The sequence below is a fragment of the Zea mays genome, chromosome 1 (assembly GCF_902167145.1).
Source record: "Zea mays cultivar B73 chromosome 1, Zm-B73-REFERENCE-NAM-5.0, whole genome shotgun sequence".
Taxonomy (NCBI): Eukaryota; Viridiplantae; Streptophyta; class Magnoliopsida; order Poales; family Poaceae; genus Zea; species Zea mays.
In genome coordinates, this window is record NC_050096.1 from 211,810,200 (window position 1) to 211,882,288 (window position 72,089).

Here is a 72,089-nt window from a genome sequence, read left to right on the forward strand (position 1 = left end):
CAAAGGCAAAGTCCAGTCAAAACAATGTGTAGTTTTGAGAAAGAAATAAATCCTGCAATACTAGGATCAGTTAATCAAGTTTACATAGAGTTTGTAAAAGATTTTCATGGTTATTGAGCTTATTGCAGCTTACATATTCTAACCCTAACCCTATAATTGGTATCATTTTTTTACCTTTGTTTTTTGTGCTTGTCCCTAGTTTAGCACTTAGCAGTGACCTCTTTGTAGTTTCATGCTTTCAGTGCTCTTACAAATGCTGAGTTATCTCAAAAATAACAAATATAATGGCTATCTTTTTCTTAGTTGTTGCACTTTGAATTGATAGTTAATGATACACCGATGTGGATTTCATACCTGCATGTGAATTGAAGAGCACACTAGAATTGAAGGGCAATAGTAACAGCACCGCTCAGGTGATTCTCAACCTCTTCACTTGTAGCGCAAACTCCAGTTCTAAACCATGAAGCACGCAATTGCGAAAACAATGGAAAACTGTAAAATTTATGCATTTGCTTCAAGTTCAGCTGGCTGAAACATGGGTGGAAAGGATTAGCTGCCCCCTTTCTGCTCATGTGCTTCGTTCTCTAGAAACAAAATATCACAACAACCAGCTAAAAAAAATATCACAACCACTTTGTGTGCTCCTAATGACTTGAACCTGTGCAGATGGTCCCAGATCGCTGCCAAGTTACCTGGAAGAACAGACAATGAGATCAAGAACCACTGGAACACGCACATCAAGAAGAAGCTTATCAAGATGGGCATCAACCCGGCCACGCACCAGCCTCTAGCCAACTCCAAGGCAGCTCCCTCACACTCCACAGGTACAGACGAATCCGCTAAATCCAGCGACACCAGAGAGGAGCTGAGCCTGAAGGATGACAACCATCATAGGGAGGTTCCGCTGTCCACCGATTCATCGGAGCAGTCCAGCTGGCCAGAGCCAGGCAGCAACGTCGGCGACCAAGACCCTGAACTGCTGGTGAATTGGCCGTCGGAGACCGACTTGTCAGTGGACGAGTCTTGGCTGGGTTTTATGAGCAACGGCAATGAGCTTGGCGATGTCGAGGGGACGTCGCCGTGGGACGGAACAACAGACTGGCTGCTGGACTACCAAGATTTTGGCATGTGCAGCTCCAACTTGGTGGACGATTCAATGTTCCGCGCCTCAAATGGATTGAACTTCTAAATGTCGGAGAAAGGCTGTCCAATTTCAAGAAATAGGGAGGAAGACAGACTGCAAGTTTGAGCGCACTGCACAGCTCCCAGTATAGAAAATAGATACAACACTTTCAAGAATAAGATTGTGAAAAGAGAGAGAGAGAGGCATGGGGCATATCTTGACCATAGAATAGTGATACCTTGCCCTTAAAAGTAAGGGGTTTGTATTGTTAGAAACCTAATGTTTCTCGGTACGAGAAGCTGAAGAACTAGACCCAAATGTTCGAACCATGCAAGGCATCCTATCCTATGAACAAAGTTAGGGTGTTGCAGCTTTTCTGTGCAAGCTAAGGCTGTGCTCTGAGCAGTACAACAGCGAGGTTTTATCTTGATATCTCCCTGTTGCTGTCCCTGGCAACTGTGGAGCAATTACAGAGTTCAGGACATGTTGTGTTAGAGACTCACACTCACCATCCTTGTTCCAACATCAGACTCATCACACAGGCTTGTGGACTTTGATGTGCGTAATGTTAAGCAGTTGCACGGCAGAGACGAAAGGAACACGACTGTACGTGGATCAGCAAGAGCCTTCCTGGATTCTGCACGTTGGTCAGTCCAGTTGCGGCGGTTGGTCAGTCCAGTTTTCATGAGGGCAAAGGTGTGTTCCCTTCTCTGTTCCGTTGCCGTCCATGTCTGTCCCTGACAAAGATGCAGGACCTTAAAAGGAGCCAGTGAACCAACCATCTTCCAAATCCTGACGTGTTTCTTCCAACTCCGATGACTGAAATAAAATGAAGTGCCAGCAGAAACCAAAGCCTTGTTCGAGAGCTAACTTCCTTCCAAGCTCACCAGGTGGCTTTGTTGCGTCGTAAGCACTGTTGAACTTCTCCACTGCACTGATGGTGATGGCAATAACTTGGCTGACAGGGAGGGATTCATGGGGACTAATCTCCATGCTATTCAAAATTGAATAGCAAACTGATTTCTCTCTATAGATACTCTCTATTTTCCTGTCCACCAAACCAGCCCTGAAAGATTCGGAAACCCCTGTCGTGGAAAGCTTGAGCGCGAGCCTGTTTGTGTGGCGCAGTTTAGGGAAATTTGGTTTATAGGACTAAATTTTAGTACCTAAATTGCCGAACACAGATATTAAAATAGAGATAAAAAATAGAGAGAATTTCTCTTTTAGTCTAGTCACTATGTTTCTGTGTTTAGCGATTTAGATATCAAAAGAGATAAATAGAGAGACTAAAAATTAATCGGTCGAAATCAAACCCCTATTTAGCTAGGACACCTGTTACGTGAATATATTCTTGTTCGTGAAAATACGTGACGTTCATGAGTACATTCTTCAACATATATATGTAGAAATTCTGACGTGGCGCGGCGCTTCAAATATACTAGGTCAGTGCCCGTGCGTTGCAACGGGGACATATAATATCTCGATAAATTATATATACACATATGTGTTTTGCTGAGGTCAAAGCATTCTATAGGAAGATACCTGAAAAAGAATAGAAAAATAAGTGTAATGAGACATGCATGTCGTTCCAAAGGAACAATGGCCATAAAAAAGAAATTTTTTCTCTGATTGAATTCACAATCATTAAGTTTTTTGTTCATTCTTGTTCCTGCAATCTCTAAAGGATGGACTAAAAAGCTGATGCAGGAACTGCTTGAATATGTAAAGCTGTGAAATGAAGTGTGGCACACACGGCCTTAGAGTCTGGCAACAGGCAGACAAAAGGCTACAAGAAAACACCACGAAAGTGAAACGGGCGAACTACCCACAAAAGATGTGAATCGTCAAGTTGGGTCTAAAAATTGCACAGTTAAATTCAATGTTCGTTTCCTGAATAACTAAGACCGGGACAAAAGCACGAATTGCTAATTCTATAGTACAAGAAAACAAAAGCTTCCTTTTCCCCCCACTATGTTTCCTTCTATCTAAGATCGGTAATCTGCGTTTTTTTGCAGAGCAGACTCCCATGAGACTCCTGCAACAGATAGCAAGTCTTTATTTTAGTGTGGCAACGATAAATCTATTCAATGTATTTTTAAAATACTTGTCCCTTACACAAATTAAGAGTTTCAGGTTGTTCTTTTTGCGGCGTCTTAAAGCAAATCCAACACGACTATCTTTAGTCTCTTACCAATCCTCGTCCTCATATTTAAACTCCGCTCTGCAAATTAGTGTTTTGTATGGCAATATAGCTAACATATAGGTCTTACAATACAGCAAGCAGACATGCCTAAAAATATGACAGCATTATTTTCCTATGGGCAAATCTTCCAGCTCAACCGCATGTGCAACGGCAATGGCGCAACAAAGCTCAGCTTCTCCAGATCAAAGAAATCGTGGTCAGCACCTGAAGACTGCAGCTTCTGCGTGGCCGCTAGATGTCAGGAAAGGATCGTCTGCTTGCAGTGTAGATGCAACTGAGGCTGCTGCTCATCTGTGCTTCCACCGCCCAATGGGACGCTTCCTTTTCTTGAGCATTTCCTCGTCGACTGTTTACGGCATGGGAGCCTGGGAGGAGGCGTCCAGTTCTTGTGCGCTTGCCGTCCGTACTTGTAAAGAAAAAAAAGAGAAAGTATTTCGTACTAACCAGATCAACCCAAAAAATGTTGAGATACGTTTCAACATTTTCTATCGTTGCTACAGTAACACGGTGAAGAAAATGGCAGCCACAGCTGCTGCGGCTGATAATGCCTCTGAATTTTCCTTGAAAAAATTTGTTCTAGCAGACATAGTAGGTGAACAAACCACATTGAAAACGAAGAAGAGCTCTGAGAAGTGAGATGGATCAGAGTTCCAGCAGATGTAGGAAAAGAAAGAAAAGTGTGGGACAAACAGACACAATGGAGTTCTATTCCAAAAGGTAAACAAAAACTCACGGGTAAACTTCGGACAAACCAAAATATTCCACCTAACACGAATCAATATCCATGGGTGTCTCATCATCATCATCTGCCCCTCATTTAGCCAAAACAAATAGATAATTACAGTTTTCTGAAAATAGATAAACAAGTTTTGGGTTTGAAAAAATGTACAGACGAATCTCAAATACAAAAAATTGTTATATGTACATAATTGTTATATGCACACAATCATATTCTGTTAAGAACTTCATTCCATTAAAAACAAGTGTGGTTTTCCTGTTATGGACTTGATTCTATTAAATAAATAACAATACAACAAATACAAGAGTTGCGAGAATCCGAGCATATATACAAATCTAAAAGAGAGCCGATTCAAAGATCCATGCATGTATAAAAAGAGAGTAGTTAATAAAAAGAGAATGAGTAGTGCTACAAAAAGTAGAGTTTTCTACATCTTGGATCTGTCGATTCCTAACTGAAAGAGATTGATCCTCTGACATGAAATATCAGTATGTCATATAATCAATTTGTTGCGTACGATGGAAAAGGGTCTAGCTCAAGTGGGTACAACAACAGCAACATCAAATGGTCTTATAAGGTCGTTACCAGCTGCACGAACAGATATGGTACCTGAATGACCATCTCCAACAACTATCAGTTCATTATCTGTTCATGGGATAGACAATACATCAATCACTAATCAAATGATGAAGTTAATGTCCAATGATAAGTATAAAAATATTAACCCAATGGTAACCTGATTTAAACTTGCTTACATGCACTAATGGTTTCCAAATTCACATGCATTTGATTTATAAATAACAAAAAAATTGTTGTTCCGACATGTGATCAAATGATGAAGTTAATGGCAGAGGATAAGTATAAAATATTCGACAAAATAAAAGTGCAGAATGACTACATAAAAACAAACACATATATTATCGACCTCTATCTCACAAATTCTTTGGCAATAACCAATACAAAACTAAATTAACATTTCATTACTTAATATCTGATGGTGGTATGGAGTCTATGTGTGTGCTTCAACAATTTTTAGTGCCCAAACATTTTGAATAAAGCCTCTCCAACTGCTTCAGAAACATAGGGGTAGAACATTACAATTTGTCCCAATTGATACTACATTTCATAATGCCCAACAAATTCAGATCATAAATTACATGGATGAAGATGAAAAAACACCTAGTTTAGAAGAATATAACTTCTTCCTCAATTCCATTCTACAGGCTACAATGGGAGGTGGGACAGACACTAATGGGGCACCTATTGTTGCAGGGATTGCAAGTTAACTACTCGACTTGTCACAACCCCATTTACATACAAAGGAAGAAAACGAACACTCCGGTCACGAGGAAATTGTATCCTTGATTGTAATTCCAAATAGACAAGTTACTGACTGTTGTATGCCCTAAATACACTCATGACAAACATGTTAATATTTTTTTAACTGGTTGTGATAGCATACTTTTGTCTAATGTAGGTGCCCTATGCTGCTCTACACTTTAGTAGGTCTTTACAATCTAATATTTTGGAAGGAATTCTCCCCTCGTTTAATTAAACTGGTCCTAGCTATACAACCACTACATTTCCTCCTCTAATCTTGTAGAGGTAGAGCCAGTATGACAATGGAGAAGAGAAGAGCAGTGCTTCCAAAGAAAACGGCATATGCAAACCTCATGGTTAGTGGAAGTGTAAAACCCAATAGAAAAAATGCATTAGCTTGTGGCATCTTTTGTTATTGCTAGAGACAGATTTGCTGTAAGGTAGAAGGATCCTAACAGTCAAATAAATAAGCTAGAGAAGGTACACAAGACAGATTAATGTCCAGAAGTTAGTAGCACAATATCCTATATGACCTAGTTCTGCTACTTGAGCTAATTGCACCATTGCAGACAAACCGGTTGCCTCACTAAGCTATAATGTTGTACAGATCAAGTGGATAAAGCAAAGAGTATGCTAGCAAGTTAATTTGAATTTTGAGTCAAAATACAGAAACCAAAACACTGAAGAGTATGAAAAAGAAAGTGATAGAAAGCAGATACCCTTTCCTTTATGATATAAATTAAGGTGGATGGAGAAACAAACGCATCCATCTTACAAAATATATGAGGCAAGAGGCTAACACAGGACAAAGTCCACCAAAATTTTAGACATATAACACATATGCCTTATTTCTCTGATAGACAAAAAATACTCATTAACTAATGAAAATGAAACATCTAGATCTCTTTCAGGGAATCAAGAAGTGTGTATTTAAGCAGGGACAAATATATATTATATCCATCAAAATATGCAAAGTTTCTAGATACAATAGTTTTCCTAAACTTGTTTCCCTTGTTAAAATGTTAGAGAGCCAATTTGAGGCAAAGAACATAGATATTCTGATAAAAGAAGAAAGGTGTAAGAAGAAAGGAGCCAATGTCATACCTGTTGGTGTAACCACCTGCTTTTCTGTAAACAGCAAATGCGTGAACATATCCATCACTACAAATATTAACTATATAATAATTGAAAAACAAAGCAGAACTCATTAAAACCTTAAGATCCTATCAGTACCTGTAATTCGGGATATTAGCTAACTCTAACTTAAGAGGCCTGGTTGGAGTTCACACTTCACGGGGTAAAATAGCAGCCCAACTGGAAAAGAGAAGGTGAGGATTAGAAATCATAAAACACGCTGCGAATTATTATCACAACTGTGTGTTATATGTATCAAGATGTACCAACATTAACAAAAATATTACATGTGTCATGAGCTGTGGAGCAATTGCATCCCAAAAAGTAGGAACATAGTTCTCTCTCATCCATCCACAATAAAGAGAAATTGTCCTCATAAACCAAAGGGAACAGATGAATATAGATAACTATATTATAAAACTACAAAAAGAGTATACATAACAAAATAAATGCAGTGAACTCATTAGATATTCATGATATCTAAACTCCATTTGGTTTCCAAAAAATGATAAATGTACATGGACTCGATCTAACAGCGGGCCCAAAAAATGAATTCGAACTTGTGGTTGAATCAACTGATAAATGTATACTGCTAAGGGGCGCGTAATGACATGGACAAAAAAGTGAAACAAACTCTAAAAAGTGATCAGGCAACTTGTTGCGTTTGCAAACATATGTCCCGGTAAATAAGTTTCCACCCAACTGAAACTGTTCTCCAGGCAAAATATACCTTATCGAGTAAAATGCAATAGATTATCTATAAACAATTGATGATGATTTATTAGCAATAAAAAATAAAAGTAAACATGTGATGCAATTCTTCATAATTAACAGTTTCTTCAATTATTTCTGATGTTAAGTTATCATCGACCATATCCCTTCTATGTTGTGTATGGCGATTTTGCATTATCGAATGGAAATGTTGATCCATTGAACCTTCAAGGATATCCGCTGACATATTTAAGGCATCAACACATACGTTCAAGTTTTCCTGGTGCCAAATAGAATTATATATAATGCATACTATAAATAGCAGAAACAGAATGGGGCATTAGGACATAACAGCAGACCATATCAGTGGTTTGTGGTGTTCGCTAACTTGACAGAACCTATGCAACCAAGTGTAGCAGTAAGATCCAATTGAAACACTAATATTCACAGCAGCATGTTGAATAAAATCACCATATGCAAATACAATTATTGGTCCTTTATTTCAGAAGACAACAAGGATATATGCATTCAAAATATTGTTTTACTTTTTAAAAAAAAACTGCACATGATCGTTGTTTTCTGTCAAAGACAATGAGAAGGATATTGTGGAGTCCTACGGGTTCACATTCATAAGCTCTCTGATATTGTCCTTCACATCTCATGCATTATAGAGGCCATACCTACAAGAAAAAGAAGATTAGGTGCTTGTGTAGACTCCAAAGGGTCGATAATATATAGGTGCTTTTGAAGAGTATCAGGGTCATTCTAGTACCTAGATGCAGACATGCAATAATGTCATAAACGAACTATATAAACAAAACATATGTACAGTAGATATGTGCAGAAGATGGTGCTATAGTACGATAATCCAATCCCTAATAAAAATTCTCTTTGGGGTCTAAAGCACGTAGCACTTTTAGTTTAATGAGATGGGGCATGAGCTCACCTGTAGAGCTCTTTGTAAATGGAGCACACTTCTATTTCAACAATAATAAGATCGAGTAACTGCACATAGAGCTGAAAATTCGCCAGGATAGGTTTGGCTGAAACCATATATAACCTGGCTCAACTCCAACAATTTCATAGGGAAGGCCATCCGGAACCAGTGCATTGTCATATCTATGTGCACCAATGTGCATTTCTATGCACTGGAACAAAGATCTGTGTCATAAATTCTGATGGTAAGTTGGATATAGGTCATCAGCATGAAACGGGGAAAAGTCCAATAATTTGAAAAGGACAAAATAGAATTTTACTTTCTCACACTCGACAAGGCCATAACCCAGCCTCTTGAATGTTGTCCATCTCCTAACAGACTGGTAATCATAACCAGCTATTCCGCAAGTAAGCTGAGCAATAATTCAGAAGTGATGAGGTCTGCTAGTGCTGGGTGCTAGCCATATGCTAGAAAATATGAGAAAAAATAACTTATTATGACTTTAAGGAAGACAATTTATTTGAGGTATGTGTAATCTTTGTGGTTCACAGATCTGCATAATAATGTTTACTGCCAAACCATTGTCATCACAATCAAGGTTGAGCACAGATATATTGCAGCAGCTAAACCCAGGCTGTAACAATGGTATATCAGAGGATCGACTTCATCCACAGTTTGCAATCACAGCGAAATTAGCATGGCGGTAGCCTGAATTCCCAAATGCAAGAGGCATTGAGAGATGGCACAGGGGTGGTTCGCACCTCATCGCTGCCAACACCGACGAGGAAGAATTGGAACATGTAGAGCATGTAAATGACCTTGTAGTTCCGGTGCTCCACAAATGAACATTGCATCAACACAAAATCAGCGGGAGTCTTAGAAAATCAGAAGGGCAGGAAAACCCTTTATCCCTATCCAGATCCAAGACGATCAACACAAACCCAGTAGGTTCGTGGATCCGGAAAGGAGGGCAATGATATGGTCGGATCAGTGGGAAAGAAGCAACAGACGGGACTTGGGGAAGAAGGATGATCAGGGGTGATGAGGCAGCGATGCGGACGGACCGACGGATGACAAACCTGCCAGTTGGTGCGGGTGAGGCACTTGTGGACGATCTGACCCTCGAGGGCTCGTCGCTCGTCGATGGAGGTGCTCGTAGTACCGCCCTAGCCGTGTCTAGCCCTGTTTGTTGATGAACAACACAAACTGGATCATCATCTCGCCCTTGGATTCCCCGCTCTTCGATGCTCGAGGCAGTCAACCATCGTCTATCTCTCGCCTCACACCCGCTCACGTGGTCGAGAGGGAGGGGGCGCCACCGCCACGCACGACAGAGGGAGGGACGCTGCCTCTGCGCACGCTGGACGCGCGCGAGGGTGGGCGAGGGGCAGAGAATGCGGTAGCGAGGAGGTCGTGTTGTGGCGACGGGAGAGACGGCGCGCGGGGGTGGGGGAGCTGAGGCGCTGACCACGGCGGTTGCTTCGACAGTGGGCTTTGGTCTGGGCCACAACAAGTAAATGGGCCTCTCAGAAATTGTGTAATTCGTATTTGCAAGCCAAACTTAGTACCACATCTGGCACTAAACTGTGCACACACCTGTTTATAAGTTCCAGTGCGGACACAGCCTGTGTAGTCTTGGTTGCACACGAGCTTTGATCCCACACAGACACAGCTAGCTTTTTTGTTAAAAATTTGGTCACGTGCGCGGAGTTTGGGAATGGGAAACGAACGAGAAACCAAGAAGAGGTCACAGTTGTGGGACCCACATGTCAGAGCGGCGCACATGTGTGGGAATGGGAGGGTGTGGATGGGAATGAGAATGGGAAACGGCCACGGGTGTGGGAAATGCTGTACAGAGGCATAGGAATGGGAATGAGAATGGTGGCAGAACCAGGAATGGGGCAGCCTACCCCTTACGTACTTAATAAGTAGTACAGATTTCTGGATGACTCAAGTGATGAGTGGAAACTAAACTCCTTCCTTTCATCCCTCTTATCCACCGATTAATCAATTAATTATACTAAATCCGATTAAAACGATTGAGTTTTAAGAACATCTCCAACAGCTCCTTAAAAGGATTTGCTCTTAAAAACATCCTTACTTTAACAGCTTCTTTTATTTTTATTATTTTAAAAAACTGTCTACGGAGGTGGTGGAGCTGCCTCCTACGGACGGGAGCAGTGGCGGAGCTAACCAATAATGGAAGCCTGGGCACCTCCTCCGCCGGCAGCGTCGGCGGGCACGTGGAGTTGGAGACTACTGCCGATGCAGCCAATGTGGAACGAGCAGCCGCAGCCCGTCCTTGCCGGCGAACTCGCACAGGCAGACCCGGTCCCTCCCCTGCAACGCGGACACCTCCCCGCCGCGCCTGAGCAAGAGATACAGCAGGCAGGAGACGAACAGCACCACGCGACATTAGAGATGAAGTCATTCATTCCGGCGAAACCCATAGGACCATCAATTTATTTTTCAGATAAAAGGATCCCTCCTTCCTTTATTCCGGCTTCTACACGAGTTCTGCCCTTGGTGATTCAAATCGAAGCATCACAACATCCTCTAAATTCATCCTCTATATTCAACTCTAAAAGATTACATTCTCTATATCTCCTTCCCCTCCAACGACGTCCTCTAAATTACGTCCCCTATACGCAAATACCTATATTAGATATATTTTTTATTTTTTATTTTTTTTATATACGTATTTATCATACTCAAATGCATTGTACATATTTTAGTTTTGCTAAACCGGTTATTTAAAGTATTCAAATGGATAGATGACTACTTAGAGAAACTCTATATAGAGAGAATATAGCAGCGTCCTCTAAATTTAGAGGACCGTTTAGAGGACGTTGCTGGAGGACATAGAAGACCATTTGAAACTCTATATTTAGGGTACAGGATGCTTTAGCAAACTGAAAGGGAATTAGGCTTACACCTAGTTCCTAAATAATTTTGGTGGTTGAATTGCCCAACACAAATCTTTGGACTAACTAGTTTGCCCAAGTGTATAGATTATACAGGTGTAAAAGGTTCACACTCAGCCAATAAAAAGACCAAGTTTTGGATTCAACAAAAGAGCAAAGGGGCAACCGAAGGCACCCCTGGTCTGGCGCACCGGACTGTCCGGTGTGCCACCGGACAGTGAACAGTACCTGTCCGGTGCACCAGGGGACTCAGACTCCAACTCTTCACTCTCGGGAATTCTCGGAAGCCGGCGCGCTATAATTCACCGGACTGTCCGGTGTGCACCGGACATGTCCGGTGCTCCAAGGAAGCGCGGTCTCCAGAACTCGCCAGCCTCGGGTTCGCGCGGCAGCCGCCCCGCTAAAATTCACCGGACTGTCCGGTGTACACCGGACTGTCCGGTGTGACAGCGGAGCAACGGCTCCCTGCGACGCCAACGGCTCCCTGCGGTGCATTTAATGCGCGCGCAGCGCGCGCAGACGTCAGACATGCCCATACCGGTGCACCGGACATCAAACAGTACATGTCCGGTGTGCACCGGACACCCAGGCGGGCCCACAAGTCAGAAGCTCCAACGGTCAGAATCCAACGGCAGTGATGACGTGGCAGGGGCACCGGACTGTCCGGTGTGCACCGGACTGTCCGGTGCGCCATCGAGCAGACGCCTCCAGCCAACGGTCATGTTTGGTGGTTGGGGCTATAAATACCCCAACCACCCCACCATTCATTGCATCCAAGTTTTCCCACTTCTCAACCACTTACAAGAGCTAGGCATTCAATTCTAGACACATTCAAAGAAATCAAATCCTCTCCAATTCCTCACAAGGGTTTAGTGATTAGCGAGAGAGATTTGCCGTGTTCTTTTGAGCTCTTGCGCTTGGATTGCTTCTTTTCTTTCTCACTTGTTCTTGAGATCACAACTTCATTGTAATCAAGGCAAGAGGCACCAATTGTGTGGTGGCCCTTGCGGGGAAGTTTTGTTCCCGGCTTTGATTTGAGAAGAGAAGCTCACTCGGTCCGTGGGACCGTTTGAGAGAGGGAAGGGTTGAAAGAGACCCGGCCTTTGTGGCCTCCTCAACGGGGAGTAGGTTTGAGAGAACCGAACCTCGGTAAAACAAATCCGCGTGTCTCACTTCATTGTTTGCTTGCGATTTGTTTTGTGCCCTCTCTTGCGGACTCGGTTCTTATTACTAACGCTAACCTCGGCTTGTAGTTGTGTTTATATTTATAAATTTCAGTTTCGCCCTATTCACCCCCCCTCTAGGCGACTATCAATTGGTATCAAAGCCCGGTGCTTCATTAGAGCCTAACCGCTCGAAGTGATGTCGGGAGATCACGCCAAGAAGGAGATGGAGACCGGCGAAAAGCCCACTACAAGCCACGGGAGCACTTCATCGGAAGAGTCCCGCACCAAGAGGAAGGAGAAGAAGAAGGACTCCTCCAAACGGAAGGAGAAAAAGTCTTCCTCTTCTCACCACAAAGAGAAGAAGGAAAAATCTTCTTCTCACAAGCCGCATCGGAGAGGAGACAAGCACAAAAGGATGAGGAAGGTGGTCTACTACGAGACCGACACTTCATCAACATCTACCTCCGACTCCGATGCGCCCTCCGTCACTTCTAAGCGCCAAGAGCGCAAGAAGTATAGTAAGATCCCCCTACGCTACCCTCGCATTTCCAAACATACACCTTTACTTTCCGTCCCATTAGGCAAACCACCAACTTTTGATGGTGAAGATTACGCTAGGTGGAGCGATCTAATGCGATTTCATCTAACCTCGCTCCACAAAAGCATATGGGATGTTGTTGAGTTTGGTGCGCAGGTACCATCCGTAGGGGATGAGGACTATGATGAGGATGAGGTGGCCCAAATCGAGCACTTCAATTCTCAAGCAACAACAATACTCCTCGCTTCTCTAAGTAGAGAGGAGTATAACAAAGTACAAGGATTGAAGAGCGCCAAGGAGATTTGGGATCTACTCAAGACCGCGCATGAAGGTGATGAGCTCACCAAGATCACCAAGCGAGAAACGATTGAGGGGGAGCTCGGTCGGTTCCGGCTTCGCAAAGGGGAGGAGCCACAACACATGTACAATCGGCTCAAGACCTTGGTGAACCAAGCGCGCAACCTCGGGAGCGTAAAGTGGGATGACCACGAGGTGGTTAAGGTTATTCTAAGATCACTTATTTTCCTTAACCCTACTCAAGTTCAATTAATCCGTGGCAATCCTAGATATACCAAAATGACCCCCGAGGAAGTTATCGGGAATTTTGTAAGTTTTGAGTGCATGATCGAAGGCTCGAGGAAGATCAACGAGCTTGACGATGCCACCACATCCGAAGCCCAACCCGTTGCATTCAAAGCAACGGAGGAGAAGAAGGAGGAGTCTACACCAAGTAGACAACCAATCGACGCCTCCAAGCTTGACAATGAGGAAATGGCGCTCGTCATCAAGAGCTTCCGCCAAATCCTCAAACAAAGGAGGGGGAAAGATTACAAATCCCGCTCCAAGAAGGTTTGCTACAAGTGTGGTAAGCCCGGTCATTTTATTGCTAAATGTCCTATATCTAGTGACAGTGACCGAGGCGACGACAAGAAGGGGAGAAGAAAGGAGAAGAAGAGGTACCACAAGAAGAAGGGCGGCGATGCCCATGTTTGTCGGGAGTGGGACTCCGACGAGAGCTCAAGCGACTCCTCCGGCGACGAGGACGCCGCCAACATCGCCGTCACCAAGGGACTCCTCTTCCCCAACGTCGGCCACAAGTGCCTCATGGCAAAGGACGGCAAACGAAAGAAGGTTAAATCCAACTCCTCCACTAAATATGAATCTTCTAGTGATGATAATGTTAGTGATGAGGAGGATAGCTTGCGTTCCCTTTTTGCCAACCTTAACATAGCTCAAAAGGAAAAATTAAATGAATTAGTGAGTGCTATTCATGAAAAGGATGACCTTTTGGATTCCCAAGAGGATTGTCTAATTAAAGAAAACAAGAAACATGTTAAGGTGAAAAAGGCTTATGCTCTAGAAGTTGAGAAATGTGAAAAATTATCTAGTGAGCTAAGCACTTGCCGTGAGATGATTGACAACCTTAGAAATGAAAATGCTAGTTTAAATGCTAAGGTTGATTCTCATGTTTGTAATGTTTCAATTCCCAATCCTAGAGATAATAATGATGAGTTGCTTGCTAGGATTGAAGAATTAAACATTTCTCTTGCTAGCCTTAGATTAGAGAATGAAAATTTGATTGCTAAGGCTAAAGATTTTGATGTTTGCAAAGTTACAATTGCCGATCTTAGAGATAAGAATGACATACTTCATGCTAAGATCGTTGAACTTAATTCTTGCAAACCCTCTACATCTACCATTGAGCATGTTACTATTTGTACTAGATGTAGAGATATTAATGTTGATGCTATTCATGATCACATGATTTTAATTAAGCAACAAAATGATCATATAGCTAAACTAGATGCTAAAATTGCCGAGCACAACTTAGAAAATGAGAAATTTAAATTTGCTCGTAGCATGCTTTATAATGGGAGACGCCCTGGGATTAAGGATGGCATTGGCTACCAAAGGGGAGACAATGTCAAACTTAGTGCCCCTCCTAAAAGATTGTCAAATTTTGTAAAGGGCAAGGCTCCCATGCCTCAGGATAACGAGGGTTACATTTTATACCCTGTCGGCTATCCCGAGGACAAAATTAGGAAAATTCATTCTAGGAAGTCTCACTCTGGCCCTAATCATGCTTTTATGTATAAGGGTGAGACATCTAGCTCTAGGCAACCAACCCGTGCCAAGTTGCCTAGAAAGAAAACTCCTATTGCATCAAATGATCATGTTATTTCATTTAAAACTTTTGATGCTTCTTATGTGCTTACAAGCAAATCCGGCAAGGTAGTTGCCAAATTTGTTGGGGGCAAACACAAGGGTTCCAAGACTTGTGTTTGGGTACCCAAAGTTCTTGTGTCTAATGCCAAAGGACCCAAAACCGTTTGGGTACCTAAAGTCAAGAACTAAAATTGTTTTGTAGGTTTATGCATCCGGGGGCTCAAGTTGGATACTCGACAGCGGGTGCACAAACCACATGACCGGGGAGAAAAGGATGTTCTCCTCATATGAGAAAAACAAAGATCCCCAACGAGCTATCACATTCGGGGATGGAAATCAAGGTTTGGTCAAAGGACTTGGTAAAATTGCTATATCTCCTGACCATTCTATTTCCAATGTTTTTCTTGTTGATTCTTTAGATTACAACTTGCTTTCTGTTTCCCAATTATGTCAAATGGGCTACAACTGTCTTTTTACTGATATAGGTGTCACTGTCTTTAGAAGAAGTGATGATTCAATAGCATTTAAGGGTGTGTTAGAGGGTCAGCTATACTTAGTAGATTTTGATTTAGCTGAACTCGACACATGCTTAATCGCTAAGACTAACATGGGTTGGCTTTAGCACCGCCGACTAGCCCATGTTGGGATGAAGAATCTTCACAAGCTTCTAAAGGGAGAACACATTTTAGGATTAACAAATGTTCATTTTGAGAAAGACAGGATTTGTAGCGCATGCCAGGCAGGGAAGCAAGTTGGAGTCCATCATCCACACAAGAACATCATGACGACCGACAGGCCGCTTGAGCTACTCCACATGGATCTATTCGGCCCGATTGCTTACATAAGCATCGGCGGGAGTAAGTATTGTCTTGTAATTGTGGATGATTATTCTCGCTTCACTTGGGTATTCTTTTTACAGGAAAAATCTCAAACCCAAGAGACCTTAAAGGGATTCTTGAGACGGGCTCAAAATGAGTTCGGCTTAAGGATCAAGAAAATAAGAAGCGACAACGAGACGGAGTTCAAGAACTCACAAATTGAAGGCTTCCTTGAGGAGGAGGGCATCAAGCATGAGTTCTCCTCTCCCTACACGCCACAACAAAATGGTGTAGTGGAGAGGAAGAATCGAACTCTATTGGACATGGCAAGGACCATGCTTGATGAGTACAAGACTTCGGATCGGTTTTGGGCGGAGGCAGTCAACACCGCCTGCTACGCCATCAACCGGTTGTATCTTCACCGAATCCTCAAGAAGACATCATATGAACTCCTAACCGGTAAAAAGCCCAACATTTCATATTTTAGAGTCTTTGGTAGCAAATGCTTTATTCTTGTTAAAAGAGGTAGAAAATCTAAATTTGCTCCTAAGACTGTAGAAGGCTTTTTACTTGGTTATGACTCAAACACAAGGGCATATAGGGTCTTTAACAAGTCCACTGGACTAGTTGAAGTCTCATGTGACGTTGTGTTTGATGAAACTAACGGCTCTCAAGTAGAGCAAGTTGATCTTGATGAGATAGGTAATGAAGAGGCTCCATGCATAGCACTAAGGAACATGTCCATTGGGGATGTGTGTCCTAAGGAATCTGAAGAGCCTCCAAATGCACAAGATCAACCATCCTCCTCCATGCAAGCATCTCCACCAACTCAAATTGAGGATGAGGCTCAAGATGTTGAACAAGAGGATCAAGAAGACAAGCCACCTCAAAATGACGGCAATGATCAAGGGGGAGATGCAAATAATGAAGACAAGGAGGATGAAGAACCAAGGCCGCCACACCCAAGAGTCCACCAAGCAATCCAACGAGATCACCCCGTCGACACCATCCTCGGCGACATTCATAAGGGGGTAACCACTCGATCTCGTGTTGCACACTTTTGTGAACATTACTCTTTTGTTTCCTCTACTGAGCCACACAGGATAGAGGAAGCACTTCAAGATTCGGATTGGGTGGTGGCGATGCAAGAGGAGCTCAACAACTTCACTAGGAATAAGGTATGGCATTTAGTTCCACGTCCTAACCAAAATGTTGTAGGAACCAAATGGGTCTTCCGCAACAAGCAAGATGAGCATGGTGTGGTGACAAGGAACAAAGCTCGACTTGTGGCCAAGGGATATTCCCAAGTCGAAGGTTTGGATTTCGGTGAAACCTATGCACCCGTAGCTAGGCTTGAGTCAATTCGCATATTATTAGCCTATGCTACTTACCATGGCTTTAAGCTTTATCAAATGGACGTGAAAAGTGCTTTCCTCAATGGACCAATCAAGGAAGAGGTCTATGTTGAGCAACCTCCCGGCTTTGAAGACAGTGAGTATCCTAACCATGTTTATAGGCTCTCTAAGGCGCTTTATGGGCTCAAGCAAGCCCCAAGAGCATGGTATGAATGCCTAAGAGATTTCCTTATTGCTAATGGCTTCAAAGTCGGCAAGGCCGATCCTACACTCTTTACTAAAACTCTTGAAAATGACTTGTTTGTATGCCAAATTTATGTTGATGATATTATATTTGGGTCTACTAACGAGTCTACATGTGAAGAGTTTAGTAGGATCATGACACAGAAATTCGAGATGTCAATGATGGGGGAGTTGAAGTATTTTCTAGGATTCCAAGTCAAGCAACTCCAAGAGGGCACCTTCATTAGCCAAACGAAGTACACTCAAGACATTCTAACCAAGTTTGGAATGAAGGATGCCAAGCCCATCAAGACACCCATGGGAACCAATGGGCATCTCGACCTCGACACGGGAGGTAAATCCGTGGATCAAAAGGTATACCGGTCGATGATTGGTTCATTGCTTTATTTATGTGCATCTCGACCGGACATTATGCTTTCCGTTTGCATGTGTGCAAGATTCCAATCCGACCCTAAGGAATCCCACCTTACGGCCGTAAAACGAATCTTGAGATATTTGGCTTATACACCTAAGTTTGGGCTTTGGTACCCTCGGGGATCCACATTTGATTTGATTGGTTATTCGGATGCCGATTGGGCGGGGTGTAAAATCAATAGGAAGAGCACATCGGGGACTTGCCAGTTCTTGGGAAGATCCTTGGTGTCTTGGGCTTCAAAGAAGCAAAATTCGGTCGCTCTTTCCACCGCCGAAGCCGAGTACATTGCCGCAGGCCATTGTTGCGCGCAATTACTTTGGATGAGGCAAACCCTGCGGGACTACGGTTACAAATTAACCAAAGTCCCTTTGCTATGTGATAATGAGAGTGCAATTAAAATGGCCGACAATCCCGTCGAGCATAGCCGCACTAAGCATATAGCCATTCGGTATCATTTTCTTAGGGATCACCAACAAAAGGGAGATATCGAGATTTCTTACATTAATACTAAAGATCAATTAGCCGATATCTTTACCAAGCCTCTTGATGAACAAACTTTTACCAAACTTAGGCATGAGCTCAATATTCTTGATTCTAGAAATTTCTTTTGCTAGCTTGCACACATAGCTCATTTGAATACCTTTGATCATATCTCTTTCATATGCTATGACTAATGTGTTTTTCAAGTCTATTTCAAACCAAGTCATAGGTGTATTGAAAGGGAATTGGAGTCTTCGGCGAAAACAAAGGCTTCCACTCCGTAACTCATACTTCGCCATCACTCCAAGCATCTCTCTATTCTTTGGGGGAGAAATGAGCATTAAAGAAAAGGACTTCGTCTTTGGTATAATCTTAACTCATTTACTTATGACCAAAGGGGAAGAAATTACTTCGAAGGCTCTAATGATTCCGTTTTTGGCGATTCATGCCAAAAAGGGGGAGAAAAGAGCCAAAGCAAAAGGACCGCACCACCACCAAATTCAAAAACTTAGTGCTTTCCAAAAGTATTTATCATTTGGTATCCTATTGTGTTCAAAAAGGGGGAGAAAGTAGTATTTCAAAAATGGTATATCAAAACCCTCTTGAACACTAAGAGGTGGATCTCTTTTAGGGGGAGTTTTGTTAAGTCAAAAGAAAAGCATCTGATTCAGGGGGAGAAAATTTCAAATCTTGAAAATGCTTTACAAACTCTTATTCATTTACCTTTGACTATTTGCAAAAGATCTTTGAAATGGATTCACAAAAACAAAACTCGTGGTGCGAACGTGGTCCAAAATGTTATATAAGAAAGAAACATTCCATGCATATGTTGTAAGTAGTTATATTGGCTCAATTCCAAGCAACCTTTACACTTACATTATGCAAACTAGATCAATTATGCACATCTCTGTTTGCTTTGGTTTGTGTTGGCATCAATCACCAAAAAGGGGGAGATTGAAAGGGAATTAGGCTTACACCTAGTTCCTAAATAATTTTGGTGGTTGAATTGCCCAACACAAATCTTTGGACTAACTAGTTTGCCCAAGTGTATAGATTATACAGGTGTAAAAGGTTCACACTCAGCCAATAAAAAGACCAAGTTTTGGATTCAACAAAAGAGCAAAGGGGCAACCGAAGGCACCCCTGGTCTGGCGCACCGGACTGTCCGGTGTGCCACCGGACAGTGAACAGTACCTGTCCGGTGCACCAGGGGACTCAGACTCCAACTCTTCACTCTCGGGAATTCTCGGAAGCCAGCGCGCTATAATTCACCGGACTGTCCGGTGTGCACCGGACATGTCCGGTGCTCCAAGGAAGCGCGGTCTCCAGAACTCGCCAGCCTCGGGTTCGCGCGGCAGCCGCCCCGCTAAAATTCACCGGACTGTCCGGTGTACACCGGACTGTCCGGTGTGACAGCGGAGCAACGGCTCCCTGCGACGCCAACGGCTCCCTGCGGTGCATTTAATGCACGCGCAGCGCGCGCAGACGTCAGACATGCCCATACCGGTGCACCGGACATCAAACAGTACATGTCCGGTGTGCACCGGACACCCAGGCGGGCCCACAAGTCAGAAGCTCCAACGGTCAGAATCCAACGGCAGTGATGACGTGGCAGGGGCACCGGACTGTCCGGTGCGCCATCGAGCAGACGCCTCCAGCCAACGGTCATGTTTGGTGGTTGGGGCTATAAATACCCCAACCACCCCACCATTCATTGCATCCAAGTTTTCCCACTTCTCAACCACTTACAAGAGCTAGGCATTCAATTCTAGACACATTCAAAGAAATCAAATCCTCTCCAATTCCTCACAAGGGTTTAGTGATTAGCGAGAGAGATTTGCCGTGTTCTTTTGAGCTCTTGCGCTTGGATTGCTTCTTTTCTTTCTCACTTGTTCTTGAGATCACAACTTCATTGTAATCAAGGCAAGAGGCACCAATTGTGTGGTGGCCCTTGCGGGGAAGTTTTGTTCCCGGCTTTGATTTGAGAAGAGAAGCTCACTCGGTCCGTGGGACCGTTTGAGAGAGGGAAGGGTTGAAAGAGACCCGGCCTTTGTGGCCTCCTCAACGGGGAGTAGGTTTGAGAGAACCGAACCTCGGTAAAACAAATCCGCGTGTCTCACTTCATTGTTTGCTTGCGATTTGTTTTGTGCCCTCTCTTGCGGACTCGGTTCTTATTACTAACGCTAACCTCGGCTTGTAGTTGTGTTTATATTTATAAATTTCAGTTTCGCCCTATTCACCCCCCCTCTAGGCGACTATCACAAACCTTGCTGGAGCCAGCCTAAGGCTTCTGAGCTAATGGCTCATCAAACAAAAGCTGCCCAAAGTGCGTGCCAACAAGTATGAGCAAGAAAGACACGGCTAGCGGCGGGTCGCTAACTCGCTATCCTGGGGCTGGACGCTCAGTGATCGATCGTCAGGGTTCTTGCTTTGAGACGGGGAGAGCGTGACTCTAGACTAAGACGACTAGAGGGTGAATGGAAGTCAATCGGATTGTGCTTCCAAACACTAAAGAAAATGAACACTTCGCTTCAATTGAGATAAATCAAGTGCTCAAATAATGAACACATCAGTGAACGAGTGATCTCATGATTACAAAATGTTGCTAATACTCACATGAGACCAACAAAACAAATGGATCGCAAATCGAACACCAGCACCTATGAACATAGCTCCTAGCTGCTTCAGGCTTGCAAGGAGGAAGAATCACTCATTTAAAAATGCTCTTGCAAGAAACAGGTGGATGGTGGGTCTTCAACATCTTACTACTAATGACCAGGCTCGTCAGTTCCTTCACCTTTGGCTTGCTGTAAGGTCTGTTCAGTTAACTGACCAACAGGACACTGTCACATGGAGTTTTGGGAACACCAATTGCTACACGACTAGATCAGCGTATCAAGTCCAATTCTTCGGTACCATAAACAAACACAAGTGGATGAAGATTTGGAAGGCAAAGGTGCCAAGTAAATGCAAGATTTTTCTCTGGCTTCTCCTACATAGTCGACTACCTACTGTGGATAGAATTGTCAGGCATGGGGGACACGCTGTTCTTACCTACACTCTTTGCCAGATTGATCCTGAATCTCATATACACTTGATGGCATCTTGCAGTTATGCCCTTAGTTGCTGGCAACTAATTGCAAACTGTTTCCATCTTAAACTGCCGTCACAAGTCCCACATGGAATATCGCATTGGTGGCAGACATTGGTCCGGTCGGCGCGGAACGCACATCAACTGCAGGTGATGATCTACACTATATGGAATATTTGGAAAGAGCGATGTCGCAGGGTTTTCCATTGCAAGGAACAAGCCTTCCAAGTGCTGGCCTCACAAATCCAAGAGGAGATCTGCTCATTTCGGTTGGCTTTCGCTACAACTCTGTATTCCATATCCTTGTATCCAATCAACTATAATACCCCTCCCCTATCTCTTTTTTCTCTTGTTTTGTAACTGCACAATCTTCTATTCTACTATAATGAAACGGTAGAGCCACTACCGAATGTTTACTCAAAAAAATGTCTAAAACGGTTCAATACAGTATCGTCAACAACTATTGTTTTCACCAGTACGACATTCTGTTCTTGAATTTAAAACTGAATCAAACGAACTCCGATTGAAATGAAATTTTACACACACCTGACCAAATATGTTTCCAAGATCTCTCCAAATTTTGAGCCCAATCGAACTTGTGAACCACCTGCAGATTTAAAAATACAGCTAGAAATTGGGAAGTTTTCTAGAACGAGTTCAAACTGAGCTTTTCTCAAATCGCGACCAAAATCTGCAACAACTAGGTGTATGCAGTGGTCCAAAGAGTGCAACTCACTACCAATCAATCCCCAAACCAAATCTTCTCAAAGGAATCAAAGGTTTTTCATCAACAACATAAGATCGGGGAAAAGGAGAAATCAAAACTATAAAACTTCAGAAATTCCAGCAAGGGTACAAACTGAGATTTGAAGCCAAAGAGCCCTGTGGGCCAGACCGACGACCCTTCCTCTGATTAAACTTGCAAATCAAGAACACAGTCGAAGAACAACATCGATGTGGAACCCTTGGCTCAACTGGTGTCTACCTAGAGAGAAAACTAGGAGTTTTAGAATAAGTGCTCAAAACAAATGGCAGCCAAGATATACTGAACTAACCAGCCCTCTCCTTTATTTATAGAGGGTTATTCTCACTTCTTAAATTACCCCTATTTACATAGAGTCTATCCACTCCACCGGGGGCGAAATGGACCAACTCCTAGGTTTTCGATCCACAGCCACGTCCTTCACACGAAGTTGCTTCGCCTTGACGCACCCTCCGTGATCACGCCATGTGCCACCACTGGTTCCCTCCAGAACCGCCACCGCTGAGTTTTGAGGCCCAAACTCAGCAAAACCCGTCATCCGTAGCGCTGGGTGGTTTCGAGGCACAAATCACCAAACCTGCCATGAGCACCGTACCTCGTGCACGTCCTCCACAATCAGACATGTGTCCCACCGGTCCTCAAACACGCCGGCAACACAGTCCACTCCACCACGTCCTCGCGCAAGTGCGTGTCCCAGGTGTCAGCCACCGCGATTGGTCACCTGGCTGCTCTGATCCGTCATTCAAGACCCAGCACTCGCCCTTCACTGCTACCGGTCCATCAGCACGAGCCCGCATGACCTTCACCTCTGCCGTCGACCACCGTTCCTGTGCTCCACACCTGCACACCACAAGTCATCCGACATGGTTGCACAAGCATAATCTCACACTTTGGTCAGTCCACTGACTACCCCAGAGTGCTACCCATTGACAATCACTCATCATCAACCGAACCATAAGGGACAAGTCAACCTTGTGTTCGCAATCTCCCCCTTGATGAGTGCATTATCAACACCACCATTTGAGCATATGTAAACTAAAAGAGAAGGAAGAAGAGAAACTCACTCAAATGACCATAAGCTAGATAAAAGCCAGACAAGTCATTTAGAGTAAGCAAAACTTGGTCTCCAAAGAAATGGGCAACGACTCAACACGACCAAGCAAGAAAAGGCTAGCCCTAAATAAGAGGCAAAAGCAGGGTTCAACACCACTAGACAGAAGCCAAAATTTCATCGAAGCACAAAAGGCTTTATCAGAGCATAAAAAACCAATTCAGAGCATAAGGTCAGCACAAAAGCTAAAATCAAAGCTAGTTCCTCCAGAAGGAGGCAAACGACTCAACACAACTAGCAATAGCTCCAAATAACACATCTCACACTTTTGAATGAGAGGAAGCCCAAAAGACAAATTCTCCCCCTAGATAGAGGAAATGGGAAATCTCAAAATCTCTCCCCCTTGTTGACAAGTGAACTTATCAAGCATAGACAGAGGTAGAAAGAAAAAACTCCCCTTGACAAGAGAACCTCCCCTGAGAAAAAACAGAAATGCAACAGAGAGTATGAAATAGAGAAAATGCATGAGCTTCAAGAGTATACCAGTCAGAGTGTAAAAATGCTATAAGTGGTATTGTGCTAAGTGTGCAGCAATAAATGCACGTGCTAGCAGATGCTCAAACTGGGCATATGCACAAGATATGTGAAGTGTAAGTATTTTGATTCAGTTTTAAGCATTTCAAAGAGGTGTTCACCACAAAGACAACAGTAAGCATATAGTAAGCAGGAAATCAACTAAGTGTCAGTCACAAGTGAACAAGGTGAACTACCCCAAACAATGATCACTCATCATGCTAGAAACATATCTGAAATAGATACCATTTGAAATTTTCAAGATTTATCAGATTTTGCAGCGGATTCTAAATTTCATTGAAAAACATGTGAGTGCGAGAGGTTGTAAGCATTGTCTTTGCCTGACTTTTTAACCGGGTGTAGCCTATGCAGACAAGCAATTAGAAGCTAAAACACCAGTTTTGATCGTCCACTACACTTCTCAAGTTCATCCAAAAGTGCAAATGGAAGCAGTCTCGATACAGTGATGTGGTGACAAATACAAACCCATCTCGGTCTTTCTGATTATCACTTATCTTGATTTTTGAATTTGTAGCACGATTTGAATAAATCAAGACAAGTGAATGCCTCAAAGCATGAGACATACCCACCTAGCATACTAGTAATAGCAAAAAAGATTTCAACACATCCTACACATGCTAGGTGCCAATCTTAATGGTGAACAATTTTAGATTGAGCAAGTAATAGTCAAGTTCACAATTATGAAAACAACTTAGCTCAACAATATTGTATCAATATGAGCAAAAAGAGCCTAAGCATGCCATAGCATTATCATGTACACAAAGAACATACAACTAGGAGCAGAATCACACTCTAGCAGTTATACAAGTGAAACTCAATATGACATGCAGATATAATACAAAAGAAAGTGAAAGCAGAAAATAAGAAGAAAAGACCAAAAGGGAGCTCTCTAATAAAAAAGGGAAACAAACACCTAATTCCCATCGCAAATGAACAAAAGTTTTTTGATCAAGGGGTTTGGTCAAAATACAGCGCAATTCGATGTCGCCTTTCTCATAATGATCACGAAGAAAGTGAAAGCGAACATCAATGTGCTTGGCCCTCAAATACAGCACATGATTCTTGGCAACACTTATGGCACTCGTGCTATCAAAAAGCAGAGGCACATGATGAAAATCCAAGCCAAAATCCCGTAAGGTAGCCATCATCTAAAGTAACTGTGAACAACATCTAGCGACAGCAACATACTCGGCCTCTGTGGTAGACACTGCAACACTAGACTGTTTTCGAGAAGACCATGAAACCAATGAAGTACCCAAAAACTGACAAGTCCTAGAAGTAGACTTGCGCTCCAAAAGGCAACCCACAAAATTAGCATTAGAATAACCGCACAAGGACAGAACGGAGGATGAGGAGTACCACAAACCAAACTCAGGAGTGAAACGTAGGTACCTCATAATCCGTTTCAAAGCCTTTCTATGAGATGTGCTTGGGGAAGCCTGGAAACAAGCGCACAAACACACTACGAAGTGTATGTCTGGCCTCATCGCAGTCAAATACAGGAAAGAGCCAATCATGCACCTGTACTCCTTCTGGTCCACGGGTTCGCCATCCTCATCAGTGTCAAGTGTCGTCGAGGTGGACATGGGCGTCAAAAGAGGCTTGCCCTCGCCATGTTGAACTTCTTCAGGACGTCCTTTGTAACTTGCCTTGATGCACAAAGGTCCCATCTTGAGTCTGCTTGATTTGCATCCCAAGGAAGAAATTCAGCTCGCCCATCATGCTCATCTCAAATTCCTTACTCATAAGATCTGAAAATCTAGACACAAGAGCATTAGAAGAACCACCAAAGATGATATGATCCACGTAAATCTGGACTAAAAGGGTGTCATTATTATGCTTGAGGAGGAAAAAAGTTTTGTCCACAGAGCCCATTTTAAAACCCTTAGAAAACAGAAAAGATTTCAAATGCTCATACCAGGTGTAGGAAACGGATGACGCCTAAGAGGGGGGGGGGTGAATTAGGACTTCTAAAACTTTCACTAAACTAGGCCACAAATAAATCCCTAGAGCAAAACCTATGCGAATGATCAAACTAGATTGTGCAAACTAGGTTTTGTCTAAGTGTTGCTATCTCTACCGCAAAGGCTAAGTTCCAATCTACACAATATAAGTATGAATACAAGATTGAAACTTAAATGCTTAATATAAATGCAGAAAGTAAAGAACAAGGTAGAGATGCAAACTCTCGTGGATGACGCCGGTATTTTTACCGAGGTATCTGGAACCGCGCAAGGTTCTGACTAATCCTTGTTGGTGCCCCTACGCAAAGGGAAGCCCACGCGAGGGCCAAGCACCTCGGTCGAGTAACTCCGTAGAGAGCCACGGGCCTTCTCCACGCGTAAGTGATGCTCCGCTTCTAGCTCCTCTCGGACGCTCCCCGCCGTCTCCACTATCAAGCTTCCGGCCGAAACGCTGCGGGCCTCGTTCCCTTCGGTACACGGTGGCGGCCGTGACACAAACGCGGTTGTCACGGTCTCGCAAGACTCTTGCCCCACTCGGTACAATTACAACAGCTCGCACAAGAGTTGAGGGGTTGTGTGGTTTTTCAAAACTCATTCAACTAACTAGGGTTCACCTAGAGCAAGCGCTAAAGCGGTCTAACTAACCTAAGCACTTCGCAAAGCACCTACGCTAATCACTGAGTGATTCTATTAAGCACTTGGGTGTAAGAGCGCTTGGGAATGTCTACTATATGCCTTGGTATGTCTCTTGGGCTCCCACACTTGGAAATGGCCGGTTGGAGGTGTATTTATAGCCCCCAACACAATTATAGCCGTTGGAGGAAAGCTGCTGCTTTCTGCGGTCACACCGGACAACAAAGGATAGAGTAATCTCCCCCTGAAAGTGTGCATACAAGTTTTGAATACTTGTAGGAGACATGCACTTTGATTTGATATCAAGAGGGGCAAATTATCTATGATCCGAACTTTGGCACATATAAGTTAAATGATACAAATTGTAGAATATTAGTGTTTTACCACTTATAGCATTAAAAATATTAATTGTTGTATCATTTACTATGGAGTGATAAAGAAGCTATGTGCTGTGCTTAAATAAATATTTTTAAACCATGTAGGTTTGCTCATAAATATGAATTGAGAACGAGCAATCCTACCATGTGATTTTCCTAGTATACATGCATTTAAACAAAAGTAAGTACAAATTGTAATACTAGGCATGAAAGGTAAACTAGATATAAAATATATATGCATATCTAAAAATAAGAAATACAATAAATCTAGTTACCTTAGTCATGGGTGGGGAAATTTGGGTCCAAAATTTTAATTAACCCACTTGGCAATAAACTTGATCCAATATGATGTATCCCATGATATACATCCCAACTTTGCCAAGTCTCCAAATTTCCCGTCTGTCCTTCGGACTACTCACTTCCCTTTCGGGATCCAAACCTTTTTGGTGCTCTTCATAGTTGAAATTATTTCCTTTGGCACCCAGATGCGTTTGGCTCCCTTTCCTTTGTTGGCTTGCTTGTTGGCCTTGATTGCTATCACCTTTCCATTCTTTTTCTTCTTGATCAAATATGGTGTGGCATCCTTTTTATCCACCTTTTTGATGTAGGTGTTGGAGATTTTGCTTGTTGGCTTTTGCTTTTACTTATTCCCGGTCATCGCCTTGCATTGAAAATACTTATGGCCTTCCTTGTGGCATAGCCTACAAATCACGGTTTCACCCTTCACAGGCTTGTTCACTCCCGCAGTGGTGTTATCCTGTGAAGGTTGGATTTGTTTGGCTTTGCCTTTCTTTTCATACAAAGCCTTGCCAAGGCAGGCCACTTCTTGCCTTAATTGCTCATTTTCCTTCACAACCTCATCCGAACATGTTTCTACAACAATATTCTCAACAAGAACTTGGTTGCAGGAGCTAGAATCATCAATTAAATCAAAGCAAGAAGTAGAAGCATCCTTTTTAATAACTTCAGGAATTTCAATCAAAGATGCCCCTGGGGTGCAGCCAATGTTTTCTAGCTTAGTAGTTAGCTCATTATTGTGTATGCTAAGAATTTCCATTTTCCCTAACAGATTTTCAATAGGTTCTTGGGAGCTAGCTAACTTAGCCTTAAGTTTTTCATTCTTTTTAATAAGGCCATCATTGGTAGTAGTGGATGGAGCACTAGATTCTAATTGTTCGATTTTAGTTGATAGCTCACAATTCAAATTTGCAAATGTTTCAAATTTTTCTAGTAAACCTTTATAATCATTTTGAGAGCTAATCAACTTATTTTTTAAGGTTTTAAGTTGAGCTTTTTGCTTAGTGCAAACATCCTGGAAAAATTTAACGGCTTTCGCAATTTAATCTACGGAGGGCTTTCCCTCACCTTCATCATCACTACTACTATCATCACTAGAGGATGGAATGCTCATTTTACCTCTTGCCATAAGGCATTTGTGTGATGACCGTGATGAGCGTGATGAGGACCGGTGGTTGTGCGTCCTTGGAGGTTCATCTTCACTTGAAGAATCATCCTAAGTTCTAACATTTGTTAGTGCCTTGCCTTTGCTCCTCCCCTTTTTGGGTTTGGCCATATTTGGACAGTTGTCCCTGAAGTGGCCCTTCTCCCCACATGCGAAGCATCCTCTCTTCCTTTGTCTTTTCCTGTCAATGTTAAAGAGAAGATCTTCGACCTGCAGGGGCACACCCATTAGATTAATCTTGCGGATCATCCTCATTACCTTTCTGACACGTTGGATTGTTTCTTTGTCCTCGGAGGATGATGTGCATGGTTGATTATCTTCATCATCATCACTTTCTTCTTCCTCCTCTTCTTTACTTGAGGAACTTGGAGTGGGAGCCTTCTTTTTTCCCTTCCTTTCATCACATGCAAAAGCATATGGCCTTGAGGAAGTTGGCTCCTCTCCCCGACACATTTTTCGCGACATCTCGAAGGCCACGATTTTTCCAATCACAATGGTCGGGGTCATTATACTCAAGTCCTCCATGTTGTGGAGAATGGTGATGATGCTCCCATATCTTCGTTGTGGTAGTAGGGAGATAATCTTCCTCACAATGTGCACATCACCTAGCTTATTTATGCCAATAAAGTTGAGCTCATTGATGATTAGATTTAAATGAGAATACATGTCTCTAACAAGCTCATCATCTCTAATAGCAAAAGAATTATACTCATTTAAGACTAGGCAGTGTTTTTGCTCACGGACATTTGATGTGCCGTCATGGAGCACTTGCAATTTTAGTCAAATCTCATTAGCAGTTTTCAATGTAAATACTTGATTAAAATATCCATGCTAAGAGATTCATACAAGCAATTTTTAGCTCTAGCATTTAAATGAATTTCTTTTTCCTCACTTGTGGTGGGTTTTTCGGGATTCTTGAGGGGTTTCATCCCGTCACGAGTGACTCTCCAAACACCTAGATCAACGGACTCTAGGTAACAAGCCATTCTAGCACTATAATATGGGAAGTTAGTGCCGCCGAAGTGTGGTGGCCTATGGGTATCCATCCCTTCCTCTAAAAAGCGTCAGCTCTTTTAGCGGTGTAGCTAAAACGTTTCAAATGAGCCAAACCAGGCTTTGATACCACTTGTAGGAAATGGGTGACGCCTAAGAGGGGGGGTGAATTAGGACTTCTAAAACTTTCACTAAACTAGGCCACAAATAAATCCCTAGAGCAAAACCTATGTAAATGATCAAACTAGAATGTGCAAACTAGGTTTTGTCTAAGTGTTGCTATCTCTATCGCAAAGGCTAAGTTCCAATCTACATAATATAAGTATGAATATAAGATTGAAACTTAAATGCTTAATATAAATGCAAAAAGTAAAGAGCAAGGTAGAGATGCAAACTCTCGTGGATGACGTCGGTATTTTTACCGAGGTATCCGGAACCGCGCAAGGTTCCGACTAATCCTCGTTGGTGCCCCTATGCAAAGGGAAGCCCACGCGAGGGCCAAGCACCTCGGTCGAATAACTCCGTAGAGAGCCATGGGCCTTCTCCATGCGCAAGTGGTGCTCCGCTTTGAAAGGGAAATGTGCCCTTAGGCCATTTCTAAGTATTTTGGTGATTTAGTGTCCAACACAAGTGCCTAAGTGTAAAAAGGTGGACAAAGTACAAATCAAGGATAAAGGTATGTTTCTCAGACTTAGTACATTGTTTTATGGACTAATGTATTGTGTCTAAGTGCTGGAAACAGGAAAAATCCAATTGAAAATGCCTTGGCTCGAGCAGCCAAGACTTTGCTCAGTCTGGAGCACCGGACTGTCCGGTGGTGCACCGGACAGTGTCCGGTGCGCCAGGCTGGCTCGGGCTAACAGGCTGCTCTCGAGACTTCGACGGCGGTGTACGGCTATAATTCATCGGACTGTCCGGTGGGCCGTTCACAGGCGAACTCGTCGCTCTCGGGAATTCATCGGCGACGTATGGCTATAATTCACCGGACTGTCCGGTGTGCACCGGACTGTCCAGTGAGCCAACGATCGGCCGGGCCAACGGTCGGCCGCGCAATCTGCGCGGGACACGTGGCCGAGCCAACGGCTAGAAGAAGGCACCGGACTGTCCGGTGTGCACCGGACATGTCCGGTGCGTCAACGGCTCTCAGGCCGCCAACGGTCGACTGCGCCATTTATGGAAAGAAATCGGGCACCGGACAGTGTCTGGTGTGCACCGGACTGTCCGGTGCGCCAGTCGACAGAAGGCAAGATCAGCCTTCCTAGATTGCTCTCAACGGATCCTAGCTGCCTTGGGGCTATAAAAGGGACCCCTAGGCGCATGGAGGAGTACACCAAGCATTACTACAACATTCCTAAGCACCAAGACATCAATTCCGCGCCTTTGATTCTTTGCGATAGCAATTAGAGCTCTAGTTGAGTGGTGAACTCATTGAGTTGTGTTGTGAGCTCTCGTTGCGACTTGTGTGCGTGGTGTTGCTGTGATTTCTTGTCTTGAGTGCGTTGCTAATCCCTCCCTTGCTCCGTGCTTCTTTGTGAACTTTAAGTGTAAGGGCGAGAGGCTCCAAGTTGTGGAGATTCCTCGCAAACGGGATTGAGTAAAGCAAGCAAAACACTGTGGTATTCAAGTGGGTCTTTGGACCGCTTGAGAGGGGTTGATTGCAACCCTCGTCCGTTGGGACGCCACAACGTGGAGTAGGCAAGCGTTGGTCTTGGCCGAACCACGGGATAACCACCGTGCCATCTCTGTGATTGATTTCTTGTGGTTATTGTGTTTTGTTGAGACTCCTCTCTAGCCACTTGGCATTTACTGTGCTAACGCTTAACCAAGTTTTTGTGGCTTAAGTTTTTCAAGTTTTACAGGATCACCTATTCACCCCCCCTCTAGATGCTCTCACGCTTCCAACTCCTCTCGGACGCTCCCCGCCGTCTCCACTATCGAGCTTCCAGCCAAAATGCCGTGGGCCTCGTTCCCTCCGGTACACGGTGGCGGCCGTGACACAAACGCGGTTGTAACGGTCTCGCAAGACTCTCGCCCCACTCGGTACAATTACAACGACTCACACAAAAGCCGAGGGGTTGTGTGGTTTTACAAAACTCACTCAACTAACTAGGGTTCACCTAGAGCAAGCGCTAAAGCAGTCTAACTAACCCAAGCACTTTGCAAAGCACCTACGCTAATCACCGAGTGATTTTATTAAGCACTTGGGTGTAAGAGCACTTGGGAATGTATACTATATGCCTTGGTATGTCTCTTGGGCTCCCACACATGGAAATGGCCGGTTGGGGGTGTATTTATAGCCCCCCAACACAATTGTAGCCGTTGGAGGAAAGCTGCTGCTTTCTGCGGTCACACCGGCAGTCCGGTGGTGCACCGGACAACGCACTATTCCTTGTCCGGTGTGCCTAGTCGTTACCCTATCAAAGTAGGTGATCGTTGGCACCGCAGGTGTCACACCCGGTTTTAGAAAGCAAACCGAATGCGAACCATGTACGTGCCAGGATTAGCAATTCACGTACACAGCAGTTACATAACATGGACATCATCACACAGTGCTCAAATAGTATTAAAAAGGGAAATAGTAGTCGATTACATCATATGTCCGAGACATCCACATAGTCTTTACAATAAATCAAAGTGCGAAAACGAAACGTAGATAAAAGCGGCCTTCACAGGCAGCCGACTGGGGGTTGCCGCTAACCCACACCTAGAACTCGTTGTAGTCTTGGAACTTCTGGAAGTCTCCTTCCACGGCTTCATCTTCTCCTAAGCAGTGATTGCAATGCTGACAACCTGGGGGGTTTGGTGTGTAGAGCAAGGGTGAGTACACATCAACATACTCAGCAAGTGTCCTGTTTGGCTGTAGTGGACTAGCTTTATGTGGGGTTAAGTCAAGCAGTTGCTTTTAGTTGGTCAGGTTATTATTACTAGTAGAAAGCCATGTTTTAGCATTAACCCAAGTTATTAACCCAAAGTACCCTTTCCAAACGGAAAGAATACCACTTACCATTACCATAAGCATAATCATAACCATCCTCCTCATCATCATCTGTAAACAAACCATCTCTGATCAAGTATCTCTAATCAATGGAGCTCCCTTGGCCGCTCATAACCGTGAGCACGGCTGATATATCAGTTTCATAACACTCTGCAGAGGTTGTGCACTTTACCCACAAGCCGTGATTCCCTCTCTAGCCCGGGCTTGCAAGACCCTTATTCACTCCCGAGGTGAATGGCCAGGGATTCGCTACGAAGCCTTTACAAAGATTCCTTGAGGCTGTAGCCGCCCGTTAGGTTTCCTAAATGTACCGCACTCCTCCCCAAGGGGCAAACCAACCTTGGCAGAGCGAGCCGCATACACCGAGCCCCATTGACGGCACGACAGCGAAGCGAACTACACCTCAGTTTCTCTAATTATTCAGCTAAGGGCATCCCACTCCGCCCTCATGGTTGCACTGTTTTCCCAGGCGGTCATCCAACGAACAGGTCCTTACGGAGAGGCACTCGAGAAACAGCTCGAGCCCCCTAAAGTATCACCAGTCCAACATCATAATAATAATGACATCATCGTATCGTAAGTGTTCACATCATGTTCATTGATTAAAGTAAAGCAATAGCATGAATCTAACCATAGTAACCCAAAAGGTAATCAAGGACAAGGTAAATAGAAAGCTAGTCAATCCTTAGGTTGTTCATAGTATGCGGGACAATGAGTTATAAAGTAAATGGGACATAATGGGTCAGAGGACACTTGCCTCCACCAGCCGACTGCTGCTCAGGGGCTTCTCCTGCGAGTTCTTCGGGTTCCTCGACCAGATCGCTCTCTATGCGAACACAATCATACATTCACATTTCAAATCAGAAAAGTAAACAATACACCATACGAAGAGATGAATCCCATAATCATACACACGACATATGGCTAGCGCTTACGACCATTTGAAGTAGTGAGAATAACATAACCCTTACTATGATCGACAACTCGCTATGTTAATGTTTGGTGAAAGAATGAACTTAAACACTTCATTTCATGTAGTTATAATAACCGATATTTAATGCTGGTGCAACTATGGTTAATATCTAAGCATAATTAATTCTACGCTTAGTTAATGTGTCGCTCCCTAACATAAACCAATCAATGTTAGCAATTTTAAGTGGTGTAGGGAGTCGCCGCGCGAAACTACGCATAACGAGAACCAAAGCATGTGTATCGTCACGTGCAAAAAAGCTACAAGCCACTACGCATGGGATTATCGCGCGAACGGGTTGGCCGTGCCCCGCACAGGCCGATGCAGGCGAGCCGGGGATGGACCAGCCGCGCACGCGAGCGAGCCACTGCTGCGAGCACGTCGCGGATGGGCTGCCACGCGCTGCACAGGTCGCCACGAGCAAGCCGCGCAGGCTGCCGTGAGCGTGCCGCGGGCGAACTGAGACGCCAGGGGCACTCTACGTCGAGCAGGGGCCACGAATGCACCACGCCGGGGGCTGCGTCACGCCGCGGACGCGAGCAGCGAGCACGCCGCGGGCGAGCTACGCGGGCAGGCTGCGCCGGGCGGGGCCGCACTGTGACGAGGCCGCGCCGGGGCCACGGCCGCGCGCCGCACGCAGGGCCACGCCGGGCACGCCGCGCCGCGACGGGCGCTGGCCGAGCCGGGGGGGGGAACGGGCGAGCCGCGCCGGAGTCAAAGTCGCGCACAGGGCCGCAGGCGGGCGAACCAGGCTTCACCACGCGCAGGGAGGGGGCCCGGGGTGGGCGCGGGGTGCCGGGGCCACGCCGGGGGCGGGCGCGCCAGGACCGCGCAGGCGCCGCGACGGACGCGCCGCCAGGAACTGCGCAGGTGCCGCGCCGGCGGCTGTAGCCGCGCCCACGCCTGAGGCCGCGCGCGTCTGGCCGGGTCGCGCCGCAGGGAACGCGCTCGCACGCGCTGCACGGGGCCGCGCCTACGCCGTTCCGCGCCCACGCGCTGTCGGGCCGCTGCGCGCAGAGCCGGAAAGGGAAGGGGAGGGGCGGGGGCGAGGGAGAAGAGAGGGGCGAGGCTCACCGTGGGCGAGGGCGCGGGTGGGCGGCGGTTCCGAAGGACTGCGTTCAAGAAGACGGCGCGGGGAAGGAGGAGAGAGGATTGCGCGTCGTGGGCGAGGGAAGATGAACAGGAGGCGACCACAGGGACTTACAGGCGGGCCCCACACGCGAAAACAGCGGCTGCCAAACTGCCTTCTGCGCCTGACGGACGAGCGCGCCGCGCCCTTGCGCAGGCGGCTGGAGCCGGGCCGCCACGGTTTCGGCCCGCGAGAGGGGAGGGGGAGATAGCAGGCCGGGGGAGGGGGAGAGAACACGGCGGCTGGGCCGCGAACGCCTGGCCGGCCCACGACGAGAGAAAGGGGGAGGGAGAAGAGGGGCTCGGCTGGGCCGTCGCGTCGACCAGTCGGCCCACGAGAGGGGAAGGCGCGAGGGGGCCGCGGGAGAAGGGGGGGGGGGCGCCAGATGGGCCGCAGGAGGGGAATGCCGACCCAAGGGAGAGAGGGGAGAAGAGGAAGGGAAAAAGAAATGGTTTTTTTCCATTTTAATCATTTTTTCTAAAAGCATGTTTTCACAAATTCAATCCACAAACAAAAGATATGCAGGGACCGGCATGGTGCAACAATCCAAATAAAATACTCCTAGGGTTTATTATTATTATACGACTTGGAATTTTGGAAATAGGTAGGGTTTTAGCGAAAAGAAATGGGAAAGAGAGGTAACGCCCGAATTTAGCGAGCGATAGAGAAAGAAAAAAAATTCAACTCAAAATTCGGGGCGTTACAGCAGGCCTTTCACACCGAATAGTCCGGACTTCACACCGGACAGTCCGGTGGTCTTCCCTCCTGGTGCCACCTGGAACTAGTCGTTGGGCTTTGGTTCCCTGGTGCACCGGACAGTCCGGCGTGTGGCACCGGACAGTCCGGTGCGCCACGCACAGACTGTCCGTAGGCAACACATCTTCTTTTCTTGGACTTTTCTTTGATCTTATTAATGTCTTCTTTTGAGGTGTTGCTTTCCTCAATTCCTTGGTCCAAGTAATTCTAGCATCCTGTGAACTACAAACACAAACACTAGCAAACACATTAGTTCACGGATTGTGTTAATCATCAAACACCAAAACTCATTAAGCCAAATGGCCCGGGGTCCATTTTCCTTACACCAGGCTCTAGGGGCTGCCTAACATATACCTCTTCCTCTATATACCCATTCAAAAAGGCACTTTTGACATCCATTTGAAAAAGCTTAAAACCCTTTGAAGCAGCAAAGGCTAAAAGGATCCTAATGGCCTCTAAACGAGCAACAGGGGCAAAGGTCTCCTCATAATCAATTCCCTCCTTTTGGCAATACCCTTGGGCGACCAACCTTGCCTTGTTTCTCACTACCAAACCATCCTGACTCTGTTTGTTTTTGAAGACCCATCTTGTACCGATAGGATGGCAGTTAGAAGGAGGTGGCACCAAAACCCAAACCTGATTTCTTTCAAAATTTTCAAGCTCCTCATGCATAGCATTAACCCAGTTAGGATCAGATAAAGCATGTCCAACATCTCGGGGCTCAAAAGTAGCAACAAAAGCTGAGTGAGCAAAATGAGAAATGTGATGTGACCTAGAGTGAGTGACTTGCTCATGAAGCTCCCCGATCATCTGTTGAGGTGGGTGACGGCGCTGAATATGCTGTGGAGCCTCCCTTGAGGAAGTGGCCTCCCCCTCAATAGTAGCTTCAACTCCTCCAGTCTCAGCAGGAGCTGGCTCGAGCGGACCCCAAGTGGTGGAAGGAGTGGGGTCGGGTTCGTCAGCCGTAGTAGTGGAAGCAGGCTCGACTAGGGCGGCCGGTGGAGTTGGCTCGAGAGCAACCCAATCGGCGTCGTCGTGCTCCTCCTCCATAAAGATGGTCTATCCCATCTGATCTAGACCTGCAGGCTCAAAGACAGGGGATGGATAAGGTGCAGTCTCATCGACCTCACAAGTCTCCATAATGCAGCTAGTCTCTAGGTTAAGAACACGATAAGCATGAGAATGTAATACATAACCGAAAAACCCCATCAGAAGACTGGGACTCAAATTTGTCTAGATTACCCTGTTTTAGCACAAAGCATCTGCAGCCTAATACCCTCAAATGGCTGACCTTGGGTGGTCGTAAGAAGTTTTGTTCAGAAAAGCCCAAAGAAAGATACGACTGGACACATGGCAAGCAGTGTTGATCGCTTCGGCCCAAAAACGCCTAGGAGTCCTATGCTCATCAAGCATTGTCCTGGCCATCTCAACAAGGGTCCGATTTTTGCATTCAACAATACCATTCTGCTGGGGCACATACGGAGAGGAAAACTGATGCTCGAGTCCTAAAGAAGCACAAAAGGTTGCAAATTGAGTATTTTTGAATTCTGTGCCATTATCACTGCATATAGCTCTCATAGCATTTTTAGGAAACTCATTTTGCAACCGAAGAATCAAATCTCGAGCATGAGTAAAAGCTTCATCCTTCGCCGTCATAAAGAACACCCAAGAGTAGCGAGAGAAGTCGTCGACAACCACAAGCACATCCCACTTCCCTCCAAAAGAGCAAACCCTAGCTAGACCAACAGTGTCCATATGAAGCAATTCGCCATGATGCGAGGTCATCACCTTGGTGATCGGGGAATGGGAAGCGATAATCATTTTTCCATGACGACAAGGGTGACAGACAGGATCTTTCTCAAATTTTAATTTGGGCAATCCTTGGATAAGGTCAAGTGAGCTCAAATTACACAAAAGATCAAAGCTCAAGTGACCTAGCCTCCTATGCCACTTCCAAAGATAAGAGGAAGATCGTGCCAGCAAACATCGAGAAGGGCCAGAAGAATGTGAAAAATCAGCACTGAAAACTCGACCAAAAGGGGAAATCTGGCAAATAAGATCCCCACGGGCATCCAAAACTCGAGACAAGCCCTTTTTAAAGCGCACTTCATAGTCATCCTCAAGAAGTTGCAAAACTGAAAGCAGATTGAATTGCAGATTCAAAACCAAAGCAACATCCTTGAGAATAAAGCTCCCGTTCACCCGGATGGTGCCACGAGAAACAACCTTACCTCTTGACTTATCCCCAAATGTGATGTATTCCTTACCAATCATGGGGTCGAGGCTAGAGAACCATTTTGAGCTTCCGGTCATGTGATGCAAACTACCAGAATCCATGAGCCACGTGTTCTCGTGGCCTCCGCCCTGCATCAATAGTAAGATACGGGGTGAGCAAATGGCATAGCACTGGGGCAAGTAAATTGTGAAGAATACCAGTGCTACGGTATTTGCCCCTAAAAAGTGTTAGGGAAACACCAAACATCCCTAGTTCCGAAGGGAAGCGATCACCACAAGAAGGAAATTGTGGTCCACCAGGGAAGTATGAACCAAAGCCTCTGTCACATGGTCCTTGGCCATATGGCACATGACCAGCATCCCATCGGGCACGACCACCATGTGGTATCACTATCTGAGGCCTAGCGGCAAGAGGCAAAACACCTCTAGGCCTCACAGGACGTCTCTGAACAGGCTGAGCATGAACACCATGAGAGGGCGATTCATGTCCTTTCTGCTCGACTCAGAAACCCGCTGCTCATCTCTCTTCCTCCTAAAGCAAAAAGAAGTTAGATGCCTATCCCTCTCACAATACTCACAATGGTACCTCACCTCTCTCTTGGGTGGATTTTGTTTGTGGGAGGGGGCTTTCTTTTTGGATGGCTGAGGAGCTCTAGGAAGGGGATCACTAGAGATGTCGGAAAAGGTGTCAAGTGTGTTCCTGAGATGGTTAGGTTTTGGAAGCCACACTTATTTCTGAGGAGGAGCTCTCACTGGTTCATCAATCACACCATCTCTCACAGGGGTGATAGATTTAGCAGGGGTGGTTTTGATAAGCTTGGGAGTGGGTGAAGGTTTCTCTAAAGGTGTCAAACCACTGCACTCACCAACCTTCCCAAAGCGAGCGCCACTTCCATCCTTAGCAGCAAAGCCTAACCCCGGGCCGCCAGTTCCCCTCTTGAACTGACTGACCATCATGCTCAACTAGGGCTCACTACACGACACCCAACTCAAGACAGATCGAAGATATGTGTTTTCTTCCTCAATTCTTGTCTTGTCGTGTCTGCAGGACTCAAGGGCAGATTGCAAACCCTCACAAAGTGCACACTGCGTAGGTGCAGGGGCACTCATTGAGCTAGCCTTCTCAAGCGAAGATACCATAGCGTCTCTCTGTGCTAGCTCAGACTGCAAGCCAGGACAAACGGTACACGCACCCAACAGGATAGACCTAGATCCCAACTCATCACGCTCATCTAGCAAGGTGGAGTACTTGGTCTGCAAAGTGGCGATGTTTGACATGTGTAGAGCGCACTCATCACATTCAGTCTCGTCGGACACGTCAACTGAAGCTCTAGCAGACTCAAGTTCCCTAAGCGTGCTCTCGTACTTGGATCTAAACTCTCTCCTCTCATGAGCAGCCTGCCTAAGCAACTTATTCTGACTAGCCAGAGCATCGTTCAGCTCTTCTATCTCAGCGACGAGATCATCGGCGGAAGGTAGTACCTTAGAAGTAGTGTCATCGCCGATGTCTTTGTCCTCGTTTGTGCCGACCGCATCCTCACCAAGTGCCATGGTGCAGAAGCCTCCTGCAGTGTCGGCGATGAAGCACAACATGTTCAGGTTGTCCTCGACCCTTCTCTTAGTCTCCTCATCACTCGAGGAAGATACAACATCGTCGGAGTCGTGGTCGAGGTCGCTGAGGGAGGCGAGGAAGGCATGCTCCTTGATCTTTGCCTTCTGAAGGTACTTCTTATTGAGCGCCTCCTTGTCAAATCCTCCCTTGGACTTGTACTTGCCGGTGATGGTCACGCGGGCTAGACTCCGATTTTTCCTTCTTGGGGCAGCTGGCAATGAAGTGATCGGGATCGCCACAGTTATAGCATCCGTCCTTGGACCTGCCATTGCCGCTGGCTCATACGGTTGTTGTGGAACCACGTGAACCAGCTGGCCACAAGTGCCAGCTCCTCATCCCCAAGGCTCTCCACCTTCTCCTCTATAATAGACAACAAAGAAGATAATCAAACATAGCAGGTGAGGAGTTAGAAGCAGAACCACCTCCAGAGACCAAGGCCATGGTGGGTGCACCAGGGTTCTCAATCTTGGCCCGAGTCTGGTGGTCAATCTCTATGGACTTGAGCTTGCTGAAGAGCTCATGCACGGTGAGAGTCTCGTAGTTGGGCGACTCGATGATCACCGAGACCTTTACCTCCCAAACCCTCCGATCTAGAGCATGTAGTAATTTCAGCGCTCTCTCATGATCACTATAGGGTAGTTGTGCCTTATTGGCACACATCTTGTTCACAATTAACTGGAACCTGGAGAACATAGAATCAATGGTCTCTCCAGCCAACTGTGAGAAGTTCTCGTACTCTCGCCTGTATGTCTCAAACAGTTTGGTCTCACATGATCGTTGCCCTCATAGAATCTCTCAAGGGTATACCAGATCTGATGAGCCGTAGTCAGATGCCCAACTCGCTCAAACTCACCAAGCGAGAGACACGAGAACAAATTGTTTCGAGCTTTGTTGTTCGAATCATGGAACTCCATTTGAATTGGAGTGATTCGGTCACTTGTAGCATCGAAATTCGCATCAAGGCAAATTTCCCAAACACGGTAACTGATGCTCTAAAGATATGCAGACATGCGAATCTTCCAGTACGGGTAATTGGTCCCATCGAAGAACGGAGGTTTGCCAACACCTCGTTCCATGTCGCCTACATGGATTTCGAACCGATTAGGGAAGATAAATTCTTAACCGGCTCTGATACCAATTGTAGGACCGGCAAGGCGACCAGAGGGGGGTGAATGGGAGCCAATCAGATTGTGCTTCCAAACACTGAAAATGAACACTTCACTTCAATTGAGATAAAGCAAGTGCTAAAACCATGAACACATCAGCGAATGAGTGATCTCATGATTACAAAACATTCTTAATACTCACATGAGACCAACAAAACAAACGGATCGCAAATCGAACACCAAAAAGTCCAAAACAGCCCAATACAGTATCATCAACAAGTGTCGTTTTCAGCAGTACGAAATTCTATTCTTGAATTCAAAACTAAATCAAATGAACTCCGATTGAGATGAAATTTTATATGATCTCCCCAAATTTTAAGCTCAATCGGACTTATGAATCACCCGCAGATTTAAAAATACAGCCAGGAATTGGGGTTTTGTTGGGGTTTTCTAGAACGAGTTCAAACTGAGTTTTTCTCAAATCGCGACCAAAATCTGTAACAACTAGGTGTATGCAGTGATCCAAAGAGTGCAACTCACTACCAATAAATCCCCAAACCAAATCTTCTCAAAGGAATAAAAGGTTTTTCATCAACAACACAAGATCGGGGAAAAGGAGAAATCAAAACTATAAAACTTCAGAAATTCTAGTAAGGGTACAAACTAAGATTTGAAGCCAAAGAGCCATGTGGGCCAGACCGGCGACCCTTCCTCTAATTAAACTTGCAAATCAAAAACACAGTCGAAGAACAAAATCGTTGCGGTACCCTCGGCTCAACTAGTGTCTACCTAGAGAGAAAACTAGGAGTTTTAGAATGAGTGCTCAAAACAAACGGGAGCCAAGAGATACTGAACTAACCAGCCCTCTCCTTTATTTATATAGGGTTATTCTCACTTTCTAATTACCCCTATTTATATAGAGCCTATCCACTCCACCGAGGGCGAAATGGACTAACTCCTAGGTTTTCGATTCGACGACCACGTCCTTCACACGGAGTTGCTTCGCCTTGATGCATCCTCCGCGATCATGCCGCGTGCCGCTACCAGTTCCCTCCGGAACCGCCACCGACGAGTTTTGAGGCCCAAACTCAGTAAAACCCGTCATCCATAGCGCTGGGTGGATTTGAGGCCCAAACCACCAAACCTGCCATAAGCACCGCACCTCGTGCATGTCCTCCACCATCAGACGCGTGTCCCGCCAGTCCTCGACTACGTCGGCAACACGGTCCACTCCACCACGTCCTTGCGCAAGTGCGTGTTCCAGGTGTTAGCCACCATGGTTGGTCACCTGACTGCTCTGATCCGTCAGTCAAGACCTAGCACTCGCCCTTCAACGCTATCGGTCCATCAGCACGAGCCCGCATGACCTTCGCCTCAGCCGTCGACCACCGTTCCTGTGCTCCATTCCTGCACACCACAAGTCGACCGACATAGTTGTACAAACATAATCTCACACTCTGGTCAGTTCACTGACTACTTTAGAGTGCTACCCATTGATAATCACTCATTATCAACCCGAATCACAGGGGATTGTGTCACACCCGGCTTTAAGGAACAAAGCCAGGTGCATCTCATACATGCGCCAAGAAGACAACATATATAATAACAGAGTGTATAGAGATAAATGTCACAATAACATCAAAGTATTTATTACATAGCAGAAGACTTACTACAAACTAAAATAATGAATATAAAACGAACTAAGGATCGTCGGCGCCAATGTCAACTGAGAAACGCCACCTAGATCAGATCATCCTCCTCGCCTTGTGGCTCCTCCTGAAGCACCTGTTCTTCTCCTGTGGGGGGATTTTAGACAGCAAGGGTGAGCTCACACATGATCATAGCTCAACAAGTTGTGGGGAACCAGTGGACATAAACTCACAAAGGTGTGAGTTCATGTGATGTGTAAGGCTAATCAATGACAGGGGTTAAAGCTGAGCATTGCTTTTAAGTAGTTGATCAAAATTTTATTAGCAGTTACTAAGTGTAAGTAAATACCAAACCATAAATAAAGTAATAGAACAAATTAATAATAAACCCATGCAATGCAAATGACAAAATTGAATTAAAGTTCCATAATTTAAACATCAGAGAGTTCTGAGCTGCTCATGACCGTGAGCTCGGCTAGTATACCAGTTTTACACTCTGCAGAGGTTGTACCCTTTACCCACAAGTCATGTTACCCATCTGCCAAGGGGTCGCGACTCCCATACACCTCTACCTAGGAAGCGCGGCAGGGCAACACTACGAGGCCTTTACAAAGTTCCACTAGCTTCCGAAAACCCGCTACAGTTTATGGGAAGAGCACTTGCAAGAATCCCCCGTCTGACCGCCATCGCAACTAAATCAACCCGAGAACCTCCTTACATGCAACTCCCCTACTGCCCTTGCCCCTTTCGGGTAAGGTAGTCTTCCACTAGCTTTCCTAATTAGTCAGCCAAGGGCGTCCCATTAAACCCTTGTGGTGGCACGTGTTTCTCAAGTTAAGCTCTATGTTCCAATTAACATTAATGAACTTGACATGAACATAAATAGAATAACAAGAATAATTGGAACATAGATATAATAAATGATTATCCCAAAACTATGTAAAGCAATAGCAAACTACCTAAGTGAATCAGGGGTAAACAAGGTAATGGGATAAACAATCTAGGGTAACCTATCGGGTCCCATCAAAATTAACCTATGCATGAATAAGTGATATTAAAGAACATTATTGGGTAAAAAGTGGTCAAGGGCACAACTTGCCTTCAATGAGCTCCTGCTCAGCTACTCCAACCTGCTGCTCACCAGGATCCTCAGCAACGGGCTCTTCTACTCGCCACAATACAAACAAGCACAGTGCATATAGAGAAAATTAACATCACACCAAACATACAAACAAAATACACAGTAATAATCTAGACATTAAAATAAAATTCTAGGAATAGGAATCATAATTTTTGGAGTTATAGATTTTAAGTTATGAATTTTCGAAGGTTTTATGTGTTTTAAATAGGATTAAGTGAAGAATAAATTTTTCTTACTGTTTTCATGACAAAACAGAGACTCTAGGTGTTAGAGAATAAAATTACAAAATTTTAGGAGCTGGAATGGAGTAATTTGGAGTTCATATGCATTTTCTATGAATTATTGAAGTTCTAGCATATATTTTTGTATTTAAAAATCAATTTTCTAACTCATTTATTCATTTAACAAGGCACTGGACTGGGCCTCAAAATATGAGAACAGCAGGGGGCTCGGGACAAAAATCCCCAAGGCACAGAGACCAGTCGTGCAGGACGGCGGGTTGGTTTCTCAGAAGCCTAGGGTTTCTTTAGCAAAATGTACCCGCGAAGGGGTATCGAGGGTGCTCAGCCGTTGGATCAGAATTCAGCCGACCAGATTAGACTGGCAGCGCGCATAAACCAGCACAGGGCCCCAGCCGTTCGATCTTAGATCTATGGTGCAGAATTATCCGTACGCGCGCTATAATCTAAGCCGCTAGATCTCGATCAAACGCTCCTCTGCTCTTCCACCCAATCGGTAAGCCATCATCTAATCTAGACCGTCGCTATGGATATCAACGGTTCGCAGAGACCCGACGACCGCGCCTCCCCCCCGAGCACATCGCGCGCGACGGCGCCAGAGCAGCCGCGGCGGCGCCATGGTCAGCATTGCCCAAACACCGCACCCGAGCACTAAATGCCCAACCGAGACGCACCACCCAAGAAGAAGGACTTAGCGATCACAGGAAAGGAACTCATACCGTCTCTTGCGCTATGTTGTGCCCTGGCCACGGAGGAGGTGCGGCCCGCGGCGGACCAATCTCGACGGTGAGCAATTCCCGACAGCACGAGACCACGCACACCCGAATTCCTTCCTTAACGTAATAAGCGCCACCTCAAGAACGACCGGGACTGGGCTATCGGGGTAGAGAAGTAGCGGTGACGCGATTTGATGACAGCGGCGGGGGACTCCGGTGTTCTTCTCGGGAGGTGTCTAGACAGCGATGGGCGAGGGAGGAGCACGAGGTCTCGGTTCCCTTTTGTAGCCCAGGCGAGTCGGAGTTATAGTCATGCGGGTCAAAACGGTGCAACGACGAGGCCGAACGTGGCGGAGATCCTCCGGCAAACGCGGCGGCGGACCTGGGCGTACCGCGCGAGCATGAGGGAGATGTGAGCTGTCGGAGTTCCGGGCCCACGCGTCATCGGCGCCGCGGGGTGGAGTTGGGGCCGCACGTGAGTGACTGGCAGCACGGGCCCACTGGTCGACGCCAGTCTCCTGAAGTTGGGTCGCGCGTGAGGGGTTCTCCTAGTGGGCCAAATTGCGTGTAGTTGGCCTAATAGCGCACAACACTGATTTTCTTTTATAATTCCATTTTTCTTCATTTGTCTTCTTTTTATTTTGAATTCAAAATTTGAATTTGGATCTTTTTAGGAGTTGCATATTTGAGTCCAATGTACACCCTAAAACCTATTGCAGAGATAATATATTTTTTTATATCTTTTATACTCATTTTACTCCCTTCTAGGATTTCTTTTAAATTCTAAAATTCCACTTTGGAATTTTATTATTTTTTTGTCATATTATCTTTATGTTGTCACAAAATACACACAAAAATGAAAACCAGCATGATACATATTTTAGTGGATTTTTTTGTTATGAATTATTTGCCTTTACATAGGGTGTTCACATGTGATGATGCATAAAGGTCAAACTCATATAAGTGAAGTGAAATTGTGTCCCCTTTTATATTATCTCTTACCAATTACAAATTGGGTATTACAGATTGTGTTTGCAGTGACTGACGTTGCTCCTTATAAAGCTGTGGGTGTGGCTGGTGCTGGTTCCTCCAGGAGTTCGGGGGCCGGCAGATGGAGACATGGAGTCAAGGCGGTCGGTGATGCAATGCGTGCTCAAGTTCAGCGGTGGCGTCTGGGAATCCTCAATGGCTGGGCAAAAAACCCGTAACCCGAAACCCGAACCCGGAATACCCGAACCCGAACCCGAAATACCCGAAGCCCGAATTTTGTTCGGGAATTTCGGGTAGCAACTTGCAAAACCCGAATTTATTTCGGATAATTCGGGTATCACAATCGGGTACCCGAAATACCCGAATTACCCGAACTTTCATGTGTCATGTACTCATGTCATAATTAATTATTAATTTATACATTTATAATTATGTGTAAGTGTTCATAACTTGTGATTGTAGATTGCTTATCATTATTCAAACTATATTTTGTTACTAATTTAATATGGTGTATGTGTTTTTATGAAGCAAACACAATTGTTTGGGTAGTTCGGGAATACCCGAACCCGAACCCGAAAATTTTTGGGTATTGTAAAACCCGTTGTAATTTCAGATATCAATTCTTAAAACTCGAAATTTTAAATACCCGAATTACCCGACCCGAAATTTTCGGGTAACCCGAACTCCCACCACCCGTCCCCGCGAGTCATGTGACGGCGAGGCACCCCGCACCCCGCACTGACGAAAACGACCATGACGCACCAAGAGCGGGGAGCGAGCGTCGTTAGCTTTGGCCTGGCAGCCCAATCCCGTCCAGTCCGGCTCAGCGGCCCACCACCACCTACTCTCCCTCGCGTGCGTGGGCTTCCCTGTCTACGGCTGGCCTGGGCTACCTCCGCCGCCGCCCTATACCAGGAGCCGACGAGGTCTCTCTCCGGCTTCGCGCACTTCGCCGGCGACCACTCACGCTCAGAGATGTTCTTGCCTTTTAGGCCAAAGCTCGTGTTCGTAGTTTGATCATGGGCATCCTGTGCAGTGAATGTATGTAATTAGCTATTTCAAGAAGGAGATCTTAATGTAATTAGCTACAGCAGAGCTCATCTTGCAGGCCCCCGAACAGAAAGAAGCTAACCATGGGGGGTCATATTATGGGCATGGTGAGTGACAGAACGAAACGAGATTTGAGGAAGAAGGAAAGAGGAGACTGGAGGAAGAAGGAAAGAGGAGATTTGCACAGGGAACCACAATTTATGTAGCAGCAGATTGCCAACACTGAAACCCAGCATACCAAGGCACAGACAGGGAAGCTGAATTGCGATGTGCGTCTTTAGAAAGAGGCAAAGTGAATCATCTACAGTACCTGAGATGTCGAGATCCACGAGGTCAGCAGGCGGGGGGGCATTGACAACCTCATCCTGGAAACGGATGCTTTACAGGTCAAAAAGGCTTTCTACTCGCCATGATTACGCCGCGTTGGTTCCAATGCGATTATGTCCCTAGAGACTATAAATAATAATATAGTGGCTCATGAATAGCTGCTTGCGAGTATGAATGTGAGCAAGTTATGCGCTCGCTCCTGGCGCACATCAATGTAATAGTTGCTGACAAATTGTTAGCTCACGCGAAATGCTCAAATGCATGTCCTACCCAATTTCAAAAAATAAAATAAAAATTTGTTCACATCAAAGTTGTTGTTCACACATAGATTTGTTTACTATGATCGGAGAAGGCTGAAGTGGCCTTGTTTCTCAAAGGAAACGAGACTACTCTTTAATATGAAATCGCCTTTGGTGTGTTTGGTTGTAATAACAGGATGGAATGAGATGGGACGATCTATCAAATAAGATTGTTTGGTTCAGGATCAATGGTTGAGACATTACTATCCCAGTGTTGTCCCCAGTTATCCTTCAAAATTGGAGGTACGAGAGAGGACGCCAGATGACATCTCTGTTCTGGCTATCCCGCAACCAAACGACGGGACGTGATGGGATGATCCCTCAAATAAGATTGTTTGATTCAGAGTCAAGGGTTGGGACATGACTATCCAGTGTTGTCCTCAGTCATCCCTCAAATTTGGAGGGACAAGAGAGGGCGCCAGCCACCAGGGGACGCCCCTATTCTGACTGTCTCGCAACCAAACGCACTCTAAATATCTCTTTAACTACCCACCAAACAAGATTACTAAAACAAGACTACCTACATTTCAAGAAAATTCGAATTTTCTTGAAAGCTAGGCCACCAGCCCACCACGGTCCACGCCCTCACGTCTGCCGGCCCACGCTCATTTTTAGAATTTTTTTTGGCACGACACGCCGTGTTCTTGGGTTGTTGCGACTGAATATTATCAGAGAGCGCGTGCTTGGTTCTTAGAATAAATTTATTTACATAGATAGATAGATCGTCGGTGCCAGATTGCCAGTAGGCAGTAGGTACTTGCCCTCCCTTAAAATAAGTGTCGCTCTCATCTTCAAATACTTTTACATTTAATTAAATATATAAAAATATTATTTTATGGTACATAATGTTGAAGAATTAGACAAATTCCAGATTAAATTCCGAATATAAATCATGACCAAATCAGAATAACTGAAATAAAAAGTCAAATCAGATGATGCGTACTGATTAGACATACTGATAGTTGGCGCGCGTCGGAATCAGCAGGGTCGATGATGTCGAAGTAGCGAAATCAGCAGGGTCGACGAGGTCAGAAGATCACGAGCAGTCGCGTGAAGACGCTTCCCAAAAACCTTATTCGCCCTCTCCCGGTGCAGGATCTAGAAGACGAAGGGTTCCGGAGACCTGCTCTCCTGATCGCAGATGCACCTCTGCGGTCGGGACGAAGGGAACTAAAAGGCGGCTCAGATATGAAGAGAGGCGAAAGCGAACTGGGATCTGGGATGATTTGGAGGCTGGCTGCCGGGCTCCTTTTATAGGGCCAAGTCCGCGACCCCGTGCTTATCCGCCCACGAAAATCTCGCAATCAGTTGAGATTTTATAGCGATCGGTTAGGATAAGCGTAACAGCCAAGAAACCAAAAAATCAAACGGCAAAAGGTAGCCGCGCCCCCGCAAGGCGAGGGGCCGTATTTCGGCGGACCATTCACGCGCATGTCGTGCGCCCGCGCCCTTCGCCCCGCCCCGCCCCGGCCAGGCCAGGCCAGGCCAGGCCAGGCGAGCGAGCGCGCGTGTGGCTCTCCACACTCTCTCCTCTCATCCATGACTTGGTGAGTGAGTGTGGCTTCCATATTTAAGCTAGCTCTACTCCACTAGAGCTAGCAATATGGTGCTATTGGTTCCACCTATTCCTTAGCCATCCACTTATATGGGCTTTTGTGATTTTCCTGGGATTTATTCGAATTTCCCAATTGGGCCTAGCCCATAAATCCTAACAATCCCCCACCAGATCTCAAATGCCCATCTACAATTTTCGCCACTGTTCACTACTGTTTAATATACTAGTTTTTTCAGCAGAGACTGTTAAGTTGAACTTCCGCCTAGAACTCCAAGCTACACCAACCCATAACTTGGACAATGGACTATGCCTTGAATTGCAAGTTTTGCGTGAATGGGTTTCACTTGAAGTCATGACCAGTACTTGGCTACCAGTAGTCCCCTTCTCGGGTGGAGCATATACGTCGTACTCCAAGGTCTCTTCATGAGTTTACTAGAGATCACCCAGATCTCATAGACTGCGACGTTAGACAGTCTAACTCATATAGGTGTGTTCTTTCAAAGAATGTTCTGCAGGACAACATCTTCGCTAATACAAGCCAACAGAACACATTAAGGCACAAAGCCAACCTGCCTTACATCATTTGAGAGTATTGCATCTTTACTTAGAGAGGGTCAAAAGTTACTCTCCTCAGTTCACCAATGGCTTGTTCTTCCCAGGACCTAATTCACGGGATCTCCGATCACATAGACTGGGTTTCCACCATGGCAACTTTATTCGGGTCTCATACCCATCTCTCTCGATGCGATTTCTATCACATTACGTGGTAGTCCCTTGGTTAAAGGATCTGCCAGATTTTTATCTGTTGAAATATAAGTCACACTTATAACTCCGGAGTTTCTCAACTTTCTGACAGACTTCAATCGTCTTTTGACATGTCTTGATGACTTTCCATTATCCTTAGAACTCGTCACTTTAGCAATCACTGTTTGATTGTCACAGTTCATAAGGATAGCTGGTATTGGTTTCTCAACCACCGGCAAGTCCATCAAGAGTTCACGCAACCATTCTGCCTCAACGGTTGCTGTGTCAAGTGCAGCTAGCTCGGCTTCCATGGTTGACCTCGTCAAAATGGTCTGCTTGCATGACCTCCATGATACCGCACCTCCACCAATAGTAAAGACATAACCACTGGTGGCATAAAGCTCGTCTGCATCAGATATCCAGTTCGAATCACTATATCCTTCAAGTACTACATGCTGACCAGAATAGTGAATTCCATAACTCATTGTACCTTGCAGGTAGCGCATAACCCGCTCAAGTGCATGCCAATGATCAGTCCCGGGGTTTGACATGAACCTGCTCAATTTGCTCACAGCAAACGAGATATCGGGCCTTGTTGCACCAGCAAGATACATGAGTGAACCGACAATCTGAGAGTATCTCAATTGGTCTAAACCAATTCTCTTGTTCTTTCGCAGTGTCACACTGGGATCATAAGGTGTTGGAGAAGGTTTGCACTCAGAGAAGCCAAATCGCTTCAAAACCTTTTCAACATAGTGAGATTGCGAGAGAGTAATCCCACCATCTGCCTTAATCAGCTTGATGTTTAGAATCACATCAGCTTCTCCCAGATCTTTCATATCAAAACTCTTTGATAGAAAAGACTTGACTTCATTGATCACATCAATGTTTGTGCCAAATATCAATATATCATCAACATATAAGCACAATATAACTCCTTCGCCCCCACCACAGCGATAATATACACACCTGTCAGCCTCATTAATGGCAAAGCCTGCAGACGTTAGAGTAGTGTCAAACTTCTCATGCCACTGCTTTGGTGCTTGCTTCAGACCATACAAAGATTTCAATAACTTGCACACCTTGCTTTCTTGACCCTTTACTACAAATCCATCAGGCTGTTCCATATAGATTTCCTCGTCCAACTCTCCATTAAGAAAAGCTGCCTTTACATCCATCTGATGAACAAGGAGACCATACGAGGCAACCAAAGAAAGTAGTACTCGAATAGTGGTCATTCTAGCAACAGGTGAGTAAGTATCAAAGAAGTCTTCTCCTTCTTTCTGAGTATAGCCTTTAGCCACAAGCCTAGCCTTGTACTTTTCAATTGTACCATCAGGCTTGAGCTTCTTTTTAAACACCCACTTACAACCCACAGGTTTGCATCCATAGGGTCGATCAGTGACTTCCCACGTACCATTTGAAAGAATGGAGTCCATCTCATTATGAACTGCTTCTTTCCAATCATCTGCATCTGGAGATGCAAATGCTTCTGCAATGGTAGTAGGAGTATCGTCCACAAGGTACACAATGAAATCATCACCAAAGGATTTTTCAACCCTTTGTCTCTTGCTCCTTTTAGGAGCATCATTGTCATCCTCCTCTAGGACAATTTCATGTGACTGTTCAAAACTCTCAATAGGTGTACTATGTTCAGGAGTTATCTCAGAAGAGTATCTAGAATTGCTATGAATGTCTTTCATTGGAAATATATGTTCAAAAAAAGTAGCATCACGTGATTCCATAATAGTATCAACATATACATCAGGAACTTCAGATTTAACTACTAAAAATCTATATGCTATGCTACACGAAGCATATCCAAGAAAGACACAATCCACTGTCCTTGGACCAAGCTTGCGCTTTTTATTAATTGGTACATTGACTTTCGCCATGCACCCCCAAGTGCGCAAGTATGAAAGTGATGGTTTTCTCCCAACCCACTTCTCATAAGGGGTTTTCTCTTCTTTGCCCATAGGAATTCTATTCAGAACATGACATGAAGTCAGGACTGCCTCCCCCCACCATGCCTTAGATAAACCACAAGTGTCTAACATGGCATTCACCAGGTCAGTCAACGTACGGTTTTTCCTTTCAGCAATCCCGTTTGACTCGGGTGAATAGGGAGGAGTCCTCTCATGAATAATGCCATGTCCTGCACAGAAATCGTCAAAGACTTTGGGAAAGAACTCGCCACCACGATCTGATCTAAGACGTTTGATCTTTCTCTCTAGTTGGTTTTCAACTTCGGCCTTATAGATTTTAAAGTAGTCTAAAGCCTCATCTTTAGTTTTAAGCAAGTATACATAGCAAAATCTAGACGCATCATCAATCAATGTCATGAAGTATCTCTTACCACCTTTTGTCAACACACCATTCATCTCACAAAGATCAGAATGTATGAGTTCTAGCGGTGCTAGGTGTCTCTCCTCAGCAGCCTTATGAGGCTTTCGAGGTTGCTTCGACTGCACACAACTATGGCACTTAGAACCTTTGACTATGGTGATATTCGGAATTAAACTCATGGTTGCAAGCCGAGACATAGAGCCAAAATTAATATGACACAAACGAGAATGCCAAATACTCGCAAGATCATCAACATTAGCACAAATATGGTTCACAGACTTATTATTGAAATCTAACAAAGAAAAGCGGAACAAGCCTCCGCAATCATAGCCTTTACCAATAAATTGTCCAGACTTGGACACAACTAATTTATTGGACTCCAAAACTACCTTGAACCCATCTCTACATAGAAGGGTTCCGCTAACGAGATTCTTGTGTATAGAAGGGACATGATGCACGTTCTTCAGCTGCACGATCTTTCCCGAAGTAAACTTCAGATCCACCGTGCCAGTGCCATGAACAGAAGCATGTGACCCATTCCCCATTAGCACGGAAGAATCCCGGGCGCCCTGATAAGAAGAGAACAAGTTAATGTCAGAACACACATGAACATTAGCACCAGTATCAAGCCACCAACTAGGTGATTGAAATACTGAGAAGATGAAAGGTAGATTACCATACCCTTTGTCTTCCTCATTGCTAGCGATCACTGTGTTGACATTGCCCTTTTTGCCACGGCGATCCGCTCGATCAGGACAATCCTTGGCAAAATGACCCGCCTCGCCACATGCGAAACATGTCAATTCAGCCTTGTTCTTCTTCTTCTTGAAGTTGGTAGTTTTATTGGGCTTGTTAGATTTTGGCTTCCCTTTGCCCTTGTTGTGGTTCTTCTGAACCATGTTGGCGCTGGAGTGGCCCTCGCCTCCTTTAGATCCCGTGTCCTTAGCCCGAGCTTTCTCCTCAACATCCAGAGACGCTATCAGATTTTCAACTGATATCTCCTGTCTCTTATGTTTCAGAGCTGTGGCGAAGTTCCTCCATGTAGAAGGCAACTTTGCAATAATGCACCCAGCCACAAATCGGTCAGGAAGGACTATCTTAAGGTGGTCGAGCTCCTTGGCTATACACTGTATTTCATGAGCTTGCTCTACAATAGAGCGATTATCAACCATCTTATAATCATGAAAGCTCTCCATGATATACAGGTCACTGCCAGCATCTGATGCACCATACTTAGTAGTAAGTGCATCCCACAACTCTTTCCCGTCTGTGTACTGCATATTCGCATCAACCAGACGGTCAACAAGGGCGCTAAGAACGACTCCCGTGAACATAGTATTGGCATGGTCGTACTCTTTCTCCTGTTCAGGAGTCAGTGGACCCTCAGGTCTGCCTTTACTAACATGGAAGACATTCATAGCAGTAAGCCAGAGCGTGGCCTTGACTTGCCATCTCTTAAAGTGCATACCATTGAACTTTTCTGGCTTGAGCGCATCGGCAAAAGCAGCCATAGAAAAACTAGGAAATTGTCTACAATAAGGTTTTTGGATTGTTGAAGAATTAGACAAATTCCAGATTAAATTCCGAATATAAATCATGACCAAATCAGAATAACTGAAATAAAAAGTCAAATCAGATGATGCGTACTGATTAGACATACTGATAGTTGGCGCGCGCCGGAATCAGCAGGGTCGACGATGTCGAAGTAGCGAAATCAGCAGGGTCGACGAGGTCAGAAGATCACGAGCAGTCGCGTGAAGATGCTTCCCAAAAACCTTATTCGCCCTCTCCCGGTGCAGGATCTAGAAGACGAAGGGTTCCGGAGACCTGCTCTCCTGATCGCAGATGCACCTCTGCGGTCGGGACGAAGGGAACTAAAAGGCGGCTCAGATATGAAGAGAGGCGAAAGCGAACTGGGATCTGGGATGATTTGGAGGCTGGCTGCCGGGCTCCTTTTATAGGGCCAAGTCCGCGACCCCCCGTGCTTATCCGCCCATGAAAATCTCGCAATCAGTTGAGATTTTATAGCGATCGGTTAGGATAAGCGTAACAGCCAAGAAACCAAAAAATCAAACGGCAAAAGGTAGCCGCGCCCCCGCAAGGTAAGGGGCCGTATTTCGGCGGACCATTCACGCGCATGTCGTGCGCCCGCGCCCTTCGCCCCGCCCAGGCGAGGCGAGCGAGCGCGCGCGCGCGTGTGGCTCTCCACACTCTCTCCTCTCATCCATGACTTGGTGAGTGAGTGTGGCTTCCATATTTAAGCTAGCTCTACTCCACTAGAGCTAGCAATATGGTGCTATTGGTTCCACCTATTCCTTAGCCATCCACTTATATGGGCTTTTGTGATTTTCCTGGGATTTATTCGAATTTCCCAATTGGGTCTAGCCCATAAATCCTAACACATAATTACTATTATTAGATAAATCGTTAGATCTATTTTTATAACAAATTTATTTGGTGTTATAAATGATGTTGATATTTTTTATTATAAATTTAGTTAATTTTCAAAAAGCTTAACTTGTACAAATATTACAATAATATTTATTTTGAGACAGTAAGAGTATTGTATACGGATGCAAAAGGTATGGATATTATCCGTTCGTATTCTAATTCGATTCATCTAAACGAGTTGAGATCCGATTCGTATTCGAGTCCGGGTATTTAGTATATGATTCGTATCCTATCTTTATATGTATCTGTATTTTCAAACTTAGATATTTAAAGTGTCGATATCTATTCAAATTTATCCGACACGGCTTGCTAATATTCATATCTAATTTGAATTAGAAGAGAAAATACGAAAACAAATATGAAACGAGTAATCATGGGCCACTCGAACCGATCAACCAGAACAAGCCAACCCGAAAAACCCCGACCCGACCAATTCAACAGACGGATAGACCCGCAATAATTTATGGGCCGGGTAGGAGCCATTATTTTTGACCCAAAACCCGACCCAAAGCCAAACAACCCGACCCAACCTGAAAAAAAATCCGACCCAACAATGTCAAATAGGGAGTCACGAGCCAACCTGATCTGATTCGACATTTGAACAAGTCTATCTTGTTCGGCTGCCCTGCACCGTAGCTGTTACAGTTGTTCAAACTGCAATAGCTGTAATCTATAGAGACAAAATACTGTAGAAGACACAGCCAGATTAAAGCCACATCAAGCCCCAACGAATAAGCGTATAGCGTGGCTGCATGAGCATTGCGGTCGTCACCAGCAGGGCAAGTCCAGCGAAGTTTTTTAATATTATTTAGTCAATATTTTAAAAGTAACCATTTTAAAAAGATTTAGCAAATCTCACTATATTTATCATGCCGGTACGACATAATAATTTACACTGTCATGCTATATACTTTGTACGATAATGATTGTCATGATAACATCTCTATGTGCGTTGTACATCACGTGCGAAACACATTGGTTTGTTTTATCCCTTCACCCTTCTCGCCTAGCAATGGGTCGTTACATCATATATGGGTTGTTGCATCACATAAACTGTGAGAAACTATCCAAACCTAACATGGCAGGAAGTCACACGTATCGCAACACTCTCATATAACATCACCTCATTAGCTAGAGGAGAATGAGTGACTGAGTGGGCTACAAAAAAGGTTTGAGCTCCTTCTCAATTTATACCTTTCTCGTTTTTTTGCTAAGATAAAGGGTAATATTTGTTCTTATCAATTTAATATCTGATATGTGGACCGTAGGTTCACTTTGATATTAAATTTATTTTTATGGGTACTGTCGGTGTTTGGAGCCCGACCGCACACCCGAGGTTGCCCCTCGCGGTGTTTTTGAGTAGGACGGCGCTGTTGACTGTAACTCAATGATTTGTGCGAGATGCACGAGAGACGAGGAGCGATCTTTCTACAGGTTCGGGCCACTTGGAAACGCGTAACACCCTACTTCCGGGTGTGGATCTTTATGTGGTAGGTTACAAAGGAGGTCTCCAGTATGGAGGAAACTAATGAGCTACATGGATGGTTGGCGAGTGACTTGGAAATGATGGGGTGCCCCCTAGGCCTTATATAATCGACCGTGGGGCATTACATGCATGTATGATGATGATGTATCCCTAAGTAATAGTGAACCGACTGAACTTATCCTCTCATAATCTTGCCGACTTATCCTCAATTGGTTCCGACGTCCGAGGGTGCTGCGCGGGAGAATCGGATCGGAGCCACGGATAACGCTTAAATCCGATGAGCCGCCTGGGCCCGAGTCTGCTAGTTTTCTGTGTTGGCCCATTCTTCCAGCAGTTCTCCCCTGGCCCATAAAGGGACGACCTTGTGAGATAATAGGCCCAAGGCCTTTCGCGAGGCCTTCTTGCCTTCTAGTGGACCCGGGGGATATCCGTCCCCACAAGCCCCCAATCTTTGAGTTGATTTTGAAATAATCAGCCCAAAGATTCTAGGTCCAGCTTGCGATTTTGATTTCCATTTTGGTGATGGGCGCTCCGAAGGTATACCTATTGAACGTTGCTTCTGAACCCTGAGTAACTCAGTAAAAACACTCTTCTGTTGTCCTCCTTTGGTGCATTCAAAAATCTTCGTCTCATGCCTCAGAAATTGGCGTTCTATCATCAACTTATGCCTTTGAGATCAGCGTCCTATCTTTTGCAGTTAAGAACTCATTGGGCGCACCGAAGGTGCACCCAATGGGTGTAGCCCCCGAGCTTTGAGTGGATTGTTGAAAATAATCCACTCAAAGATCTTATGCTTTAGAAATCAGTATTTGGTCTTCATCTCATGCTTTATAAATTAGCATTTTATCTTTGTCTCATGCTTTAGAGATAAGCATTTTATCTTTGTCTCATGCTTTAGAGATCAACATTTTACCTTTGTCTTGTGCTTTAGAAATCAGCACCTTGCCTTCTTCATGGTTTTACGGATTCAAACAATGTAGTTTGCTCATGCCTTGTTAGGTTTGAAATTTATTTGATTGGTGGCAGATTGGACGTCTGGTAGATAGCTCTTGACTGGTCTTTACTTTGCTCTGTGCTTCAATGCTTCTGCTGACTAGACTTGCGGTTCAGTAGCCATATTTGGATTTTCTTTGATCTCTATCGATCTCTTCTTTCTGTCTCAATACATTCATTGCGTATACTGTATGGATGTGACTTGTTCAGAAAATCTATGGAAAATTCCTGGCCGTCCCCCCCAATGGGTGTGACTAAGGGACGTCTTGGTACGCAGAGCGTTTAGCATACTGTCCTGGAGTAGTAACTCGATGTGACCGCGGGGCGTAATCATATCGCTCGAGCAGTTGACCTTAGTCCAAATGGCGTCGTGTTACGTGAAGCGGCGTCTGCTACCTGACTTGCCTTCAGGCGGTTTGAATTGCTTATTGAATACTTGTGACTATTCAGTGAGCGTGGTAGGAAATGAACAGTCGTCTTCGGCCCCTATAAATAGCCTGCTTGCGCCATTGTTCTCTTCACACATCTTCGATCATCTGTTGCTTTTCTTCCCACTTTCCTCTTCTCTTCCAACTGACCATGGGCAAGGACAAGAAAGGTCGAGGTTCGCCGCGTCGCTCCGGCGACAAGCGGAAGCGCGAGCCAAGTCCTCCCTCGGAGGACTTTGGTGACTCCGAGTACTCAGAGGAGGAGTTTTCCTCCGAGTCTGAGGGATCATCGAAGTACGCTTCGCCCCCGGCGTCGTCCGATGACTCGGACGACTCCTAGGGGATAGCCACCGAGGTGTGGACGTACATCTGGTCCGTCGAGCGTGCCGGGCTCAAGGGCTCAGATGAGTCGGAGGTCTCCTCGTACGAGGAGAACTCCTCAGACTCGTCCGAGGAAGGGAGCGGCGGTGACGGCGATGGTAGTGGCGGCGGCAGCAGCGGAGGTGGTGGCGACGACGGCGACAGCGACAGCGACAAGGGCGACGACAGCGGAGATGGTAGGAGCGCGACGGCAGCAGCGGCGGCAGCAAGGCCAGTGGCAAAGCGCCACTGGCTTAAATATTAGTATAGATAATTAGTGGTAGTAGTAGTAGTAGTAGAATAATGTAGTAGTAGTAGTTAGTAGTATAGTGTAGCGTAAGTAGTGTAGTAATGTAATGTAGTGAAAAGGGGAAGAAAGATTGACTCATAATGAGTCAGTCTTTAAGTTTGTGAAAACTTCCCTCCTTTATATAATGAAGAACTTTGGCTGCTCCAAATGAACATCGTCCCTTCTTTATGAGTGTTTGACAGTTCATCCTTGCGTCTAGTGCCGCCGGCGTTTTTTTAGAAATAACCGCCGAGCGACAGCTAATATCACCGGCGTTTTAGAGGTAATCACTGAGTGACACTTGACACTGTCAGCGTTTTAGAGGTAACGCCAAGTCATGTCTGAAGTTTTGCTTTCCTGAGTGTTGACTCGACACTTTCAGCGTTTTAGAAGTAACCACCGAGTAGTGCTTGCTATCGTCGGCGTTTTAGAGGTAACTGCCGAGCGATAGCTGATGACACCGGCGTTTTAGAGGTAACCACCGAGTCATGCTTCCCACTGCTAGCACTTTAGAGGTAATCTCCGAGTGGTGCTTGACTTTGTTGGTGTTTTAGAGGTAACCGCCGAGTGGTGTCTGAAGTTTTGCTTTTCCAAGTGATGACTTGTCACTTTTAGAAATAGCGCCTGACCCGGGAAAACCCCATTTATACTTGCGTCGACATGCGCTCTTGATTTCTGAGCCCTAACTTTTCATTTTCACTTCGGACCACTCCTCCGCTTCCCTGAGATTCCGCTCCCGTTCGTCCCGACAGCGAGACTGCGATGGCGCCGAAATGGAAGAAGCAGAGCTCCGCCGTGGCAATCATTCCTCCCATCGATCCCAACAGTCAGTTGCCATTCGCGGGTAGCCACATGTCTGTTGTTTCAGAATTTGATCTTCTCCATCTTGTTGATGTTGGGGTTCTACTTCCAAAAGAGCTCTGCTCTTGGCGGATTTGCCGCGGGGTCACTGTTCCGACAGAGGACACCCACGAGTCCGTCATCTACGTTCCTTTTCTTATCCGCGGCCTTGCTCTTCCTATTTCTCCCTTCTTCCGTGGCCTCCTTGATTTCTACGATCTGAATTTGACCATTTGAACCCTAATTCTATCCTTCAAATTTCCATCTTCGTGCATCTGTGTGAGGCCTACCTCGAGATTCTTCCCCACTTTGGCCTCTGGAAGTATTTGTATCATTGTCGGCCCGGGATGGCTGGGGGCAGCACCAACTCGTTGGTGGTGCAAGTCTGGAATGCGTCATGGGAGAAAGACAGAGTACCTCGACATACCCCTCAAGGATAGCATCAAGGGGTGGCGCCTCGAGTGGTTTATTGTGGAAAACCACTGCGAGTCCCTCCCCCCGGTCGGGGAGGCAACCATATGTTCGTACTTCGAGCTAGGTTGAATCTCCAACTCCTTCGGAGGTAGCAGAGGCCAGAGTTCTGCTTGCTGAGATCTGCCTGTTGAAAGACAGAGGTCTGACTACTGAGGCTGTGGTCGCTGATTTTGTTTTCAAGAATATCTAGCCTTTGAAGGACAGGGCATACCCTGCTTATCTGTACAGTGGTATCAATGACTCTACCCGGGTTATGAACAAGAGAATCCCCACTACAGATCTGATGAGCTGACTGGATATGATCCTGAGGGGCAGAGTTTCTAATGCTGGTGCTCCTGTTGCCTATTCTGCCTTGAACCTGCCACCGCATAGGTCATTTTTCGAGTTTGTGTCCAACCCTCCTGCTCATGATGGTAGCTTGGGTCTTAGAGTGCGACCCTCTTCTAAGGACATTGAAATTCTGATTGCCCCCTTCCAGAGTCTCCCAGAGGATGAGAGGCAGATTCATTTTGAAATGCCAGCCAGCACTAATGACGCAGAGATGGACGCTGTACTTAGTTTGCTGGCTGGGGAATCGTCTGACTCGGCCCTCGCCGAGCCGATGGCTATCACAGATGGGCAAGAACTTGGTGAAGTGGTGAAAGCCCAGAAACCCAAAGGTGCCCGACCAAAGCGTCCGCGCCGAGTGAGCCGACCGACTGCACCCGTTGAAGAGAAAAGGAAGAGAAGGTGGCTTCAGCGACTGTCAAGCTTGGACCAGGGCGCAGGTCCTTCTGCTCCGGTTCCAGATGAGATACTGGCGGAGGCCCTTCCTAAAGTTGACGCCAAGGGTTGTGATCATGCACCAGCCGCTGCTTTCATATTTGATGAAGAAGAGGAGGAAGAAGAGGAAGAGGTCCCGCTGATCCGAAAGAACAGCAGGCGTTATAGAGGTAGCGAGGGGGGAAGTGATATTCCTTCTCCAGCTCTGTCAGCTCTTGTCAGTCTTTAGGGACTGTCAATATTGGATTTTGATCAAGCGTTTGAGGATGTCGTCCCCGAGGATATGCTATCAGAGCCAACCGTTGATGATGTGATGGCTGCTTGTTCAGAGGTTCCAGACGATGGATTGGGGGTATCCCAAGCAGTGTCTCACGCATCATCGACTTTGGAAGGCAGTCTTCGATGCCAAGATGCTGGTCCGAGTCACCTGACTCCCATGGAGGTTACAGAGGAGCTCTCGGCCTTAGAGGTGGCCCCTGCAGAAGACCCGGCCCCCGAGGATGGTGCTGGCAGTTACCTAGCCCCCAAGGGTGTTGCCGGTAGTGATCCAGCTCTGGTGGGTAGCGCAAGCTGCAACCCAACCCTCGAGGGTGTTCAAGTGAGCTCTCCTTCCCGTACCTCCATGGACGTCCACGTCGGGTCGTCCCCACCTCGGTCTGACGGGGCGACGACGGTGCATGTTTCTCCAATTTTAAATGAACAATTAGCCTTAGAGGTCGGCGATCCAGATGCGAGAAACTTGCTATCTGCTGGCGGGTTGAGATCACTCCTGACAATGCCCTTCAAATTGTTCCCATTGATCTTCCCCCGTCAAGCCACGACGTAGCTTCTCTTGCCTTGGGTCTGCCATCGTTCCTCTCCAATCTTCAGGTGAGTCATCCTCTTGCCTTATATTGCCCATATTAGTGAATTGCCTTCCTTCTGCTCATCTGTTTGTGATCGCAGGCTTTGGTTGATGGAATGTCTGCCCAGCTGAGGTCGTGCGGTGCCACTGTTCCAGAAGAAGCTCTGTCTCTAATGTAGTGGAACCCCTTGCTGCTTCAGAAACAGATTGCTGACTTGAAGGCATCGAGCGCTGGTTAGTGACCTTACAACTTTCTTAGTTGCTTTTATTGATCATTCTTGTTCTTAATTACGTGTCCCCTTTTAGCTGCATTGTCGGATATGGTCCAGTGGTGCCCTGATCTTGAGGAAAAATATTCACGAAGTCAGGCCGAGTTGACCCAACAGTGCTCCAACCTCAAGGAGAAGTACTCTCGGAGCCAAGCCAACCTGGCCCAAACTTCTGCTTCATTAGATGACGCGCGATCTTTGAATTCTTCCCTCAATTCTCAACTTGACTCTGAAAGGACAGCACATGAGGTAAGTTTCTTTGGTTGACTTCGCCGTGCTTACTGTTTACTAGATGCTAAAAGTTGCTTCTTGCTCGTAGGAGGAGAAACAAGCACTCGTGGCCTCTCGGGATAATCTGGACAGGTTATACCGTGATGCCAGTAATTCATTAGCCATCTTGGAGAGGAGCCACCGCTTCACTATGTCAGATCTGGATCATCATCGTCGCGAGCTGCAAGTGTCCCAAGATGAGGTTCTGCGGCTTAGTCAGTTGTGTCAAACAAGGACTCCATCATCAAAGATCTGCGTGCCTCCAAGAAGTTGGTCGCCCAGGAGCTAGAGACCGCTCGAATGGCTACCAAAGTTTCAGAGGACAACTGCGCCATTTTGAAGTCTCAGCGCGTCAAGGCCATGGACAAGGCCATTCGCGCTGGATGGATCTTGATGAGGCGGCCCGACGTCATGGTGCCCGATGATATCGTCGCTGATGTCAAGGCTGCACCCGATGCTTCGAGTCGCCCTTCCTCTTTCGTCGCTCCTGTGAAGGATGTTGCTAGTAAAGATGTTTCAATGCAGTGATGTCCTGCACAACACTTGATGTGATATGAAGTCTATATGTATGTGAGGGTCATGTTAGAACTCGAATATTTTGTGAGTAGGGCGCCAGAAAGTGCCCCCTAATGCCAACGAGTAAGATGTTCTCTTTTTTTTTGCTCCTGGAGTGCTAATTGTTTTGCTGTTAGGGTATAGAAATCACCCCGAACAATTGCGAAAGTAAGAGTGTCGTGTCGGTTTTAAAGCATTTTCTGACTTGAACCTATCACCTAACTGGTAGGGCATAGCGGTCACCCTAAGATAAGTGGACATACCATACCGACTTAAGCCGATCGTTCCGTCAGTAGGGTATAGTGGTCACCCTAAGTCGAGTAAGAGTGCGAGCATGTTGCACCGACTTAAGTCATCGCCGACTTAAGTCGATTGCTCTGTTAGTAGGGTATAGTGGTCACCCTAAGTCGAGTCAGCGTGAGCATGTTGCACCGATTTAAGCCATTGCCGATTTAAGCCGATTGCTCCGTTAGTAGGGTATAGTGGTCACCCTAAGTCGAGTAACAGTACGAGCATATTGCACCGACTTAAGTCATCACCGACTTAAGCCGATTGCTCTGTTAGTAGGGTATAGTGGTCACCCTAAGTCGAGTAAGAGTGCTGAATTCAAGCCCAATCAAATCGAGGTCAGCTGAGAGTCAAGAGTCTGTATGTCTTTGAAAATGAAAACTTTATTGACTATGAAGTCCTCCAATTATATAGTACCCTGCTAGGGATAAAATCTTCTAAGATGCTCTATGTTCCATGAATTCCCCACTTCTGTGCCATCCATTTGAGTAAGCCAGTATGATCCTGGCCGGGTGACCTCTGATACAATGAATGGCCCTTCCCATAGTGGTGACAGCTTGTGTCGTCCTTCCCCCGTTAGAATTTGGCGAAGGACCAAGTCTCCCACTGCAAAAGATCAGTGTCGCACGACTTTATCATGATAGCGCCTCAAGGTCTACTGGTATCTGGCTGACTGAATTACTGTGTTCAATCGCTCTTCCTCCAGCACATCAATATCCTCTAGCATGGTAGCTTCTGCTTCAGCTATGCTTTCGAAGACCAGCCTCGGTGCCCCGAACCTGATGTCGACGGGTAGCACTGCCTCCGAACCATAGACCATGAAGAATGGGGTATTTCCATGTAGAGCTCGACTAGGTTGAGTTCTCAAGCTCCAGACCACATACGGTAGCTCTCTGATCCACTTTCCTGCAAACTTTTCATTTTTGTCGAACACTTTCTTCCTGAGTGCTTCCAGTATCATTCCATTGGCCCTTTCCACCTGACCATTAGCTCTTGGGTGCACTACTGATGCATACTTGGTCTAGATACTCCGTTGTTCACAGAAATCAAAGAATTCAGAGCTAGTGAAGTTAGATCCCAGGTTGGTTATGATGCTATTTGGTACCCCAAATATGAATATTATGTCTTGTATGAACTCCACCGCCTTGGCTGAGGTTAAAGAAGCAATGAGCTTGTACTCTATCCATTCGGTGAACTTGTCAATGGCAACCAACATATGAGTATAGCCTCCCTGAGCTTTCTTGAAGGGTCCGATCATGTCTAACCCCTAGCATGCAAACGACCACGTTACAGGGATGGTTTGTAGCTGTTGTGATGGTAAATGTTGTTGTTTTGACAAGAATTGGCAAGCTTCACATCTCTGGACTAACTCGGCGACATCATTCTTTGCTATTGGCCAATAGAAACTAGATCTAAAAACTTTCCCAACTAGAGTTCTGGATGCAGCATGTACTCCGCATTGTCCGGCGTGGATTTCCTCCAGCAATTGCTTCCCGATAGCCGAGTGAATGCATTTCATGAGGACTCTTGTCGCACCTCTTCTATACAGTGTGTCCCCTATGAGGGTGTAGTGGGCTGATTGTATTGCAATGCGTTCGGCTGCCGCCTTGTCGTCCGGTTCCTCTTCATTCTTTATGTATTTGATGATAGGGTCCCTCCAGTCATTAGGGTCTGGCTCTGGTTGGCTCAGGGTGTTGCATTCTTCTGCCGGATCTATGAGAATACTCGGGCGTGATACTTCCTGGACAAAGATTCTGGGCGGGACCTGAGCCTGACTGGATCCCAGCTTTGACAACGCGTCTGCTGCCGCGTTGCGATCTCGTTCCACGTGATGGAACTCCAACCCTTCGAATCTGTCCTCGAGTTTTTGAACGGCTGCGCAGTACTTGCCCATAGAATCAGTCGAGCAATCTCAGTCTTTATTTATCTGGCTTATGACCACTAGTGAATCTCCGTATACCATCAACCTCTTAACGCCTAGTGATATGGCGATGTTCAACCCGTGGATCAGTGCCTCATATTCTGCTGCATTATTTGATGCTGGAAATAATAACTGAAGTGCATACTTGAGTCGTTCACCTCCAGGGGCAATGAAGAGGATCCCTGTGCCTGCTCCCTGCAGTTTCAGCGAGCCATCAAAATACATTTGCCATACTTCTGTAGCTTCTAGGTTGTCAGGAACTTGATGCTCAGTCCATTCTGATATGAAGTCAACTAGTGCTTTGGTCTTCACTGCAGTGCGAGGCCGAAACTCTATGTCATAAGCTCCCAACTCGCAGGCCCACTTGGCTATTCTTCCGATGGCTTCTTTTTTGTGAAGAATATCCCCTATTGGAAACCCGGTGACTACTATGACTTTGTGATCGTCAAAGTAGTGACGGAGCTTGCGAGTGGTTAGAAGTACCGCGTACAATAGTTTTTGAACTTGGGGATACTTCTTTTTAGAGGGTCCCAGAACTTCGCTGATGAAGTAGATCGGATGCTGTACTGGATACGTATGTCCTTCCTCCACCCGCTCGACTACTAACGCGGTGCTTACCACGTGAGTCATGCAGGAGATATACAGCAACAGATCTTCTGTCGGTTGATTCGCCGTGGCTCGACGTGGTGGCTTGAGTACTGGTGGCGTAGTCAGGAACTTTTTAGTGCCTCTAGAGCCTCTTGTGCCTCTGTGGTCGACTGGAATTTGTCCACCTTCTTGAGTAATTTGTAGAATGGTATGCCTCTCTCGCCTAGCCTTGATATGAATCTGCTCAGGGCTGCCATGCATCCGGTAAGCCTCTGCACCTTTTTCTGTGATCGTGGCGCTTCCATTCTCATGATAGCCTCAATCTTTTCTGGTTGGCCTCAATTCCTCGGTGGTTGACAATGAATCCAAGTAATTTCCCTGCTGGTACTCCGAAGACACATTTCTCTGGATTGAGCTTCCACCGGTATTGCCTCAAGCTGTTGAAGACCAGCTGCAAATTTTCGATGAAGTTTTCTGAGTTTTCTGTTTTTATCACCACATCATCAACATAAGCTTCCACTTTCTTGCCCTAGTGATCGGCTAAGCAAGTTTGAATAGCTCTCTGGTAGGTTGCTCCCGCGTTCTTGAGGCCGAACGACATGGAGGTATAGCAGAAAGCTCCAAACGGGGTGATGAATGCAGTCTTTTCTTCATCCTCTTTTGCCAAACTGATCTGATGGTATCCAGAATACCAGTCTAGGAAGGACAACATAGAACATCCAACAGTTGAATCAACCACCTGATCTATTCTAGGAAGCCTGAAGGGATCCTTCGGACAGTGTTTGTTGAGATCGGTATAGTCGACGCACATGCGCCAATCCACTTTATTCTTTTTGAGTACAAGAACATGATTCGCTAGCCACTCAGGATGCAACACCTCTCTAATGAACCCTGCCACCACTAAGCGAGCTAGCTCGGCGCGAATAGCTTCCCTCTTGTTAGGCGTGAAACGACGTAATTTCTGTCGAATCGGCTTTGCTTGAGGATAGACCTTCAGTTTGTGCTCGGCCAGTTCTCTCGGGACTCTCGGCATGTCCGCAGGTTGCCATGCGAACACGTCTCAGTTATCTTGCAGGAACCATGCGAGCACACTTTCCTATTTGTCGTCGAGGCTGGAGCTGATGATGACAGTTTTGCGTTCATCAGCGAACCCCAGATTGATCCTCTTTGTCTCCTTAGTTGGCCGCATAGAGGTCATGGCTTGATCTTCATTTGCGGGCATCACGAGGTCTTCTTCAGGCCTTGTGCTTGCTCGTGCGGAGGAAGTCATCGGTGGTTTAGTGGTGAGGGCCGCCTAAATAGCCCCTCGAAAGCACTCTGCGGCGCCTTGAAAGTAGCCGCGCACAGTGATGATTCCTTGAGGCCCCGGCATCTTTAGTATCATGTATGAATAGTGTGGAATGACCATGAATTTTGCCAATCCTGGCCTGTCGATGATGGCGTTGTACCCACAGTCGAAACTTGCCACCTCAAACCTCAGGAACTCGATTCTGTAGTTTTCCGGAGTTCCAAAGGTAACGGGCATGTAGAGGTGCCCAAGCGGGTATTCTCCTTCGGTCGGCACAATGCCGAAGAAAGGGGTGTCTGACTCGGTGAGGTCTTTGAGTGTGACCCCCAAGCCCAGGAGCGTCCGGGGGAAGGTAACGTTGATGTTGCTTCCCCTGTCCACTAGTACCTTCTTTACCCTGCTCTCTCGGATCACCGGGTCGACGAGGAGCGAGTACTTGCCTGGATGGTTGAAGTTGAGCCATTGATCTGCTCGCTGAAGGTGATTGGGAACTCCGACCATCGGTAGGGAGCTGGAGTACTGGTAGTTGCCACCAGTACCTGTCGGTCCTTGAGCTTTTGCTGCCTTCTCTTCTCCTATGATCCATGTCCTCTGAAGATGACGTTGACCTCTCCGTCGATGCGCATGAATGCTCCACCCCCTCCTCCTTCCTATTGCTGAGGCTGCCTGGGCTCGCCAGGCCCTCCTCATGGTGGGTGAGGTGGTAGAGGTTGGAAGGGTCGGCCATTCCCGACGGAATGCTTGAAGTCTCTGCAGTTCCACAGGGTGTGGCGCATGTCCTTGTGGTACGGGCACTGGGCGTCGAGGATGTCGTCCAGTGTTCGCTCGCCTCCACGAGGTGTCCCTCGGGCACGAGAGACGGGTGGTCCAGCGGCGTGGACCTCTTCACGGGGCCTCTTCTCCTAATGCTTGTCAGGTTGTTGGTTCGCGTCACGTCGTGGTGCAGGTTTCATTCCCTCGATGAGGTCCTAGGCCCGCTCTTCAGTGGTGATGTAGAGGTCTGCTTCTCGAAATAGTTGCTCGGAGGTGGTCAGCGCTTTCTGTAGTATGGCTCAGACGAAGGCCGAGTCATTAGACCCCCGGTAGAAGTCCTCAATCATTGCTGCCTCAGTGACTTCGGGAATCCGGTTCCTCATGGTTTGAAACCTCTTGAGGTACGACCGAAGTGTTTCGTCCCCCCGGCGCCTGATGGATTTGAGGTCCCACGGCTACGCCGGTTTGTCGGAGAGGGACTAAAAGTTGGCGATAAAGCATCGACTGAAATCATTCCAATCGTCGATGCAGTGTCGCGGCAGGTGTCGTAGCCACTGCAATGCATCCTGCCCGAGAACAATGGGCAAATATGCAGTCATCACATCTTCAGTTGCCTCGGCAGCCCGGGCGGCGGTCGTATAGATGGCCAACCAACCTCCCGGGTCCTGCTTAGGCTCGTACTTGTCGACGTTGGAGACCTTGAAGTTTGGGGGCCACTGGATGGCCTTGAGACGCGGAGTAAGCGCGGATACTCCACATGTGTCCTCCTATCGATGTTCATGGTGCCGGTCCCGGGGAGGAGAGTCGCTGATGTGCCGTCTCGATTGTCCCTGGGCCGTGCCACCAATTGAAGCTGTCACCGACTCAACTCTAGTGGCGTGACTTCATGCTGGAACGCCATGGTCCCGATCGTACTCCTCTCGGCGTCGTATCTAATTCTCATGTCGTCGTTCACGCGAGGCGTTGATGGAGCTCCGCGCATCCCGCCGACTGTTGATGGCGTGCCGCAAATCGCTCGGGGGATGAGCGAGAGGTAGAAGGTGATTAGCTACCCGAGTGAGCAACCGCCGATATCCTTCAGCATCCAGAGTCCGGGGAGGCCATCAGCTATCCGAGCTAATACTCCTCCGACTTCACTCGACATGTTCATAGCGCGAGCAAAATCAGGGTTCAGGTTCCGAGCGAAAAGAGGGTTCTCTCGACGTAATCTCGCATCTTGCTCAGCTCGTTCTCGATCTCGGTCTTGAGCTTGCCGACGGTCACGTCGGCAAGAATTCCTCTTTTCTTGGATGAGTCGTTCATCAGGAGTTTCTCCGACCTCCAAAGCTTCATCCCGGGATATGGGCTGCGCTGGGTCTCGCTCCCCAGCCTCGTGATGTCACCGAATATTTCGGCGTCTATTTCTCCGTCACCGGGCTTCTCGCTGGGGTGGTTCTTCTCCTGGCATGGTTGGCTCATTGTCGGAAATGGGAGATGACTCCAATCTCCCCTTGATGAAGAGGACGTCGGGGTAGAAAGGAGTTGCTGTAGTGATGAACTCTTCTCCGTCCTTCTTTGAGGGCAAAGGTGTCGGAGGGATAACTTGACGGGCCCTCGTCCCGCTTGCCACTCTCTTCCTCGTAATCCATGTCCACTCCTTTGTGGGCGAAGTGGACAACGGGGTTCTTCGGGTAAGTGAGTTCCTGGCTTTTGACTTGTGGAGGATGGTCTTCCCTTGGGGCGCAGGAGACCGCGCCATCTGCTGTCTCGCTCTGGCCCTTTCGAAGATTTCCGAGGGAAACCTTTTCTCTGGTGGATCCGCTATGCGGCGCAGAATTCCTTCCTCATCTGCTATGGGCGAGATGGTTCCGAAGCAGAACATGGATCCAGGGCAGAGAGCGATCTTGCACTGGGAAGTGATAGCCATTGAGTTAGCTTGGATCAACGACACACCCCCTACCTGGCGCGCCAGCTGTCGGTGTTTGGAGCCCGACCGTACACCCGGGGTTGCCCCTCGCGGTGTTTTTGAGTAGGACGGTGCTGTTGACTGTAACTCAATGGTTCGTGCGAGATGCACGAGAGACGAGGAGCGATCTTTCTACAGGTTTGGACCGCTTGGAAATGCGTAACACCCTACTTCCTGGTGTGGATCTTTATGTGGTAGGTTACAAAGGAGGTCTCCAGTATGGAGGAAACTAATGAGCTACGTGGATGGTTGGCGAGAGACTTAGAAATGATGGGGTGCCCCCGAGGCCTTATATAATCGACCGTGGGGCATTACATGCATGTATGATGACGATGTATCCCTAAGTAATAGTGAACCGACTGAACTTATCCTCCCATAATCTTGCCGACTTATCCTCAATTGGTCCCGACGTCCGAGGGTGCTGCGCGAGAGAATCGGATCGGAGCCGCGGATAACGCTTAAATCCGACGAGCCGCCTGGGCCCGAGTCTGCTAGTTTTCTGTGTTGGGCCATTCTTCCAGCAGTTCTCCCCTGGCCCATGAAGGGACGACCCTGTGAGATAATAGGCCCAAGGCCTTTCGCGAGGCCTTCTTGCCTTCTAGTGGACCCGGGGGATATCTGCCCCCCACAGGTATCAAACATGGTTGTGTGTCATCGCAACGCTGGTCATTATACTAGTAAATCTTTGATCTAAAGTTGCTATGATCTATGGTAGGGTCCATCCTATCGCATCAGCAACATTGATGTGATGGGGCTATATATGGCCATGGCCTCAACATCTTTATATTTTCCTCCTCTCTTAACCCTATTCATACGGGAACTCCTTTAGTGCTTGTTCGGTTAAGAGTGGATCAGAGGGATTGAATCCCTTGCTTCTCAAAATTGAATAAAAAGGGGTTTAATTCCTCTCAATCCCATCTGATCCCCATGCAACCCAACAAAGACTTAGGAGCATGTTTCTCTCTCTTCATTTTCCTATTATCTTTATCTCTTTGAACTAGTTGATTTTTGGATTGTGGTTGTCAATAGTGTCGTGTAAGAGGTATCACTCATTCACTCTTTAAAGTTTTTTACTGACTTGATAGTTTTAAACTACTACATTTTAGATTGTTGCATGTCAGACTATCTTTTGTTTTGTTTACTCAAGGTTTGTTGGTGGCGTCGAAGCGGAGGCGAATGGCGTAGCGGAGTTTGTGTCCCTGGGGTGACACGAGGACTACACCCGCGTTGCTTCTAGTCTTGAGGTACGATGCATCAAAATACATGGTCCAGTGTTCTGGGTCTTCTACCAGGGGCGGCTCCTGCGCCTCCGTCCACTCTACAACAAAGTCAGCGGATGCTTGAGACTTCATCACCGTTCTGGGGATGTAGCTGATGTCGAGCCCGTTGACCTCGAGGGACCATTTTATGATGCATCCGGATGCATCCCAATTGCGATCTCTCCAAGGGGCACCGTTAACACCACCGATATGCGGTGCTGATCGAAGTAGTGTATTAACTTCCGCTTGGTGATGCGGACCGCATAGAGCAGCTTCTAGAGCTAGGGGGTACCGTGATTTGGACTCAGTGAGTACTTCGCTGATGAAGTAGATGGGGACGTGGCCCTCGCTTTTCCTTTCCGCTACTAGCGCGACACTAACCACCTGGGTGGTGGCCACAACGTAGAGGAGGAGGGTTTCGCCAGGAACGGGCGCGACCAAGACCGGCGGTGAGGTTAGGAATGCTTTTATTCGGTCGAGGGCCTCCTAGGCTTCGGCTGTCCAAGAGAAGTGGTCACTCTTCCTTAGGAGCTTGTAGAACCGGCTGAGTGCGGCGTCGCACCCAACTAGCCGCTGCAGTCCCTTAAGGTTTTAGATGGGGTGGAAGTCACCTAGAGGGGGGGGTGAATAGGCAAAACCTGAAAATTATAATTCTAAATCCAAACTAGATCCCTTGATTAGTGGTTAGAACAAGATGCACAATTATCGGAGTGTAAAACTAAGTCCTTTGCTTGTAAAGAGTGTTGCCTTCAAAGAATGCAGAATTAGCAAATCAATACAACTAATAAGTTTATGGAGTATAGAGCAAGAGGACTAAGATAAAAAGAGGAATGACACAAGTTCTTTCTTGCAAGGCGTTGCTTCTCTAAATGAGAATTTATCTTGAAGCAACACAAAATGACATTAGCAAAGAATAGTGCAAGAGAACTTAGAGGAGGTGAAAACAAACAAATCACAAGCAATAAACACAAGAGACACGGGTGATTTGTTTTACCGAGGTTCGGTTCTCGAGAACCTAATCCCCGTTGAGGAGTCCACTAAGGACGGGTCTTTTTCAACCCTTTCTCTCTCTCATCCGATCACCAAGACCGGCGAGCTCTTCTTCTTTATCTCAAGGATCACTAAGACCCTGCAAGGACCACCACACTCTTAGGTGTCTCTTGCTAGCTTTACAAGCCTCCAAAACTTTGGAGGAAGATGAATGGGAGTCAAAACTCCACGCTCAAATGATCACAAGATGTATCACACGCTTTCTCTTAATGATTCTCACAAGGCACTAAGGCTAAACTCACACGAGTAGCTCTCCTTTGCTTGATCTCTCTTTTGTGGCACTTGTGTTGCTTGTGGTGGCCTAAATCTTGTGTATGAGATAGATCAATGAATGGAAGTGGTTGGGAGGGCTTGGATATGTCAACTATATGACTTGGAATGTTGCTTGGGCTCCCACACCTTGAAATGACCGGTTGGGGAGGTATTTATAGCCACCAACTATCTTGTAGCCGTTGGGGAAGGCTGCTGGCGATGGGCGCACCGGATAGTCCGGTGCGCCACCGGACACTGTCCGGTGCGCCGCCACGTCAGCCAACCGTTAGGGTTCTGGGGCAGTCGACCGTTGGAGGCTTTGTCCTGTCCGGTGCCACACCGGATAGGTACTGTTCACCGTCCGATGCGCCTCTGACTCTGCACGCACTGTTCTTCACTGTAGCTCCGCCAGTCCGCTTTTGCAGTCGACCGTTGCGCGAAGTAGCTGTTGCTCCGCTGTCACACCGGACAGTCCAATGAATTATAGCGGAGCGCGCCTAGAGAAACCCAAGAGTGGCGAGTTTGAGATTGTACGGTCCTGGTGCACCGAACACTGTCCGGTGGTGCACCGGACTGTCCGGTGCGCCAGACCAGGGCACACTCAGTTTCTTTGCTCCATTGAATTTGATCCCTAACTTCAATCTTTTATTGGTTTGTATTGAACCTTTATGCACCGGTAAAACATATATTCTAGAGCAAACTAGTTAGTCCATTATTTGGACATTCAACCACCAAAATTAATTATAGGAAAAGGTTAACCCTATTTCCCTTTCAATCTCCCCCTTTTTGGTGATTTATGCCAACTTAAACCAAAGCAAATATATAAAGTGCAGAAATGAACTAGTTTGCATAAGGTAAGTGTATAAGTTACTTAGAATTAAACCAATTTATAATTTCAATAGATATGCGTGGATTGCTTTCTTTTATTTAATATTTTGGTCCACGTTTGCACCACTTGTTTTGTTTTTGCAAATCCTTTTAGAAAGTCTTTTCAAAGTCTTTTTGCAAATAGTCAAAGGTATATGAATAAGATTGCAAGAAGCATTTTCAAGATTTGAAATTTTCTCCCCCTGTTTCAAATGTTTTTCCTTTGACTAAACATAACTCCCCCTGAGTGAAATTCTCCTCTTAGTGTTCAAGAGGGTTTTACCAATTTTTGTAAATACCAATTGAAAAAGATCAAATACATTTAGATACCAATTTGAAAAATTCTTGAAAATTTTGAAATTGGTGGTGGTGCGGTCCTTTTGCTTTGGGCTTAATATTTTCTCCCCCTTTGGCATTAATTGCCAAAAACGGAGACTTTGGAGAGCCCAATTTACTTTCTCCCCTATTGGTATAAGTAAATATGAGTGAAAGATTATACCAATTTTGAGAGATGGTGGAATACCGGCGAAGGATAGATAATACCGGTAGAGTAGAGCGGAAGCGATGTCTTTGCCAAATACTCCATTTCCCTTTCAATCTAAGACTTAATACACGAGATACTCATGGAAACATATTAGTCTTAGCCTTGACACAAGAAAAAAATAAGAAATATGCAAATGTACCAAATGAAAGAGATATGATTAAAAGATATGTCAATTTGGCTTTATCATAGTTCTATATAATATAGATTGCTCCCCCTAAATATGTGCCTTGAGAGGAATACATATTTTGGCCTTA

The 72,089-nt window shown here is 46.0% G+C and overlaps 2 protein-coding genes, 1 long non-coding RNA gene and 1 pseudogene across 5 annotated transcripts in view; 2 read left to right on the top strand and 2 right to left on the bottom strand.

Moving 5' to 3' along the window:
• The window catches only part of LOC100383835 (uncharacterized), a 6,385-nt gene extending 4,036 nt beyond the window's left edge, over positions 1–2,349 (top strand). Inside the window, exon 3 of one of the 2 annotated variants that reach the window (XM_008647341.4) lies at positions 667–2,349. In XM_008647341.4, the coding sequence (XP_008645563.1) occupies positions 667–1,189 (523 nt within the window). In that variant the 3' untranslated portion in view covers positions 1,190–2,349. The remainder of the gene's footprint in view (positions 1–666) is intronic. The other variant, NM_001176467.1, reaches the window with a different exon arrangement.
• Positions 2,350–2,897: 548 nt separating this feature from the next.
• On the bottom strand, positions 2,898–9,574 carry LOC103643227 (uncharacterized). Its single transcript, XR_002266368.3, has 4 exons — positions 8,487–9,574; positions 6,619–8,391; positions 6,490–6,513; positions 2,898–4,710 (listed from the first exon to the last, which is right to left on the bottom strand). It is a non-coding gene; the product is annotated as an uncharacterized lncRNA (long non-coding RNA).
• A 33,177-nt stretch (positions 9,575–42,751) lies between these two features.
• On the bottom strand, positions 42,752–46,399 carry LOC103643228 (uncharacterized). Of its 2 annotated transcripts, none has more exons than XR_560902.4 (2): positions 46,099–46,399; positions 42,752–42,817 (listed from the first exon to the last, which is right to left on the bottom strand). XR_560902.4 is itself a non-coding variant. In XM_008666382.3 (2 exons), exons 1-2 carry the CDS (start codon positions 46,150–46,152, stop codon positions 45,377–45,379), a joined length of 444 nt encoding a protein of 147 aa, XP_008664604.1. In that variant the 5' UTR covers positions 46,153–46,399; the 3' UTR covers positions 45,318–45,376. The 2 variants fall into 2 exon arrangements, 1 of the variants encoding a protein (XP_008664604.1); XM_008666382.3 differs by lacking the exon at positions 42,752–42,817 and adding an exon at positions 45,318–45,766.
• An 8,301-nt stretch (positions 46,400–54,700) lies between these two features.
• LOC111590805 (uncharacterized) lies at positions 54,701–54,871 on the top strand (annotated as a pseudogene).
• The last annotated feature ends 17,218 nt before the right edge of the window (positions 54,872–72,089 follow it).

Bases quoted from the DNA above. Each gene is read 5' to 3' on its own strand.
- LOC103643228 (XM_008666382.3), bottom strand. From the start codon at position 46,152: ATGAGGTTGTCAATGCCCCCCCGCCTGCTGACCTCGTGGATCTCGACA. The intron at 45,767-46,098 runs GTACTGTAGATG...TTCACTGCACAG, and splicing joins CGTGGATCTCGACATCTCAG to GATGCCCATGATCAAACTAC.